Below are 72089 nucleotides of genomic sequence, written 5' to 3'. Positions count from 1 at the left end.
TTCTACCGGGTTTAGGGCGGAGGTTGTAAGGGTGGAAGTGAGGGCGGAGAGGTTGGGGAGCTCGGCGCCGGCGGCTGGGCGCCGTCGCGGAGGAAGAAGGAGGCGGCTAGGGTTGGTGCGGCGGGGGGGCTAGGGTTCTCCCGTCTCCCTTCAGGAGACGAGACAGTAATGATACTGAATTATTGTCTTATTAATCTTGAAGGGATACAAGTGTTTATATAGGAGGACGGCCTCCTCGAAACCCTAATTTACTTGGGCTAAGCCCCTAATTTACTTGGGCTAAGCCCATAACTAGCCACTAGTGGGCTTCCTACGTGTATAGGTCAGACCGACCATAACATCTCTCCCCGCCTTCTCAAACAACTCGTCCTCGAGCTGAACTTCTGGAAACTGCTGGCGGAGATCTTCAAGCTTCTCCCAAGTCGCCTCGTCCTCGGGCAGGCCGGTCCAATGCACCAAGACGTGCCAAACACCACGGCGCTGCTGGGCCTTCAACACGCGAGCCACACTCGCCGGGGCAGGCTCTAGACGCCCATCCGAAGTAGGTGGAAGAGCTGGTGGTGCAGAAGGAGGGTCGCCCCGGTAGGCCTTCAGGAGGCCGACGTTGAAGACGTCGTGGAGGCGCGAGCCTGCAGGCAACTCAAGGCGGTAGGCGAGCGTGCCGATGCGCTCCAGCACACGGAAAGGACCAGCGTAACGAGGTCCCAACTTGCGCCTGGAGCGTGGGTCCAAGGACTGGGTCGCTCGGTGAAGAAGGCGTAGCCAGACCCAATCGCCCACCGCGAACTCCGCCTCGCGATGGTGTGCATCATAGTATTTCCTGGCTAGCTGTTGAGCCTGAAGAAGTCGCTGGCGCGCCTCAGCCAGTATCTCGTCGCGGGTACGCAACAGGTCATCCGCCGTCTCAGTACGGGCCGTGCCAGCCGTATAGGGAAGCATCGCCGGTGGTGGCCTTCCGTAGACCACCTCAAAGGGAGTAGCGTGCACCGCGGAGTGGTAGGACGTGTTGTAGCAGTACTCGGCCCACGCCAGCCAGTCCACCCAAGCTCGTGGACGATCCCCGGTGATGCAGCGCAGGTACATGGCGATGATCTTGTTGACGACCTCGGACTGGCCGTCCGTCTGAGGATGAAACGCCGTACTCATGCGGAGCTTCACGCCCGCTGTCGTTGCCAAATCGACGGTACCTCGGAGGAGGGATCCTCACGAGGGGGAGAAGAAGTAGGGGCCATAGGGCGGAGTGCACACGGGACGGTGGTACGCGAGTTACCCAGCTTCGGAACACCTGCACGATGACAGGGCCTACTGCTGCTTGTCTGGAATTATCTGGGCGCTTTCGCGTTGTTACAATGAGTTGTGGTTGTGCCTCTAGGGCTCCCGGGATCCGGCTTATAAAGGCGCACGGATCTAGGGTTTACATGGAGAGTCCTAGCCGGATTACAGATAGCCTAGCTACGGTACAATATCTTGCCGTGCACGTCATGGATCCGCCTTCCATATACGTCATACTGGATCCGGGTTCCTCATGGGCCTCCGTGGATCCGGGTTACTCCCAATGTCGGTACAGATCCGGCTTACTGATCCTGGGCCGGACTTCTTCCTTCATGATCAACAGCATCTGGGCCGCCCGATGGGCCACATGCCTCACCACCATCTGTGGGCCACCCGGGCTTGCCGGATCTAGGCACTGTCGATGGTACACCCATGGAGTATACCCACAACAGTAGCCCCCAGAGTTCTCCAAGTTTCGCCTGCAGTTTCCGCCATGCTTGTACCTTAGGTTTCCGGCATCGTTGGTAACGCGGAGAAACTTGAAGAGCTCCAACTTCGCATTTTCTTCTTTCCTAACCTTTAGTCAGAAAATCCCCCATCCTGCGGGACTTCATCCATCGACAGTTTCAAACATGTCTCCGGGTTACTCCCCTGCTTGCGAATGAGAATCACTTATCTTTGCGCCTTTACCCGGAATCTTAATAGACTCAAACGGTTCCGCCAATTCTGGCGCCATTTTCGCGCGATTTGTGCGGTAACTTATCTCTAGCCATTTTTACTGTTAGGGTTTGGGACACGTGTCACGCATCCAACGGTGTGACGCTTGCGTTCCGACCACAGGATGCGGAGCACGAATCTCGTCCCCCCGGCCTATAAATATCCGCCGTCGACGCCTTACCCCTCATTCACCCCCCTTCTCACCTCTCTGCCGAGCGCTGCCACGAGCTTCCTCTCCGCCGTGCCGGAATCTCACCGGAGCATCACCGGAGGTACTTCGCCGCCGCGTCGTGTTCATCCTGTTCTTAACGTCAGCGAGCCACCGCGCGGAAAACTCGTCGTCGGCGACTCCGACCACCGCAAACGCCATTACGGTAAGTCTTCGAGCTTAGCTTTCGCGCCGTAGTTGGTAGGGATGAATTTGGGGAAGATGACGTTTGATCCGACTAAAGAGCGCTTTCCGCCAAAAACCTTTTCTTCAGATGTCTTCAACGACTCCGCCTCCGACCTCAGAACCTATCATGGCGACCCCAATCTCCTCCGCCCCTCCACCCTTTGTTCCAGTCATGCTGGACCCTCCAAAGGATTCCGGCAAGGAGACTGAGGGGACCTCTGCTCACCCGGAGAAAGCCTCCGGGGCGGGTCAAACGGAGCACCAGGCGGAAGAGGTCGCCAAAAAGTCGAAAGCTCGCAAACGAGACTCCGAAGCCAAGGGAAAATGGTGGCCCTGCACCACCACCGAGATGGAGCTGAAGAACCTCGAGGCGGAGGGTTTCCTGCAACCCGAAAGCTGGAGGTCAGTTCCCAATGAACTAGCTCCAACTCCGAGGGACGACGAGATGGTGCTGACGAAAGCACTGGTGGAGCGCGGTTTTTCATTTCCGCCTTCGGACTTCTTCCTGGAGATTCTGAAGACGTATGGGCTCCAACCCCACAACATATCTCCGAACAGCGTGCTTGCATCAGCAACCACGTCACCCTCTGCGAAGGCCATCTCCGGGTAACCCCCGAGCTCTCTCTGTTCCAATATTTCTTTACTGTCAAGAAGGAGAAGATCCGCCAGACTTCCGAGTTGGAAACTTGCGGATCCATCACCTTCATACTCCGCCCGGGTCGCGTCTACCCCCCCACCGACCGCCACGAATCCGCGAGGTACTGGTCCGGGGGTTTCTTCTACTTGAAGGACGTCTCTGACCCCGCGAGCGAAAAGAAGCTGCCACCTTTCAAGAACTGCCCCGCCACCGAGATTCCGGCATGGTCGCACTGCCCCCACCTTTCCGAATCGCCCCAGCTCACACGCGCCGTCAGGCAGATCTGTAAGCTGACGGAGGAGGGGCTGATGGGGAAGGACTTAACCCTTTCCTGGTTCACCAAGCGGATCCAGCCGCTCCAACAAAGGGACCGCCTAATGTTCCAATACACAGGGCGCGACGACGCAATGCGCGCTACAAAAGATAATCTTTCCGCAGACGCCATCGACAAAAGGATCCGGCTCCTCATCAAAATCCCACGTGAACTTCACGTTCACGTGTGCAACAAAGACATTCATACGAATGGTTCCGGAACCGCGGTACGTCGTCTCGACTTTAATCTTTTGTTTCTCTTCGCATCTAAACTTTTTTGTCTAAGTGTTTAACTTTGCATTAGCTCGAGGCGCTTGAAGAAAGCGAACTCGGAATTCTCCTCCGGGTTCCTTCCACCGGCAACACGGATCCGGATGTCGCATCGGAGGCGGAAGCTCCTGAAGCCCCACGCCCTGCTAAGAGGAAAAAGCCAGCTCCTTCCAGCCCCCATGCGAAATGCGCCCGCGAAGTGCTTAGCACTGCGGCCACCCGGAAAGCGGAGGCGGAGAAGAAACGCCTTTCGCTGATTAATACCAGCAACAAAGGGCAGCCTGCCATCCAGCATTTCTTCAAGCCTTCCGGGTAAGCTTCTACTTCCAAGATCCAAGTTCTGGTTTCACGCTCACTCTTACACTTTTATGTTTTTTCTGAAGCTCCGGAAGCCAGCCCCCCAAGGCCCCAAGGGTCCCAAAGAAGAGAGCCAGGCCATCTCCGGCTTCCTTTCCTATTACTCCTGAGGTTGAAGTTCCGCCCAAGGCTTCATCCGCCACCAAGCCGGATCCGAAGGACGTCATCGACCTCGATGACCTTCCTGAGGATCCCGCCCACCATGGCGACTCCGCCAAGGGGACCTCCTCACCCGTTCCTCCGCCAGATCAGCCAAGCTCCGCTTTCGCAGGGCCCACAGGAGAAGAACAGGAGCAAAAGGCAAAGCTCCTTCAAGTTACCAACGCGACTCGGGTCAACCTCCAACCAACTCCGTCCCTTCAAAAGCTTACCCTTGCACAGCGTCACGCGGAAGTTTCCGCCATGCTGAACAAAGTGTGGGGAAAACCGGACGAGGAGGTGCGTGAACTCGCCGACCTGGAGGACAGCCTGAAGGAGTTTTTCGCCAAGCACAAGGAAGTGCGGCAGGTAATACTAGCCCCCAAGCATTGGGTGATATATTTCCGCGCAATATGTATTAGCCGATGCTTTCCCAAAATGTACCTTTAGGCGGATGCTTCGCTAGCTCCCCAGACTTTAATATCCGACTAACTCTTTGCTGCTTCGCAGACCACGCGGAAACTGCACGAAGATCTGCGCGTGCACGTGCTGGAGCAGATCGCGGAAATCGAGGGGCTGCGCCAGCACGCGGAAAATAGCAAGAAAGATATCCAGCTGCTTGAGACCCGCCTTCAAGGTACGAGATCCGGGTCTTTTACTTTTTGTGCTGACATAGTTGTTTAGGATGCATAATATGTTCAACTTTCTGCCTTCAGAAGAAACTGCCAAGCACTCCTCTTTCGATGAGCTTTCCGCCAAGGTCAAGGTGCTTGAGGCGGAGAACGAGTCCCTCAAAACCTTCATCCAAGAATCCTCCAGTAAGGAGACTGAGGCGAGGAAAGAGCTCTCCGAGAAGCATGCCCGCGACCTGGCGGAGCTGAATGAAAAACTGGAGAAAAGCCAGGGCCGCGTGCTTTCCGTGATAGCCAAGAACAGAGTTCTGGAAGCGGAGGCGGAGGCCATTGACAAACTTATCTTCCGTAAGCGTTTTTCCGTGTCGTTGCTCCGACTATCTTGTATGCTTTCTCTCTAACGGAACTGAACCTCCTTCTTCCACAGCAAGCCTCGGCTTTGAGTGGTCAAAAGAGTCAAACCTGAAGAGGACGGAGGCATACGATGAAGCGCGGATTTCAATCGACGCGTTATTCGAAGCCTGTCGCGGAATTGCCAAGACTCTGTCTCTGAAGAAGGCCAAAACCACGATCATCGACACGATGACCAAACTTATGCAACAGGTGCCGGATTTCATCAAGGACTGGCAAAAACCTTCAGCACGCGGAGCCGCCTCCCTAGTCCTGGCCACCTGCAAGGCTCACTTCCCCTCGCTCAACCTGGCGGATGTTGCACGCGGAGCCCCCAAGGATTCCAACATGGGTGCCCTCCTCGCGGAAACCGAAGGCTATGAGCAGCTGTTTGTCAGGCGAGTGGATCACTCGTTCTGGTATAACAAACACGATCTGCCCGAAGGATTTTTCGATGCAGAGGAGGAGGCAGGCGAGCCGGAGTATTATGGGGAAGGATCCGGGTCAAGCGGCGAGCATTCCGGAGGAAACTCTGGTGACGACTCCGAAGCCGGATCTGGTGACAGCGACGATGGCTCCTCCTACCAGCAATCTGAAGAAGAGGACTCCGAGTAGAGTTCCTGTTTTAGACAATGAAACAAATTGCATCATTTTGGCCCCGGAGTGGGTTTGTAATAAGACTTTAAATTCTTAAGTAGCTAGGAACGAAACGATTATGCATGGGGCGGAAACACTTATCCTGCTATCCGTTAATGTTATATGCATGTTTCGTTTTGTGTCGGAAAGCAAGTGCTGATTTCGTTATTTTCCGGCTTGCCCGCTTGACCTTCCGCGAGCCGGAAGACCTTAGCCGGAAACGCTCGCCAGCGGCGACGAAGCACAATGGCAATCCGTCAATAACCGCGGAAACAAGCCCCCAAGCATAGGTGCCGGAAATCGCTACTAGGAATCCACGAGTTCGTAACAGACAACAACTTAATCAGAAAACTTAAGCTCACGTCCTAAAGGACGATTTTTGAAAATCACAACGTTTATACACGCCTAGGCGGAAAAAATCCAGCTCTGCGGTTTTAGTCGGAAAACATACATGATCTAAAAATGAACAAGTAAAGGAGGTAAAAGACTCAGAGAGTGAACCATAAGCTTTATTTCATTGATCATGTATAACTATTACAGAGTTTGTAACTCGGAAAAAATATGCTAAGTGTAGAAAGGACGTAGCTGTGCGATGTTCCAAGGGCGATCTGTCTCGTCGTAGATATCATCCGGATCCTCACGCTTGCGTTTCCGGTGCCAATTAGCAGGTCTATCCCTCAGCTCGCGGAAATCAACAAGGTAGTACGACCCGTTATGAAGCACTTTGCTAACGACGAAGGGTCCTTCCCATGGAGATTGTAGCTTATGGTCTTTCACCTGTCGAAGGCGGAGGACCAGGTCTCCTGCCATGAAGGAGCGTTTCCGAACTCGACGACTGTGATAACATCGGAGCTTCTGCTGGTAGATGGCGGAGTGCTGGTCAGCTAAGTTCCGAGCTTCCTCGATCAGGTCCACAGATAGCTGTCTGGCCTCATCAGCTGTTTCTTCATTGTAGGCGGAAACTCGCGGTGAATCGTGGATGATGTCGGAGGGAAGCACGGCTTCGGATCCGTATACCAGGAAAAATGGGGTAAACCCTATTGATATGTTAGGGGTGGTTCGTAAACTCCACAGAACAGCTTCCAACTCGTCAGCCCAAGCTCCAGCTGCTCGTCGCAGCGGTCCTTCAAGGCGTGGTTTAATTCCTGATAATATTAGGCCGTTAGCCCTTTCAACCTGACCATTGGATTGTGGGTGAGCCACAGATGCAAGGTCCAGCCGTATCCCCATTGTTTCACAATAATCCCTCAACTCTCCTTGAGCGAAGTTTGTGCCATTATCTGTGATTATGCTGTGTGGGATGCCGAATCTCATCACGAGGCTGCAGACGAATTTTAGTGCCGTAGCACCATCGGCTTTTCTCACTGGCTTTGCCTCGATCCATTTGCTGAACTTGTCAACAGCGACCAGGAGGTATTCAAAACCGCCAGGAGATGATCTTTTTAACTTACCAACCATATCGAGCCCCCAGACCGCAAATGGCCAGGTGATAGGTATGGTCTTCAGCTCTTGGGCTGGAGCGTTTGGTTGAGTAGCATAGTACTGGCAACCTCGGCAGGTTTTGACTATTTTGTCAGCGTCTTCTTTAGCTGTGAGCCAGTAGAAACCTAACCGAACAGCTTTGGCAACGAGCGATCTGGGGGCGGCATGATGCCCGCAGTCCCCTGCGTGGATCTCTCTGAGGATTTCAATGCCGTCTTGATTGGAGACGCATTTGAGAAATACCCCTGCTGCACTTCGTTTGTAGAGCTGTCCATCAACAATTGTGTAGGATCTCGCTCGTCTGACGATCTGTCTTGCGAGGACCTCGTCCTCAGGCAACTTCTGATCGATGAGGTAGTCCAGGAAAGGCTGTGTCCAAGCCGGAATGATAGCCATCACTTCCCTAGCCGGAGACACTGCCACTTCTGGGTTTTCCGGGTTAGCGCCCTTCACCGAGGGTATCCGGAGATGCTCCAGGAAAATGCCGGGCGGAATTTGCTTCCTGCCGGATCCGAGCTTGGATAGCATGTCTGCCGCTGTGTTATCGTCTCTTCTGACGTACTTGACTTCGTATCCAAGGAAGCACTTGGCGATCTCGTCAACTTCGTCTCTTTAGGCCGCCATGACGGAGTTTCTGGCGTTCCAGGTTCCGGCTACTTGTTGTGCCACCAGGTCGGAATCTCCACAGCATATGATGTGCTTGATCCCAATTTCCTTAGCGATGCGCAGACCGTGTAGTAGAGCCTCATATTCCGCCATGTTGTTTGTAGCTTCGAAGTGGATCTGCAGAACATACTGCAGTTCTTCTCCGGTAGGGGACTTCAGGGTGACTCCGGCTCCTGAGCCTTGATGCTGCTTGGATCCATCGAAGTGCATGACCCATGTCTCTGGTTCCGGCTCCAGACTTGCATCCGGAGCTTCTGTCCAATCTGCAACAAAATCTGCCAAGACTTGGGATTTAACCGCAGTCCTAGGCTTGTAAGCGATGTCGAAGGAGGATAATTCGATGCCCCATTTAGCCGTACGTCCTGTTGCGTCAGCGTTGTTGAGAATTGTTGACAGCGGAGCCTTGCTCACAACTGTTACTGGGTGCTCTTGGAAGTAGTGTCTCAGCTTCCTGCTGCCTAGAAACACTCCATAGGCTAGCTTCTGAAAGTGAGGGTATCTTTGTTTTGACTCCGTCAGCACCTCGCTAATGTAGTAGACAGGTCTTTGGACGTCATATTCATGACCTTCTTCCTTTCGCTCCACCACGATGACGAGGCTGATGACTTTGTTGGTAGCTGCCAGATAAAGGAGCATTGGCTCTGACTCTGCTGGAGCTGCCAAGATAGGTGGGGAGGTGAGTATTTCCTTCAACCCCCGAAGAGCTGCATCAGCTGCGTCATCCCAGACAAATTTGTCTGTTTTCTTCAGCAGCTTGTACAGAGGTAGCGCCTTCTCGCCAAGACGGCTAACAAACCTACTGATTGCTGCGACACAACCAGTTAGTCGTTGCACATCTTTGAGACAAGTTGGCCGTTTGATACACAGGATTGCCTTGATCTTTTCCGGGTTAACCTCAATGCCTCTGTGAGAGACTATGAAGCCAAGAAGTTTTCCGGCTGGCACGCCAAAGACGCACTTCAGCGGATTCAACATCATCTTGTACCTGCGGAGGTTGTCGAAGGTTTCTGTGAGGTCGCTGATCAGGTCGGATCCTTTCCGGGTCATGACCGCAATGTCGTCGACGTAAGCGTGCATGTTTCGGCCAATTTGGTCCTTCAGGCACCGCTGCATCGTACGCTGGTAAGTAGCACCTGCATTTTTCAAACCAAAAGGCATAGTAACATAGCAGTAAGTACCAAACGGGGTAATGAATGAAGTCGCCTTTTGGTCGGATTCCTTCATCCGGATCTGATGATACCCGGAATACGCATCAAGAAAACACAGAAGTTCCGCCCCCGCCGTCGAATCAATGACTTGGTCAATGCGCGGCAAGGGGAACGGATCCTTCGGGCAATGCTTGTTCAAGCCAGAGTAATCGATGCACATTCTTAGTATTTCAGTGTTCTTTTTGGGTACAAGGACGGGATTCGCGACCCAATCGGTGTGGATAACTTCTATTACAAAACCTGCTTCTAGTAACTTTGCTAGTTCCATTCCTATGGCGCGGCGCTTCTTATCTCCAAAGCGTCGCATAGCTTGCTTCACCGGTTTAGCCCCCGGATTTATGTTGAGGTAGTGCTCGGCGAGTTCCCTAGGTACTCCGGACATGTCAGAAGGTTGCCATGCGAAGATATCCATGTTAGCGCGGAGGAACTCGACGAGCGCGTCTTCCTATTTGGGGTCCATGTTGGCTCCGACTGAAACCTGCTTGGAAGAGTCGCCTTTGATGAGGTCGTGCTTCTTGGTTTCTATCGCGGCCTTGAAGGAGGTTTTCTGCTCGGAGATCTGCTTCTTGGTGGTCTGCATCTCAGTCGGATCCACCGCGGCTCTGTAGCCTTTCAGCTCTTCTCCAGATATCACAGACTCTGCGAAGGCGGCTTCGCCTAACTCGCACTCATGAGCCTTTTTGTAGTCTCCGGATACGGTAATCATACCTTTAGGACCCGGAATCTTGAGCTTGTTGTAGATGTAGCACGCTCTTGCGTGGAACTTGTGGTAGGTGGGCCTGCCGAAGATGACGTGGTAGGAGCTCTTGAAGGGCACAACTTCAAACGTGATCTTTTCTTCGCGGAAATTATGAACATCGCCAAAAGCCACGGGAAGAGTTATGCTGCCGAGGGAATTCGCCTTCTTACCCGGAACCACGCCATGAAACTCAGTGGTGCTGTGTTTGAGCTATTCCTTGGTGAGGTTCATCCGCTCTAGAGTCTCCAGGTACATGATGTTCAGGCTAGCTCCGCCATCCATGAGGCACTTGGAGAAGTCATACCCATCTATGCGTGGACTTATAACCAAGGCGTAGCATTCTTTTGGCACAATTGCGGGGTGATCCTTCCTATCAAATGTGCACAGGATTTCCGACCACCTGACGTACTGCGGCACAGCCGGAACTATGGCGTTCAGGATCCGGGAAGCTGACTTGGAGGCGCGTACTGTTGGGGTCCCGAGGAAAGTGTGGTAAGCCCCCACGCTCTTTTTGTCGAATGGGTTGGATTTTCCTGCGGATCCTGCCTTGGGATCCAGCGAGTTATCATCCTCATCCATCGCCTCGGAACTATCTTCCTCTTTGTCTTTGTTCTTGCCCTTGCCTCCCTTGCCGCGTGGGCGGTGCTTCCGGGCTCGCTTGTATCCTGCCTCCGGGTCGTTCTTTAGATCATTGACCCATTTGCAGTTGCGGTTGGTATGAGTGGACTTCCCTGTAACCGGATCCAGATGGGCCAGGCAGGGCATGTCTCTATACTCCTCGTAGGTTTGCGGAGCGCAGGATCCGCCAGCCGTGACCTCAGAGGTATGCTGCTGACCCCTGCCGGCTCCGCCTCCACGTCCACGTCCTCTTCCGCCTCCTGGACCTCCGCGTTGAAACGCCATGGCGACCATCTCGGATCCGCCACTCTTCTGGTCATCAGGGTTCTTGCGCTTATGGCTGCTGCTACTGCCGTTATCACGGTTCTTCTTTTGTTGATGCAGGGGGATTGCTGTAGCTGCGAGATCACCGCCAGCGTTGTCATCGGCGGCAGTATGATCACTGGCAATGGAGATCATCTCATCCAAAGTCAGCTTGCTTGAGTTAGCCAAACGAGTGAGCGTATGCCTCAGCAATCCTCCCCTCTGCAGTCCACCAATGAAAGCGTACATGGCGGTGGTGTGGTCGACGTTTTCGCACTCGTTTCTGCATGCCAACCATCGTGTGAGGTAGTTTCTTGAAGTTTCTCCCTTCTTCTGGATGCAAGCTTGCAGATCGCTTGCCGTGGCAGGTCTTTTGTAGGTGCCCCTAAAGTGTTTCTCGAAAGCGGTCTTCAGGTCGAACCAGCAAAAGATGGAGTTCTTCTCGAGGTCACTGAGCCAGATCCGGGCTGGACCTACAAGGTACAACTGGAGCATGCGGCAGGCGATGTTAGGGGTTCCTCCGGCAAAGGTTACAGCATTATAGTAATCCTCAATCCAGGTATCCGGCCTTTCGGTGCCATCATAATGCTTCAGGTTTCCGGGTAGCTTGAGGTTCATCCTTGGCTTTGGTTCCTCTCGAATCATCCTGCCAAAGCACTTCGGACCAATGTAGTCGGTTCTGTATTCGTTAAGGCGATCCCGTGCGTCGCGCGGGCCGTGGCGAGGGGATTGTGAGCGAGAGCGAGATCTCCGGCCGTCGCCTCCGCCTCCACCTCCGCCGCCACCGCTAGGTGGTGGTGAGGGAGATCTGCGAGGTGGGCGGTCTGACTTCTTGCTTCCGCCATCTGATTCTCCTCGGCCTTCCTGGTGCTGGCTCCGGCTCCTGTGGCTGCCTTCGCCCTGGCGCTGGCTGCCCTGGTCGTTCCGGCGAGGCTCCGGGTCACGGCTCCGGCGAGGCTCTGGGTCACGGCTCCGACGAGGCTCTGGGTCACGGCTCCGACGAGGCTCTGGGTCGCGGTTCCAGCGAGGCTCTGGGCCGCGGTCTTCATTCCGACCTCTCCTAGGCTCGGGCTCACGAACATTGTTCTGGTTCCGGTGTGGTTCCGGCGAGCGCTCCCTGTTTCTGTTTCTTGGCAGCACGTTGTCGCGGATAACAATCCCACCATGCCCTGGGGGCCTGGTGTTTCCAGCTGGACTACGGCGGCGAGGGGGTCGCGGGTAACCGTTGGGCGGAGGAGAGGGGTTGCGGTATTTGTCTCGTCCAGAGTACATCGCATCCTTTCCCTTCCTTGGATCCGACGAAGGCGTTTTTGACGGAACAGGGATCGGATTTGGGTGTTCCCTGACTCTTCTTCTGCGCTCCGAGGATCCGGTGTGTGATTCATCATCGAGATGCCGATCGGCGCGGGCGTCCTTCTGCGCGGTAGATACACAGTTATCCGGATTGGATTCCAACCTGCGTGAAGTGTCTGCCTTGCTTTGCTGCTGCATTGCTGAAGCGACAAGTGTGCGGAGATAGTTGATATCAACCTCTTCGTCCTTCTTCTTCAACAGCTCCGCAGCTTTTTGCATGTTGTCCTTTGGGGTTTCTAGCGGCTGGTGCTCTGCGGGCGTGTTGAAGGGTATCCTGCGAGGCGGAATCGCTTCTCTAACAATTCGATCGGCCTCCGCCTGCGCATAGATCATCTTTACTTCCCACTCTGCCCTCATGCTCTTGACCTGCTCGAGTGTGGCAGTAATCTCGCGATCCTGTCTGTCGAAATTTTCCGCCAATTCTGCAGCTTCTGCCCTCTCTTCCCTTAACGCGGCTTCGGTCTCGGCGAGCTTCTTGGCAGTGGCCAGCATTTCCTGTCTAGTGGCTTCTAGAGCCTCCAGATCTGCGGCGTCGCCCGGGGTTATAGGTGTGTTAAGAACTGCTCGCGCGACCATCTCTTCAGCTGACAGGAGCTCCTCCGAGGAAGAATCCCTGCGGGGTCGCTCCCGAGACATTGGAGATCCTTGTTGGGATGGCTGAGGGTCGGATTGGCTGGTTGGCTCTTCAGATCCAGTTTGCCCCAGCACTGCTACCGTTGCGAGAACCTGCTTAGGCTGGGCGGAGTCGACTTCAGGCTGATCGCCGAAACCGTACTCCCCTAGCTTGCGGTTAAACTCGTCAGTATCCATGGAGGGGGTATCTCCGGAAATTGGGCTCAGATTGCCCAAAATCGACTCTTGAACCGGAGCTTCGCTTTCTCCGACAGGCTCAGCCTGATCCGGATCTGCGCCGTTTTCCGGTGCCTCTACCTGCTCAGGACCAGCTCCGGCTTCTTCAGGGGCGGTTCCGGCGGTATGGGCCAAGAAGTGTACGAAGTGGCACCTCTGCTTTTCTAACACCTGGGAGACCCAGGCGGATCTGCATTGGTCTTCCACCGTTGTTTCCTGCTCAGGGGCGGATTGGGTGGGTTTTGAAATTTCCAGATCCAAGGCGGAATCTTCCTTGGGAAGCTCCTGCATCTCAGATCGGATCTTCGCGACAGCGTCCAGCTCTGCGGCGGTCGCGTCTGCGTTACTTACCAGTGGGTTTCCGTCGGAATCGACGGTTTCCCCGATGAAGATGTGTATGCCGCCTATTGGGACGATGGAGAGCTTGACGGGGTTTGTCCTAGCCGGAATCCAACACTCATCCGGAGGGACGATCGGCAGATTCCCGGCGTAAAGGACGCGCCCCACAGCGATGGTGTCGTCGTAGCTTCCCATGGCGGAACCCTCCCGGTTCCGGCCTCCAGACGCCGCAGGCCCCACGGTGGGCGTCAACTGTCGTTGCCAAATCGACGGTACCTCGGAGGAGGGATCCTCACGAGGGGGAGAAGAAGGAGGGGCCATAGGGCGGAGTGCACACGGGACGGTGGTACGCGAGTTACCCAGCTTTGGAACACCTGCACGATGACAGGGCCTACTGCTGCTTGTCTGGAATTATCTGGGCGCTTTCGCGTTGTTACAATGAGTTGTGGTTGTGCCTCTAGGGCTCCCGGGATCCGGCTTATAAAGGCGCACGGATCTAGGGTTTACATGGAGAGTCCTAGCCGGATTACAGATAGCCTAGCTACGGTACAATATCTTGCCGTGCACGTCACGGATCCGCTTTCCATATACGTCGTACTGGATCCGGGTTCCTCATGGGCCTCCGTGGATCCGGGTTACTCCCAATGTCGGTACGGATCCGGCCATCGATCCCGGGGCCGGACTTCTTCCTTCATGATCAACAGCAACTGGGCCGCCCGATGGGCCACATGCCTCACCACCATCTGTGGGCCACCCGGGCTTGCCGGATCTAGGCACTGTCGATGGTACACCCATGGAGTATACCCACAACACCCGCCAACCCAAAAAGGTCCCGCCAGACGTGACCCGTGAACACAGGATCACGATCACTGACGATGGAGGATGGAAACCCGTGGAGGCGAACGATGCCGTCGAAGAAAGCGCGTGCCACGGACGCCGCCGTATAGGGATGGCCGAGGGCGATGAAGTGCGCGTACTTGGAGAAGCGGTCAACCACCGTGAGGATGACGGACTTGCCGCCAACCTTCGGCAGCCCCTCAATTGTAACGGCCCAGGAAAATACCCCTATTAGATTTTATGTGTGCCTTTTCTTTTGTGCATCATCATGCATCATGCATCATATCATCCACAAGATTTTATCAACTAAACATTATTTTAAATAAAAACTATTTTATTTCTCTCTCATATGGTTTATATAATAAACCTCCTCCCATTTTTCGTATTTCATTTATAAACTAAAATCAAAATATTTGTAAATCTTTAAATTGTTTTGAAAATTGTTTTTGCCAAAGTTTCCCTCCATTCTTTCACTCTTACATTCTCATCTTTCTTCCTTGTTTCTTGTATCTTTGTCTACCTTGTTATCTGTTTGCAATTTGCAAATTCCTAATATTTGCAAAGGGTCACGTCTATTCTTTTCAAGCACAACCATTCTCTTGGTCCTATTCTTTTCACGGTAAGCCATAAGGAGCCGAGTGCAAAACATCTATTTTTCAGCCCATATCAACCGAAGCCCACCACACAGCCATCTCCACTTGAAGCCCAAAACCATCCCAGGAACTGGTCGAGTACCTCCTCTCCCTTTCTTCTTCGTACGGCAGCGTATCCCAAGACCTGCACGTCGCTGTCCGCGATGGGACGGCCGATGATCAACTCCCTCCCCTATAAAAATCCGAGCAGCTGCCCACCTGCAGAACCCTAGTCCCCTCTCCATCCCATCAGCGCCGCCACTTCCCGCCCGCTGCTTCCTTGGCCGCCACTCGCGTCCTCGACCCGCCGCCTCCTGCCGTTCACCATCACGCACGCAGCTCAACCCCGACGGCCGCTGCTCCCTTCTATATGGCTGCGTGGCGCCCTACTCCTTCCAGGCCTCCAGACGCGAGCGCCGTCATGGACGTCCTCGTTTGCCCTGGCCGCTCGCGCGCCCGTCAAGTTCTGCATCTTCCTCGTCGGACACGTCCGTCACCGGCGTGGTGCATGCATCCTTTGGCCTTCGGCTGGTTCAACACAACGAGCGCCGCATCCTGGACGCCGCTCGACTCTCCTTGGTGAGCTCCGCGTCCTCCTGAACCTCTCCCAGGTTGCTCTCCGTTTTTCTTGCCGTGCTACCGGCGTTGATCGCCGCTCTCCTCCGCAGGATCTGGTCGCCGGCACAACTCCGGCCGTGTGTCCGTCCATCAACAGCGCATGCCTGACGCCACGTCCGCCAGCCCCGCACCCTGCTGCGGCCTCCCTCGATCTTCCTCCGATGCGAGCCGGTGCCCCTCCGCCTGTCCGGCAATGAAACCCGGTGCAGCGGCCATCAGCCTCCGCCGTCTACCTCGCCGCCGGCGTTTTCTCCACCTCGTCGAGCACCACCAGGGTGAGCACACCCCTCCCCCCTCCCTTGCATGCCCCGACACCTCTGCATCGTCGACGTGAGAAAGATCTGAGCGAAATCGAAACGAAAAACGCCACCTTTGTCTGTTTCACGGTCATGTTTTTAGACGCAGATCTCCGGCAATCCAGACCATCCCAGCACAAACGGTTTGTTTCCTTGGATGCAAAACATCACCAGCTATCCACTGATCTTTGAATCACCTCAAACGGTGAAGTATCGACGACGCTTTCGTCTTCCAAAGTTGGCTCCAGAAACTGGTTACAGTTTCAGTCCGCGACGCTGTTTCGTCGTCCCGTTTTCCGGCGACCCTCCCCGTCAACTCCGTGCTCCGTTTCCGAGAAAACTCGTTTCCATTCTAACCATGCCACATCCCTTTTGCTCAACCTCTTTTGTTTCGCCCAAAACGGTGTCCAGATTCGTCGCAACCACAACTTTAAAATCTGTGCATTTTTCGTTGTCTACAGGAAAGCGCTGTCACGATCTTCAGTTCGTAGTGTCATATTCAGTTATCTTCCTTGCCATACTATACCTTGTCTGCACCCTGTATGTCTACAAATCCGATTCAGCATCCTCTGGCTACCATCTTTGATCTCTCCCACGCAGCCCCGAGTTCGAATCCCGCGAGTGAGATAAAACCCACCTTTTTGCTGTTTGACACGCTGGCGCTGACGTGGCTCAGTGACCCCACAGTCATTGTCCACGGATAGCTCCCAGCACGGTGTTAAATGTTTCCCCCTCAATTTCAAACTCAGTTTCAGAAAAATTTGCACAATCAGATGGTTTTCAAATTGTTTCATAATTGCACTTTTACAAATTCAAATCAAACAAACTTTATGTCCATTCCGATCAGTAAAACATGAGGAACATGAATATGACATTCATACATCTGTTAGCATCTCGCATCATGACGCATCGTGGTAGTTTTGCATATTCACCTCACATATATGCGGAGTATTTCGGATACCGACTAGGTTTCCCCGCTCCGTTTAATATTGAAGTAGCTCACCATTGCCATGCTATTGCCATGCTAATCAACACTTAAATTTGTCGGTAGAAAATGCAACCTCAACCCTAATTGTTTGTCCGGGGTTCCGACTTCGATTAATTTGGATAGCATGCCGATTCTTCTTCCGTAGTAGTAAGACTTGCATACGTTGTGTGTGTTCCAGCATCTGCTTCTTCCCGGATAGGATCGCGAAGTGGTGTTGTGAGATACGACAAGTTCTTCTACAGCTTTTCACAGGCGAGCCCACCTCTTCACCTATTTTACTTTTACATGCTCTTTTGATCTATTGCTATCCTTATGTTGCGATTCTGTTGTGTCACGTGCCCTATCCACCTGTTACCTATATGTCCGAGATACACCTCCTCGCCCTACCTATTGTTTGTTGTTTGCCAGCTTTGCGAGTCGTAGGCGAGTTTAGGGTTTTGTTGATATCTCGAAATGGTCGGGATATCTTGTTGGGAGGTTATCACATGCTATATCAATTGTTGGAGATATTCATGCTTTACTTTATTGTTAACAACTAAAATTGTAAGCAGAGGCATCTGTGAGCCCCTTTGCGAAAGCATCGGAACTTTGACTTGCTAATGTCCCCTAGGACCCGAGTTCTTGTTATCTGTTCCGAGATTGAGCGCTCTACCCGTACGTGGGGGAGTGGGACCCCCATCACCCACTACCTTTCCTCGAGTCTGTTTATTGGGAGCCACAACCTTGGTTTTATTTGCCCATATGCACGATGCACGATTTACTTCCTGTTGCCTTCGGGTGTTTATTTACATCGTACTCATAACGCGGATAGACTTATCTTGTGCCTGGTCGTAAGTGCCCGCCTGGACTATGTCGCAAACCTCTGGGTCCGTATCGGAGTACGGCCGAACTTCGTCACGGGTAGCTTAGTTGGGTGGCTCCCATTAAACTTTTCTCTTGCATTGGGAACGGTCTTGTTGTGAGACTCCACCTGTAGTAAGTGGGTTCGAGCATGCGTATGGTTACATTTGGGCAACCCCTGCAGGGTGTACATCTTATCGATAAGCCGTGTCCGCGGTTATGGACGACTTGGAATTGTATAGCTTGATCATAGAACAACTTCCACCTTATTTCCTGTTGTTAATAATTTGCTAATAAAACTCTTTCAAAAGTGTGTGTGCCTTTGCAATACCTCTTGGCGAAGGGGGATCGCATTGGCTGGGTTATGTTTGTGTAGTATTTATCTGTTACCTTGTGCGCTCTCTTATCTTCTCTGAGTAGACGGATGTTGTAGCGTGTCTCTATTGGATAGTAGCTTTGCTGCCGCTAAACTCCACATATAGCCGGGTGAAGTTTATACCGCCCACCAGCGAGCATAGCTGGTCTTGTCTCGCAAGTACGTGCCAATGGTACTTACCCTCGCCTTCCTTTCTTTTTGTCTCCTCCCCCTTTTGTCGGCAACCGATGGCCCGACTTTGACAGGTACGAGATGACGACGTTAGCAAGGTTACCCTTCCGGCTTGGCCTGGGCAGGGTTATGGACGCCACTGGTTATCTTCAGGACTCTTAGTCCAATTTGTATCTTGTCCGTACTCGGACGCATTCGATCTTTTGTATGATTCGGATCTTTGTATGTATCTATTTGTATCTTGACTCGTTGGAGTTGTTGTTGTTGTAATATATGTATCTTGTGGGCTCTATTGTAATCCTGTTGTAATGTTACCGCTCGTGTTAATTCCTCTGGCATCACGTGTGTGCTTCTTCGCGCACGTCGTGTCGGAGGGCGTCTCTGGATCGATATCGTGCGGATTTTGGCGGGATCGCTGGAATCCTCATGGTACCGGTTCCGGGGCGTCACAAGTTGGTATCAGAGCTCAGGTTGACGGTACCCCACTAGTCCAGCCTATAGGATAACCTTGCCAACGGTCGTTAAGTTTAGCGTGTCAAAACTTATTTTCTAAAATTCGTTGGACAGTTCTGATTAGCTCTATTTTTCTCCTTATCTATATTCTTTCTCCTCTTACCTATGCGAGTTTTGGGTCGTCTCTCTTATCCAAATTCTCTGAGTCTTAAGTTCCGACGTGGGTTGGACGATCTTCGCCTTTATCCTAATAGGTCCGACCTTCTAAGGATCCCGACGGAAGCGCATCATCAACAGCGGAACAACGACTTCTTGTTAGTGGTGTCGCCCGAACAACATGGAGCAAGAATTCTTGTTAGTGGTGTCGAGGAGCTCGACAGGTCGCCAGAAGATCCGATAGTTCACCTCTCTCCCCCGTACCATGGCGTGGAACCTCGGGGCGAGGTTCCTTGTTAGTGGTGTCGATTGTAACGGCCCAGGAAAATACCCCTATTAGATTTTATGTGTGCCTTTTCTTTTGTGCATCATCATGCATCATGCATCATATCATCCACAAGATTTTATCAACTAAACATTATTTTAAATAAAAACTATTTTATTTCTCTCTCATATGGTTTATATAATAAACCTCCTCCCATTTTTCGTATTTCATTTATAAACTAAAATCAAAATATTTGTAAATCTTTAAATTGTTTTGAAAATTGTTTTTGCCAAAGTTTCCCTCCATTCTTTCACTCTTACATTCTCATCTTTCTTCCTTGTTTCTTGTATCTTTGTCTACCTTGTTATCTGTTTGCAATTTGCAAATTCCTAATATTTGCAAAGGGTCACGTCTATTCTTTTCAAGCACAACCATTCTCTTGGTCCTATTCTTTTCACGGTAAGCCATAAGGAGCCGAGTGCAAAACATCTATTTTTCAGCCCATATCAACCGAAGCCCACCACACAGCCATCTCCACTTGAAGCCCAAAACCATCCCAGGAACTGGTCGAGTACCTCCTCTCCCTTTCTTCTTCGTACGGCAGCGTATCCCAAGACCTGCACGTCGCTGTCCGCGATGGGACGGCCGATGATCAACTCCCTCCCCTATAAAAATCCGAGCAGCTGCCCACCTGCAGAACCCTAGTCCCCTCTCCATCCCATCAGCGCCGCCACTTCCCGCCCGCTGCTTCCTTGGCCGCCACTCGCGTCCTCGACCCGCCGCCTCCTGCCGTTCACCATCACGCACGCAGCTCAACCCCGACGGCCGCTGCTCCCTTCTATATGGCTGCGTGGCGCCCTACTCCTTCCAGGCCTCCACGCGAGCGCCGTCATGGACGTCCTCGTTTGCCCTGGCCGCTCGCGCGCCCGTCAAGTTCTGCATCTTCCTCGTCGGACACGTCCGTCACCGGCGTGGTGCATGCATCCTTTGGCCTTCGGCTGGTTCAACACAACGAGCGCCGCATCCTGGACGCCGCTCGACTCTCCTTGGTGAGCTCCGCGTCCTCCTGAACCTCTCCCAGGTTGCTCTCCGTTTTTCTTGCCGTGCTACCGGCGTTGATCGCCGCTCTCCTCCGCAGGATCTGGTCGCCGGCACAACTCCGGCCGTGTGTCCGTCCATCAACAGCGCATGCCTGACGCCACGTCCGCCAGCCCCGCACCCTGCTGCGGCCTCCCTCGATCTTCCTCCGACGCGAGCCGGTGCCCCTCCGCCTGTCCGGCAATGAAACCCGGTGCAGCGGCCATCAGCCTCCGCCGTCTACCTCGCCGCCGGCGTTTTCTCCACCTCGTCGAGCACCACCAGGGTGAGCACACCCCTCCCCCCTCCCTTGCATGCCCCGACACCTCTGCATCGTCGACGTGAGAAAGATCTGAGCGAAATCGAAACGAAAAACGCCACCTTTGTCTGTTTCACGGTCATGTTTTTAGACGCAGATCTCCGGCAATCCAGACCATCCCAGCACAAACGGTTTGTTTCCTTGGATGCAAAACATCACCAGCTATCCACTGATCTTTGAATCACCTCAAACGGTGAAGTATCGACGACGCTTTCGTCTTCCAAAGTTGGCTCCAGAAACTGGTTACAGTTTCAGTCCGCGACGCTGTTTCGTCGTCCCGTTTTCCGGCGACCCTCCCCGTCAACTCCGTGCTCCGTTTCCGAGAAAACTCGTTTCCATTCTAACCATGCCACATCCCTTTTGCTCAACCTCTTTTGTTTCGCCCAAAACGGTGTCCAGATTCGTCGCAACCACAACTTTAAAATCTGTGCATTTTTCGTTGTCTACAGGAAAGCGCTGTCACGATCTTCAGTTCGTAGTGTCATATTCAGTTATCTTCCTTGCCATACTATACCTTGTCTGCACCCTGTATGTCTACAAATCCGATTCAGCATCCCACTGGCTACCATCTTTGATCTCTCCCACGCAGCCCCGAGTTCGAATCCCGCGAGTGAGATAAAACCCACCTTTTTGCTGTTTGACACGCTGGCGCTGACGTGGCTCAGTGACCCCACAGTCATTGTCCACGGATAGCTCCCAGCACGGTGTTAAATGTTTCCCCCTCAATTTCAAACTCAGTTTCAGAAAAATTTGCACAATCAGATGGTTTTCAAATTGTTTCATAATTGCACTTTTACAAATTCAAATCAAACAAACTTTATGTCCATTCCGATCAGAAAAACATGAGGAACATGAATATGACATTCATACATCTGTTAGCATCTCGCATCATGACGCATCGTGGTAGTTTTGCATATTCACCTCACATATATGCGGAGTATTTCGGATACCGACTAGGTTTCCCCGCTCCGTTTAATATTGAAGTAGCTCACCATTGCCATGCTATTGCCATGCTAATCAACACTTAAATTTGTCGGTAGAAAATGCAACCTCAACCCTAATTGTTTGTCCGGGGTTCCGACTTCGATTAATTTGGATAGCATGCCGATTCTTCTTCCGTAGTAGTAAGACTTGCATACGTTGTGTGTGTTCCAGCATCTGCTTCTTCCCGGATAGGATCGCGAAGTGGTGTTGTGAGATACGACAAGTTCTTCTACAGCTTTTCACAGGCGAGCCCACCTCTTCACCTATTTTACTTTTACATGCTCTTTTGATCTATTGCTATCCTTATGTTGCGATTCTGTTGTGTCACGTGCCCTATCCACCTGTTACCTATATGTCCGAGATACACCTCCTCGCCCTACCTATTGTTTGTTGTTTGCCAGCTTTGCGAGTCGTAGGCGAGTTTAGGGTTTTGTTGATATCTCGAAATGGTCGGGATATCTTGTTGGGAGGTTATCACATGCTATATCAATTGTTGGAGATATTCATGCTTTACTTTATTGTTAACAACTAAAATTGTAAGCAGAGGCATCTGTGAGCCCCTTTGCGAAAGCATCGGAACTTTGACTTGTTAATATCCCCTAGGACCCGAGTTCTTGTTATCTGTTCCGAGATTGAGCGCTCTACCCGTACGTGGGGGAGTGGGACCCCCATCACCCACTACCTTTCCTCGAGTCTGTTTATTGGGAGCCACAACCTTGGTTTTATTTGCCCATATGCACGATGCACGATTTACTTCCTGTTGCCTTCGGGTGTTTATTTCTGTACTGTACTCATAACGCGGATAGACTTATCTTGTGCCTGGTCGTAAGTGCCCGCCTGGACTATGTCGCAAACCTCTGGGTCCGTATCGGAGTACGGCCGAACTTCGTCACGGGTAGCTTAGTTGGGTGGCTCCCATTAAACTTTTCTCTTGCATTGGGAACGGTCTTGTTGTGAGACTCCACCTGTAGTAAGTGGGTTCGAGCATGCGTATGGTTACATTTGGGCAACCCCTGCAGGGTGTACATCTTATCGATAAGCCGTGTCCGCGGTTATGGACGACTTGGAATTGTATAGCTTGATCATAGAACAACTTCCACCTTATTTCCTGTTGTTAATAATTTGCTAATAAAACTCTTTCAAAAGTGTGTGTGCCTTTGCAATACCTCTTGGCGAAGGGGGATCGCATTGGCTGGGTTATGTTTGTGTAGTATTTATCTGTTACCTTGTGCGCTCTCTTATCTTCTCTGAGTAGACGGATGTTGTAGCGTGTCTCTATTGGATAGTAGCTTTGCTGCCGCTAAACTCCACATATAGCCGGGTGAAGTTTATACCGCCCACCAGCGAGCATAGCTGGTCTTGTCTCGCAAGTACGTGCCAATGGTACTTACCCTCGCCTTCCTTTCTTTTTGTCTCCTCCCCCTTTTGTCGGCAACCGATGGCCCGACTTTGACAGGTACGAGATGACGACGTTAGCAAGGTTACCCTTCCGGCTTGGCCTGGGCAGGGTTATGGACGCCACTGGTTATCTTCAGGACTCTTAGTCCAATTTGTATCTTGTCCGTACTCGGACGCATTCGATCTTTTGTATGATTCGGATCTTTGTATGTATCTATTTGTATCTTGACTCGTTGGAGTCGTTGTTGTAATATATGTATCTTGTGGGCTCTATTGTAATCCTGTTGTAATGTTACCGCTCGTGTTAATTCCTCTGGCATCACGTGTGTGCTTCTTCGCGCACGTCGTGTCGGAGGGCGTCTCTAGATCGATATCGTGCGGATTTTGGCGGGATCGCTGGAATCCTCATGGTACCGGTTCCGGGGCGTCACATCAATGAAGTCCATCGAGATGTCCGCCCACACCTGGGACGGCACGTCCATTGGCTGTAGCAAGCCTGCCGGACGGAGCGTCTCCGTCTTGTTCCGCTGGCATGTGACACACGCCCGCACCCAGTCTCGCACCAGGGCGCCATCCCCTGGAATGTAAAAATCAGTGCGGAGACGGTGCAGGGTCTTCTGGGCGCCCTCGTGACCTGCAGAATGCGCCAAGGACAAGGCCTGGTGGCGCAGGTCTCCATGATCCGGCACGAAAATGCGGCGGCCATGGAGGAGTAGTCCCTCGTCCAGGCGCCAGGGCGCGGGCAGCTCGCCGTCGGCCAGGCGCTGGCGCAGCTGCTGCGCATCCGCAGCCGTGGCAGTAGCGCGGCGAACCTCGTCGATGAAGGCGAAAGATGGCCCGGAGTGGATGCAGAGGGCTGCACCGATCCGTGGGTGCGTCCGCAGCATCGTCAACGTCTCGGCGGGACAGGCGTCGGCGATCGTGTTGAGGCGGCCGGGCGGTACTCGACGGTGAAGTCGAAGCCGAAGAGCTTGCTGATCCACCGGTGTTGTGGCACGGTGGAAAGGCGCCGATCCAAGAAGAACTTCAGTCGTAGTGGTCCGTGCGCACACGGAATGTCCGGCCCCAAAGATACGCCCGCCGGTGGCGCACCGCCTGGACCAGCCCGATCAGCTCGCGCTCATATGCGGCGAGCTTGTGGTGGCGCGGCGAAGGCGGCGAAGAAGGCGAGTGGACCCTCGCCCTAGTGAAGGACGGCGCCGAAGCCGATGCCGAGGCGTCGCGATCCACCACGAACGGCTCGTCGAAGTCCGGCATCGAAGAACGGGACCCGTCGTGAGTGCCCGCCGCAGGCGGCGAAGGCCGTGGCCGCCTCCTCGTCCCAGGAGAAAGCGTCGCGGCGGCGAGCGCGTGAGGGGTGCGGCGATGAGACCGAAGTCCTGGATGTAGCGCCGGTAGTATCCGGCGAGGCCCAAAAATCCGCGAAGAGCTCGTGGCGACTGGGGCGTTGGCCAGGCGGCGACGGCAGCGACCTTGTCCGCGTCCATCGCGACACCGTCGGCGGAGATGACGTGGCCCAAGTATGCGACGGAGGTCGTGCCAAACGAGCACTTCGAGCACTTGAGGTGAAGACGATGCGCTCGAATCTCGTTGAAGATGATGGCCACGTGCTGCAGGTGCTCCACCCAGGATGCGCTGTAGATCAAAATATCATCAAAGAAAACTAGCACAAAGCGGCGTAAGTAGGGGCTGAGCACATCGTTCATCAGAGCCTGGAAGGTCGCCGGCGCATTGGAGAGGCCGAACGGCATCACCAAAAACTCGTAGTGGCCATGGTGAGTGCGGAACGCCGTCTTGGCGATGTCGTCCGGGTGCATGCGCACTTGATGATAGCCCGAGCGCAAGTCGAGCTTGGTGAAAAAGCGCGTGCCATGCAGCTCATCCAGGAGCTCATCCACGACGGGGATGGGGAACTTGTCCTTGGACGTGACGGTGTTAAGGGCGCAGAAGTCGATGCAGAAACGCCACGTGCCGTCGGTCTTGCGCACCAGGAGCACGGGGGCGCAGAATGGTGATGTCGAGATCCGTATGATGCCCTGTGCTAGCATGACCGCCACCTGGCGCTCGAGCTCGTCCTTCTGCGGTGGGGTACCGGTACGGCCGCACCGCTACGGGTGCCGTGTTCGGCAGCAGGTGGATGCGGTGGTCACAGGGTCGCGAGGGAGGGAGGCCCTGCGGCTCGTCGAAGAGGTCGCCGTGCTGCTGCAGTAGGGCGGCCAGGAGCGGATGCGCCTCGTCTAGCGCGGCGGCCATCAGGTGTAGCTGCGGGGATGTGCCAGTGCTGCCCACGCCCGTCCAGTGAACACGGCGGCCGCCCTCGCGCCAGAAGATGAGGGACAGCACGTCAAGGTCCCACAGGATGGGGCCTAAGGTGCTCAGGAAGTCGAGGCCGAGGATGAAGTCGTAGCAGCCCAAGTCGATGCCGACGCAGTCGATGGAGAACGGCTCGTTGCCTACGAGCACGGGAACCTGTCGCGCCATGCCCTGGCACGTAAGACGATCCCCGTTGGCGACGGTGACGCTGTACTTCTCCGATCCCGCCGGCTGGAGAGCGAGGCGGCGCATGGCGGTGTTGGACAGGAAGTTGTGCGTGGAGCCCGTGTCCACCAGCGCAGTGAGACGCTCCCCCTTGATCGTCACCGGAAGCAGCATCGTCTTTGCCGTGTTGATGCCCGCCATAGCATGGAGAGACACGACGAAGGCGGACGCGTCGACTGGCGCATAGGTCGTGACACCGGCCTCAGTGACGGTGGCGGCCGCGAGCTCGGCGGTGAGGGCCTCAACGTCGGCGTCGTCGACGGTCTCCAAGTAGAAGAGGCGGGCGCACGTGTGGCCCCGCGCGTACTTCTCGTCGCAGTTGAAGCACAGCCCCTGGCGGCGCCGCTCAAGCTGCTCCGCAGCCGTCAGCCGTTTGAAGGGGCGAGTTGGCGCAGGAGGGCCTGCGGGCGCAGCGGCCGGTGCGGGCGTGGCGGGGTGGTGGGCGTCGGAGCGGGGCGGGGCGCGGGACGAGCGCTGCCACGCGCGCGTAGACCCGCCGCATGGCGAGCGCGCGCTGCTCGTAGGCTCGTGCGTAGTACATGGCCGTCTGCAGGTCCGCTGGCTCGCGCATCTCGACGTCGACGCGGATGTAGTCGGGGAGGCCGCCGACGAAGAGATCGGCGCGCTGGCGTGCCGAGACGCCCGGGGCATGGCACGCGAGCGCCTGAAAGCGGTCGGCGAAGTCCTGGACCGTGGTGGTGAAGGCGAGGCGTCCCAGCTCGGCGAGGCGGCTGCCACGGAGGGTCGGCCCAAACCGCTGGAGGCACAGGTCGCGGAAACGCTCCCAAGGCGGCATCCCGCTGCGGTGACCCAGCATACCACTGCATGTTGTAGTATACAAGTCGTTGATATGATCTTTGCGAAGGGACTTCTTCACAATTTGCCATATCCCTCAGAGTGGTACAACAGAAACATTGCAGGTCATAACACTCCATACTTTATTACAAACATTGTCTTAACAAGTTGGTATTCTCACAGGTCCTATGAGAACACCCTAGGATACTACTTAAGTACGATTACAACTCATAACAAATATAAAGAGCTCAACAACTTATTTAGGTAAGTTCTACGTTGCTCGGCTCTATGATGCTAGGGTATGTCACTACTCCTCCACCTCCGTGTCATCTGGTCCGTAGACTATCCCATAGTCTACGCCTTCCACTCCGCCGGTAAGATCAGGTTCTTCGTAGACCAGCTCGTAGCTTCCTTCTGGTGCTCCATCGTTGATAGCCTCCACTTCCGGATCACAGTCTAGCAAGGGTGTCGAAAGAAAGTGAATACAGAGGTACTCAGCAAGTTCTAAAAGAATAAAAGGTGTTTGATGCACTAGCTACGACCATTGATCAGGAAATCGCAGGTCAATGCATATTTTGAAAACATTTCTTCAAAAGGTTGCTTTTATTATGAAAACTATGCCCGTCAGTCTTCACAGGTTGACTAGAACTTCATGGAGTTCCTTTCCTGCCGCGTTCGCAGTTCCCTTCCTGGAACAAGGAGTGACAGCCACAATTTGATACACTCTGCAGAGGTGCATTACTTTTCCCACAAGAGATCTCACCCTTTTTGCCATCCGCAGGGACTTGCCCCCGTTCACACTTCCTTTGGTGTGAGGCCAGGTATAAAGATCCAAGCCCACACCGCCTTCTCCGCGACTGCAAACCCACCCTTTTGTCCACCCGCACACCTCCAGTAGACTTCCCCCGATAATACGGCTTTACTCATGGTGTACTTTGGACAATCCTTCATAGATCGTAGAGCCATCATCACTAATGGATGGGGATTTAAAAGGCTATCCCAACCTACGGCAGTGCCTCCAGCACCTCGCCGGCTCTACCAATCCGTTGGCATGCAGAAGGGAAAAGATACGACTGGCTTCCCCAGAGCCATTATAGATCTCATGGTCAACGCGATTTGTACGGCGCAAGAATCACTGGACGGCATTGGTAATTTAATCCTAGGGTGATATAACCCATTGCAATGGAACCTCCACCATATCAACACATACCATGGTTCCATTGCCAGCCACATAGTCATATTCATAGTTGTAAAGTAACATTTCATTTGCGATGCAGGAATGATAAGTATATAGATTTGCATTAAAGTAGTATAAAATACTCAAGTTGACATGAGCAAGGGTGAACTTGCCTGTGGACTGCGAGATAGTGCAGTTCAATGCAGTTGATGGAACCTGGACCTCGGGTTCTGTAAGAAGCATCATTGTCCGGTAAGGACAATGTTATAAAATCCAAATAATGCAATCATGGATGTATTATTTTATGTTGAATCCCTTTACCCCGTTGAGTTATTACAATTTAGGGTTGTATTTAAGATTTATGTCTTTGACAGTAATTTACAATTGATTTAAAAGTATAAACCATTTTAATTTACACAAAGTACAACAATTCAAAGTAAAACTATTTACTTGGTGATTCCTTTAATCATTCTAAAAATAATTGAAAATTATAGAGTTACCTCTATAGTTTTTGGAAATAAAAGGAATATAGTATTTTTCTTTCTGGGATAAATACCCTTTTTCAAAAGAAATGACTTGGAATAATAGAATTTCATTTTGAAATGTTTGAAAATAAGTGTTTGAACTTATTTGAGATTTTTCCTTGAATTTTAAATACTAGGAAATAATAATTTTTAAATTCCAAGTTATTATTTAAATTCTAAAAATTCATAATTTTGAATTTGTTTCATAAATTCCATTTCATATTTTATTCTTGTTAAGATTTATTTTTCATTCATAAATCCAATTTTTATTGGATTTTTAGAGTTGTTTTTGATTTATTAAAATTTGGTAAAGTTTTGGTCTTTTATTAAATGTAAAAAGACCAAAATACCCCCCTGGACCCATATTGGGCCCAGCCCATTTAACCTAAGCCCATGGGACAGCCCACTAAGGCTTGCCCCAAAGTGGCTCGGTGGCGCCGAAGCGGCCCACCTCGCTCACTCACTCGTCTCTCTCGCTCACTTGCCCTAACCCTAATCTCTCGCGACCCCGTGGCGATGGCGTCGCCGCCATGGCCGCCGCCGTGCTCCGGCCACCTCCTGGCCTCCCTACCTTCGCCACCTACCTGATCTGGACTACCGCGAGACGATCTATCGATCTGTCCGCGTGGTTTCTCCAATCTCTTCCTCTCCTGGCGAATCGCCTCTGTTCTGGATCCACTGGAGAATCGCCTCGGACGATTTGGTGGTCTCCGGCGAACTCTCGTCCTCGCCGTCGACGTACGCGCCCCCTGAGACCGACCTGGTGCGGTGCTGCTTGCAGTACCAGTGCCGTCGTCTCCGTCTTGCCGTCTTCTTTGTGGTGGTGTTCGTGCTCGTCGGTGTAACGCCGGCGCCTACCCGGGTCTTGCAGCTGCTATGGCCGCGCGAGCACTGCCTCGCCATGCCATAGCCTCTGCCACCAGGCGCATGTAAGTGTTCTGCTCCTCCTCCTTCTCTTCTCCATGCCTGTGCTCCTCCCAAGCTACTGTGCCTCTTCTTCCTCCTGTTTTACTGCTCTCTGGTGATCCTGTGATCACACAGAGCCTTGCCATGGCTGCCTAAGTTGCCCGTGCTTCCATTTTTCTACAAGGTATGGCCAATCTACCAATTTCTGGTACTGGCCAGTGCTGCCTTGCTTGCTGTACATGTCAGGTGGTAATTATCTATTGCTCCTAGCATGCTCTGACCTTGCTATGCTATGCTGTGCTTGCTTATGGGCTTGATATACCATGCTGTTCATGCTTATGGGCTTGCTATGCTTACTGGCAAGCTACACTTGCTTGTCTAGGTGTACTGCTATGTATCTGTGACACTTGTGAATGCCAGTGAGGTGTGTGAGGTGCTCTGTGCCTTCTGTGTAAGCCATTGATCCACTGGATCAACCATTCCTTGTTGGCTAGCTTATCTGTGTGGCTTGACTTGATTCAATTGATCCATTTGATCAATTAAATATCAGTGCTTGGTTGCTGATTAATTTTGTGACTAAGTGAAGCATTTTCCTTGCTGATGCTGATGCTCAAGCATCACTATGCTACTGTATATATGTGCTGTTGCTTATCCTAGCTCACTGGACTTGATCCAGTGACTATGATGCAGTGATTTGTGCTGTGTTGCCTTACAATATGCTACTGTCAGTAAATAGCATGGATCTGTGATATATTCATGCTTGAATAAATTGATTTATGATGAACTGCTTATGCAGTGATGATTTAAATTACTTGCCTGTAAATGAATTTGCTGTTTATAAGGATTTAACAAGCAAATGAATCTGAATCCACTCTGGATGATGATGTTCTATAGTTGGCTTTACTTTAAATGGTGCTAAGTGTGATGTGACCTCAGTAGCCTTGCTACTGATTGGTTGCTCACCTATTTGGTGGGATCTTGTGGGCTACTCAACTTTGCTTGCATATTTGGGGATCATACTAACTATGAATGCCAATATGCTTGCCTGTGATGAAATCTAGGGTTTTACTGATGGTTATGTGCCTAGGATTTTCTGTGTAGTCTATACTAGCTGCTATTTATTGCAATACATCTACTGGTGTTATCTGTGCATCAGATCTTGCTTCTGTGCACAAGATCTGTATCTGGATGGTTTCTATTTTGGTGGCTTTTTAGACTAGTAGTGATCCTTGGTGAAAACCAAGTGATGATTCACCCTGTTGAGCATCTGCTCAACCCCATGACTATGTCATGCATGTTTTATGGATTAGATCCATTGGATCTGCTCCAGGAACTTGGTATACCTTGTTCCAGCTCCTAGTATGAGATTTTGTGTTGATGCAGACTTGTGGTTTGTTCACAGCCCTTCACCTCCAGGTCTAGTTGATCTTCTAGGTCACCATGATTTCTGGTGGCTTAAGTGGTTGTGTGGTTTGGTTCTGTTCTTGAGCAAGAACTGGATGAACTGTGTGTTATAGCTTCACCCTTACCTGGTGAATTCCTTATCTGGTCGACTGCTACAATTTCTAGGGTTTGTGTTGCTTTTATATGAGGCCTACTTCTATTCTGGCCATGACACACAGGCCTGGCTTGCTTGGTGACTAACCTGATGCATGGCCTTGCTGTTGCTGCCCAGCACACTTGAGCGGTGTGCTCTCATATGCTGAAACTTGAGCCCCTGGTGGTGCTCAGGTTTGGTCTGCTGCTACCCTTATCTTGTGCTGTCCCTGGTTTTGGACAAGCACAAGTGTCTTTGTGACAGATTTGCACCTTGTCCAAATCTGAATCTTGTGTTATTTGCTAACTGTCCAAACTGAATCTTTGGCTAACACTAACATTCTGGCTAGTGTTGATTCTTTGTTTTGCAGGTTTTGAAGATGGACATGGCCATGAAGAAATACTTCAAGTCATATAGTCTAGGTTTTAGTTTAGGAATAATATTGTAATCTTCATTTTTATTTCTGTTTATTATTCATCCATTCTTGTATCAAGAATATTGTAAAGACAATGTAATTTGTGTTGTGATATCAATAAAGCCCAAGTTTTTTTTTATGAGCTTTTGATTTATTTAATATTTATATTCTGGAATAAACATTGTATTTATGATTCACTTTGAAATTCAAAGTTGTTTGAATTCATAAGTTGTGTTTAAATTATGAATTCCATTTTATATTGTTCAATGCTTATTGTTAAATGTATTAACACTTGTCAAATGAAATCAATTCCCCAAATCAACAAGATACAAAAGAGATCATGTCGAAATTTCCCTAACTCACATTGCCTAATCCTAAGTGCAAAATGAGAGAGAACCTCGATCCCTCTTAGGTTTAGTTGCAATAAAGCGCGAAAATTTCCCCCGTTTTACGATGAAATGCACATCCCATTTCTAAATCTACCCTTCGTTGTTCCTATGTTCTGGGTTATTACACCCGCCCTCGTCCTGCTCGAGGGCGTAGTACCAAGTCTGCGCGGCGCCCCGTAGGTGATAGGAGGCGATCCATGTGCGGTCGGTGCTGAGCGTCCGCTGCCCCGAAAACCGCTTCACACTGGTTCAGCCAGTTCAGGGGTCGGTGGCGCCGTCGTAGGTGGCGAACTCCAGCTTCGTGAAGCGGGGCGGCTGCGGTGCCACGGGCGGGACCTCGGGGGTGTCCGCCTGGCGGCTTGGGTTGACGGACGTGCTTCCGGCGAAGGGCCCCGCAAACCCGCCAGGACCGCCAGGGCGATGGGCGGGCGGCTGGACCGTCGTCCGCGGCGCAAAGATGGGTGTAGACAGGAGCCGCGTCGGTCCACGTGGGAATCGGCGAGGGCGACGGCGGCCACCACGCGGGCCGGCCCGGCGCAGCAGAGGCGGGCGGTGGGCGGCGCGGCGTAGCGGCGGTCGGTGGGCGGCGGCGGAACCGCGGTCGGTGGGGGCGGTGGCGGAACGGCGGACGGTGGGGCGGCGGGTGCTGGCCGGCCCGATCTCCGCGAGCTCGAAGCGGATGGCGCGGAGGCTGTCGGCGAGGTCCGCCAAAGTAGCGGGTAGGAGGTCGAGGCCCGTGGGGACGGCGGCGGCCTGGTCTCCGTTGGCGGCGGCGGCGGCCCCCTGCAGCGCGTGGGCGCCGGTCATGGCGGCGGGAGTGATGTTGGTGGCGGCGGTGGACGTGGCGGCGATGGTGTCGACGGGGGGCTGTTGGAACCCATGAGACCTAGGCAATCTGATACCAAAGTGGTAGAGACTAGGGTTCTACCGGGTTTAGGGCGGAGGTTGTAAGGGTGGAAGTGAGGGCGGAGAGGTTGGGGAGCTCGGCGCCGGCGGCTGGGCGCCGTCGCGGAGGAAGAAGGAGGCGGCTAGGGTTGGTGCAGCGGGGGGGCTAGGGTTCTCCCGTCTCCCTTCAGGAGACGAGACAGTAATGATACTGAATTATTGTCTGATTAATCTTGAAGGGATACAAGTGTTTATATAGGAGGACGGCCTCCTCGAAACCCTAATTTACTTGGGCTAAGCCCCTAATTTACTTGGGCTAAGCCCATAACTAGCCACTAGTGGGCTTCCTACGTGTATAGGTCAGACCGACCATAAGAATACCCTAGGTAGGTGGTGGGAGAATATAAACTTCAGAGGTGAGAGGAGAAGAAGTGGAAGGAAGGAACGCGGCTTCGGCTAATTTTTCTAGGATTTTAGGCTTTAAAGAAGTAGGGAGAGACATATAGAGGCTCATATACTGTTATTTTTCTTATATAAATTGTTTTAAATGCTAATTTGTGTAGGTTGCGCCGATTAATAGCCGACCGATTAAATCAGTTAATCTTCCGAATTCCGATTAATCGCTACTCCCAAGCCAACCGAGCAGTTAACGATTACCGATTTCCTTAACATTGCCTGTCCACAAAGAAATCTTGAGGTGGATAGCTGCGTTCCCTTTTCATGTGTTGCATCCACTGCTCATATTGGTCGATGTATGCATTGACCGTTGTGGTTTGCTTGAGCAACTGCAGCTGATCCATTGGATCAGTAGCTATTATATCAGGGAAACGGTTGATCAGCACTTGAGTGAGTTCTGGCCATGTCATTGACTGCAAATGAATGTCTGAGCTATTGATCCAGGTTTTTGCCTGTCCTTGGATATGTGCTAATCCCCATTTGACTCTGCTGGCCACTGGAATTTCCACTAGATTGAACACATCTTCACACTCAAGTAACCAAGCTCGTGGTGCATCTCCTGTGAAAATCGGTAATTCCACATGGGGTGTACGCAGGTGCAGGTCACTGGTGATGTGTTGCTGTTGGAAACGGTGTGAGGGAAAAGGTTGGTTTTGTGAGTGATTGTGGGTATAAGGCATGGTTTGTTGTATTGGCTGGGTATATGGTGGATGTGGCTGAGTGTTGTGAGTGGGAATTTGTGGGCTGTGGGTGGTGGTGGGGTTCAGTGGTGGTGGCTGATGCTGTGTGGCAGGCATGGGTTGGTAGTATTGATGTTGTGTGGATGGATTGGTGCATTGCCCCTGGTTGTGACGCGAGGACGAACCCGCTCCCATGGACACGATTGGTTCGCTCTCCGTGCTCACGGCTTTCTGACGGGCATCGTGTGTGCTCGGTGGTAGGGGCAACTGCGCCGGAGTGAGTCGGCCCAGGTTGGGTGGGAAAGGTGGTGGATTTGGTGCGGAGGCTGAAGGTGGTGGATTTGATGCTGGTGGCGTGGATTGTGGTGTGGGTATCTCTGGGATGGGAGAAAGGTGCGAGCTTGAGCGTGGAGGAGGTGTCACAAAGGTTGGGGCTTGGCCAGTATCGGGTTGTGGTGTACCTTCGGGCTGCGATAGCCGGTCGATGCTGGTCTGCATCCGCTCCATCAGCGCCACCATGTTCTCCATCTGGTTGGTGAGCAGGTTGATGGAGGCCGTGGATTCTGCCTGGTAGTTGCGGAGGCGCCTCCCCACAGATCGCGCGTCCCGCTCCTGACGTTGCTGTGCTCGGAGCGCGGCGAGCTCCGCGTCCGTTGTCAACGCCGATCCAAGGATTGGAGCATCGTCGTTGCTTCGATCCCGTGACGAATTTCGAGATCGGGATGAGTTCCTGGATCTGGGCCTGCCTGCCATGATACTGAAGGAAAGTGGGTGGGAGGGTGGTAGAATTTGGGAGGGAGGGAGGGCTTCGCCGTTGCTAGCATGAGGTCCAAGAGCCGATTGCTCTGATACCACCTTGTCAGGAGACGGTTACTCGCTGACCGGGATTTAGGCGAGAGGTAGGAGAAGGGCTCTCCGGCGGCGCTCGTCAATAGGAAGAGGAGGACGATAAACAGGAATATAGGGTTTCATATTGCATAGCGTGCCTCCCTTCCACCCACCCCTGCCCTTTATATACCAGGACAGGGTCACGCTTAGTTTGGTAAATGTGATTACAGACTTGCTAATGATGATTAAGGCGGGAAAACGCAAACTTAATTAAACACGATCGCCGTGGACCGTTGGATCTTGTCGGAACCTCTCTGAGCCCTTCGTTAATTGAAGAAGTGTTCCTTCGTCATGTCACTGTCCTAACACAGGTGTATCCCCTCCAATCCATTAAGCTCCACGTGTCGGAGCTACACGGTCTGGTCAAGCTCGGTCAGCACGGCGGATCGGCAAACTGGATGGAGCTGCTGCCTCGAGAGTGGTGCGCAGATGAGAAGCGCCATGTCGCGTCTGGGCGAAGGCGGTGACTGGTAGCGACAGTTGAGGAAGGAGGGGGGTCAAGGCGAAGGCGGCGACTGGCACCGCCGCCAACATGAAGAAGATCGAGTTTCTTTAGGCTGCAGGGAGGCGTGATGGTTTTTTTTAGCGTTACTGACACCTTTTATTACTCAATAGACATTGGTACAATGGAGGTATCAGGTGAGCCACAAATGGCGCCCACGATCTAAATAACGAAAAGACTTAGCTAAATTGTGAGCTTTTCATGAACAAAACTTACTGCATAAAACATTGTTCTTCTTCTAGCTATCTCACGGAGAACACAGAGATACCTTCCTTTGCTTGAGTCTTGTATAGCATTGATAACCTCAAGACAATCTGATCCAACATAAGCCCGTTGGACATGCAGATCAGCTTCTAGTGCGAGCCTCTCCCGGCATGCAGTGGCTTCCAAGATAGACGAATCCGATATACCTGGAACTGATAGGGCTAAAGCTCCCATGAAAACCCCGCGATCATCATGGCAAATTGCTGCAACCACTAGGGAGACGTGATGGTGTGCGTGCTCCTGACGAGTTTGGGCCAGGCCCATTTAGGAGCGTACATCAACAAAGTGTGCTCGGTTAGAAAATAGAACAAATTATCCAAAAAAAGGAACAAATTCATCTTTTTAGGTAGTAGAAATAATTGAAGGTAAGCTTGGAAAGTAATCTTTTCACATAGCCCTCCTTAATTATAGCGCTGGAATTTTCAACGTCCTCTTAAATTCTGTGATTGTAGCAATCCTTTGATAGAACATAATATATATTTCCTTAAATGTTGCATTCTGGAATTTTTGGCCGTGGATCTTTCGTCGGACGGTCTGGATGCTCTGAATGTTACACTTTTGTTGTTTGTTTTCGGTTCGTCCTAAGCATCTGCATTTATCTTTTGAAAAAGTTCCAAATGGGATTGATATAAACAATTAAACATTCATCAACTACTATGGAATGCAATCTTTGTATTGAAAAAAAAAACGAGAAACTACTCTAATCCATCCACCAACCAAACACGCAATTGGGCTGCTAGCCACGTCAGCCCGCACCAGATTCCGCAGTCCGATAGACACGGGCTCATCCAGTCATCCTCGTCATCTTCCGTCTCTGCAGCTGGGGTCCACCCAGCCACAATGCCAACACTGCACGATACTCCTGCTACAAATAAGAGTCCACTCGCCGCCACTCCACTGCCCCAATCCAAAATCCAACCACCGCGTCGCCGCCAGCTCCGGCCGATCAACCCCGATGCTCCGCGCCGTCCTCTCCCGCTCAGGTAAACCTCCCTCCCCGTGCTCCCCCCCCACTCCCGTGCTCGCGGCCGCAAATCCCTGATCACCCTGCTTTCTCCGCCTCCCCGTGCAGCCTCCGGCCTCCGCCGGTCGCCGATGGCCGCCCCGCTCTCCACCGCCGCCGCCGGCTGGCTCTCCGAGGCCGCCTCCTCGCCGGTACGTACACGCCTGTCCCTGTTCCCTTCCGAGCCCCACGTACCCATTCCGATCCGTCTACGCGCCTGTGATTGCTCGCGGTTTCCTTTTGCGTACGGCTCACCGGTCATTCCGCTCCCTCGCAGCCTAGGGTTCGCCTCCTCATCGGCGGCGAGTTCGTCGAGTCGCGGGCCACCGAGTATGTCGATGTCACCAACCCCGTAAGCCCGCTCTCCCGGCCCGTCAGTTGATTTCGAGTTGTACACTTGGTCCATTTGGAGCGTGTAATAAATGTAATATACGGAGTATCTGGATGTTACCGTGCCATTTCACAGGCAACGCAGGATGTGGTGTCTCGGATCCCGCTCACTACCGCTGACGAGTTCAAGGCTGCCGTGGACGCTGCTAGGACTGCCTTCCCTGGGTGGCGGAACACTCCGGTGACCACGCGTCAGCGCATCATGTTCAAATACCAGGAGCTCATCCGGGCCAATATGGTAACACACAACTACTAATATTAATAAGTTGACTTTCCTTCTGCTGGATAATTTTACAGTTCCTTACTCATGTGTGATCGCTTAACTGTCTGCTTCAATGGTGGTGATATCAGGATAAGCTGGCAGAGAACATTACAACTGAGCAGGGGAAGACACTAAAAGATGCTTGGGGCGATGTATTCCGTGGGCTAGGTTGGTTTTCATGACCTTACACCTGTTCTTGCTGTTTGGTTACGTAGTGACTGTCTTGGCATTTCTATCTTGTCATTTGTTGATCCGCGAGTTATTGACATGTGTTATGAATCTACTGCTCTCATATTTTCCGCACAGTAGGTAAGATTATATGTTATTTGGAAGATCTACAAAACAGTAAACCATGTGCTTGGAAATATCAGGTTATCCTTAAGTGTGCAGTATATGACATGGTTTGTTTTTCTCCACATACTCCAGATCACACAACATGTCAATGCTACTAGCATTTTTTCTGCTGTATCCCAAAAGCAGCTACCCCTTAATAGTTCATAGACTTGTTTGTGAAAATGACCTATTCTGCAAGAGATTTCTTGCTAATATGGACTACTACCTGACACCCTGGCTGTGAGGATTTGATTTCAAACTCTGATATTGCAGAGGTGGTGGAGCATGCTTGTGGAATGGGGTCACTGCAAATGGGTGAATATGTATCTAATGTTTCTCATGGGATTGACACCTTCAGTATAAGGGAGCCACTTGGTGTATGTGCAGGGATATGCCCCTTCAATTTCCCTGCTATGATTCCTCTATGGGTATGTCTGCCGTAACTGTTTGTTGAACATCAACTATTGCTCTTATTATTAGCAATCTTGCGATCAGTATCAATTCTACTATTCATACACCTTAATTTAGCTTGCAGGGAACATGTAGTCCTGTACTATTTCCATGGCCTTATTTTTGTCAGTTGTCAACTCCTCTTCTTCCCCATGCTGCAAATATTGATCATTTAGGTTGTTTTTTGTTCCTTGGCTGCAGATGTTCCCCATAGCTGTCACTTGTGGCAACACTTTTGTTCTAAAGCCATCAGAAAAGGATCCAGGTATTTCTCTTTATCAGCATATTGTTGCCCACTTTATTAACTACATGTGTTATTGGTATACAAACTAAAACTGAAAAAATGTATGTTTGCGTGCTTAGGAACGCTGCAGATTAATAGCTTATCTGTGCTTACCTCCATGACTACTGTGTCGAATGTATCTTTTGTTGTATAAGGGATGTCAGGTTTATTGATATTTGGTGCATATTTATCTTAGACAACTCAAACATTTGCACCAGTGTTACCATAGCACTAGGAAATCCCCCCCCCCCCCCCCCTCTATATCATTAGAAGTGGTAGCAAGGGAAAATGCTCACCATCCCATTAGGAGGGTTACAAGGTAGATGTTACTGATTGCATTACACGCTTCCTAGACATGGAAATACCATTGAAGTATACCATGAATCTAATACATTCATACTATGTAAATTAGGATCATGGTAAGTGACACAAGTCCTTCAAAATGCTTTAACTTTAGGCCTTTAGGGTACTTTGACAAAAAGAAGCCACATGATCAATGCGGGAATTTGATGGTAAATTGTTAATCTTCAGGGGCTGCTATGATGCTTGCGGAGCTAGCAATGGAGGCTGGTTTACCAAAGGGGGTGTTGAACATTGTTCATGGTACTCATGTATGGTACCCTTAGATACTTTTCTTCTTTAATCTAAATTTTAAGCTGGTCACTAAGTTATGCTGTTATATCACGTACTTTTTTTGTGCAACGATGCACAACTATAGTTTTTCACTCCTTAGAACACTGACAGAGCAGCACATGTCGTGGCTTAACTATAATCTGCCTTGCTTGCTCAGTAGCATTATGTGCTCATAATAGATATAAGAATCTATCATGCTTTTTTTTTTCTAAAAAGAACACTTATGCATCTATTGTGCTGGTGTCCTGAGCATTGTTAAGTTGCTTGTGTTCTGATTCTGGTTTACCTTATCAGGATGTTGTCAACAACATATGTGATGATGAGGCTATTAAGGCAGTATCTTTTGTTGGTTCAAATACAGTAAGTGGATCCTATGATTCCCCTGTTTCTTGATTTGCTGTACTTACTTTTGCATCGCCCATCTGACAGTATTCTGCTCCGTTTTTCCTACCAACATACGCATTTTCTGCTTTTTGATCATTGACCAGCCTTTGTTATAAAAATGAGGATTCCATGCATACTTGATCCCATCTACACTTGGAAGATCTTTTTAATCTTGTGTGTATTATGATGCTTCAAAACCTAAGGAATTTTTGATCTACCAACATGTCATAAGAGTTATTTGTCCAGACACAAGTGTTCTTGGTGTTGATGTATCCCTTTTAATGGGATGAGAATGTGTTCTCATGTATTACACATGTGCAGTATAAGTTCTGTTTGTATTATTAACATTATATTTATTAGCACATACGTCGTTTCATTTGATTCTGCTATTGAAATATCTGTGCTCAGAGCTAGTCAACAGTCATTTGCTTCTGAGAAGAATGATATTTTGTGATTTCTCTCTCTCCCTCCCATCTCAGGCAGGTATGCATATATATTCTAGAGCATCTGCAAAAGGGAAGCGTGTTCAGGTGAGTTTGCATCTATCGGTAATTTTTTTTTCTGCATTTTACGTTGTAAGTAGTATAATCGAAAATAACTGTTACTGTTTCTTTTTAGTGTAACATGGGTGCCAAGAATCATGCTATCATCCTTCCTGACGCTGATCGAGATGCCACACTGAATGCCCTTATTGCTGCTGGTTTCGGTGCAGCCGGGCAAAGGTGTATGGCGTTGAGCACTGCTGTTTTTGTTGGTGGTTCAGAAGCATGGTAGAGTTTTATCCAAGCAAATTTATTTAAGCTAAAAAGCCTTTTGTCAGATTTTGTGTTTGCATAGCTAACCTTGTTTTGTTGTTGTAGGGAGGATGAACTAGTCAAGCGTGCAAACAGCCTTGTAGTTAATTCAGGAGCGGCTAACGATGCAGACCTTGGTCCCGTGATCAGCAGACAGGTTTGCTTTCAGACACATTTTTGTGTATGCTCATTTTATCACATTTACCATTTTTTGCTACATACTGGAAATAACATCTGGAACCGTACGCAAAATTCTGCAATAACTGCTTTACCAAATTTTGATGTTCAAATATTTACTAGTGTAAAGAAAAGAAATGTCAACTTTTGCGTGCTTCAAATATTCATTGAACTCCTGCAGGATCTTCATTTCTTTTATGCAGAAGATGTTCAACAGTTAAGAAGTTTAGATCTCCAAAGAGACTGGTTGATTTAGCATTTTAAAATAGACTGGTTGATTTTTATACAGTAGCTACTTAACCATGAAAATTTTCCGAGAAATTTTACGGTACACTGTAGTACTGTACTCCCTTCAGATAGATTGGAGTACAATTTATATCCGACCTTAAGGATATTTAGGTTGTTAGAGTTGGGAATATTCTTCTTCTCATGAACAAGAAAAGGAATCTTGCTGCAGAGGCAGGAGGGTGGAGTGGATGGAGAGGAGTAAAATGCAAAGAGGAGGAGTGAACCCCTCATGGTCAGTTTATTCCCGGCCACTTGCGCATCCCACAGCCATTGGCGCCACCTATGTTACTTTGGCCGCTCTGGACCTGCTGTAGGGTTCTTTGCACTTGGCCTGGAGCCATTGCCTGTAGGAGGCCACACAAGGAACTCTATGGTGTCACCCTTGGTTAGCTGTGTTGGACCTATTGGCGAGGCATTAGATTGATTTTTAATTTTGAATCACATACTGATAGTCTAAGAGGATAAATAAAGGGAGCAAAGAAATCAGCCAATAATACTTGGTGCTAGTACTCTAATACCATTGTTGGAGTACATGGAAATCTCAAACGATCAGGTTAGATGTACTGCGTGCTCTATATTAACCTAAGGGCATCGTAAATTTTATTCAAGCGAATTAACCATGAAAACCTTAGTGTCTAATCTTCATATGACCAGAGTACGAAATAGGATCCAATTGAAAGTTCTACACCTGCTTTTAGCAGTGATGAACTGTTGAGATATGGTATAGCCTATAATCTTATATGGAACCGTATTAGCTCCTGATGGTTTTCTGTCTCATTAGAATGAATTTATCATTCATATAACCGTTCCAATCTCTCTTTCAGTCTTTCTCCCTCCCTAGTTGCCACTGTATTACTTTGATTAATTGATTGTTTTCTTCTGGGTCTAAGCCACTAAGGCTGCATTGTTGAGCTCTAAAAATAAAATATCACGATTAGTAGTTTGGTACTTACACGCATTTTTCTTTTTGGTGGCTTAGAGCCCTTTGGTTTCTTGGTGAATCTGGTGCTCTAACAGTTTGCTATCGACAGGCCAAGGAACGAATCTGCAAGTTAGTCCAAAGTGGCATTGACACTGGTGCTCGTATTGTGCTTGATGGGAGAGAGATCGTGGTAATTTGTCAGAATTGATTTGCTTAAGTGCCTGCGTGCAATTCTACTGGGTTTTGGTATCACAGAGCCTAATAGCTCTATACTGTGCAGGTCCCTCACTTTGAGGATGGTAACTTTGTTGGTCCAACCGTCTTGGCTGATGTTAAAAGTGACATGGACTGTTACAAGGTATTTGTTGAGAATGTGTTCCTAAATACTTGCCACAGGTTCAATGAACGTAGACACATTTTAGCCTATATTTGGCATGTATTTGCGACAAGTAATTAGGGCCGGTGGGAGTACCATATTTGACTTTGCATATATATTATTAGTATTAATTTGCTAAAGAGTGATTAAGAGCAGGGTTGGCATTGTTCGTAGGGTCAGGCTCTCTGTATCATGTACAAACTAAAACATGGATTGCATTATCAACATATTGGTTTCACACTGATGTACAGACTTCTACGTTCTGTCATGACATAACTTGTACTGAATTAGTATGAAGTACCCATTATCTCTGTCGGGGCCTCTCCTAAAGTTTTATCTTTCAAAAAACATCCAGGGTGTTCAGTACCACCCAAACAGGTCTGTGGCAAATCATCTACTTTCCTTATAAACTTACCTCTGAATCCAAGTGTTTCGGACAATGTCCATTCAAAGGTTATCGTTCCTCTTAATTAGACCATACGAGCCATGGTATCTTCATAGCAGAGTAGTGGTGTCTTATTTGCATGTCCCTTAATACATTTGGACTGACTGATTGCTGTTGGCCTGTTGCATGCTTTCTGAATTTATGACATATTTTTGGTGAAGATTTAGTATTTGCTAGAAAAGATTATACAGGTTGAACATCAAATATTTACTGCTCTATACCAGCTTATTAAATAAAAATACTCAAATACTTATAAGCACCATGAGTGTCAATGTAGATGGCGGCATCTTTTTTTTTTCAGTCAAGGAGACCTCCAGAATAGAGTTAATTTTTTTTTCGCATGCACGTTATATTTGACTGAATCTTGCATTATGCTGAATTTGAAACAGGAGGAAATTTTTGGTCCAGTTCTTCTCTTGATGAAGGTACGCCAAAAACTATTTCTAATACTTTCTGTGAGACTGCGGTCGATTTTTTTCCTGCTGATTGTGTTCTCAATTATTCTCAATTACAGGCAGAAAGCTTAGATGATGCCATACAAATTGTGAACAGAAACAAGTAATTTTATCTCCTGTGAACTTAGTCCCGAGCAGAGCATACAATACAATTCAATGATTTATAAATCATCCTCCATTTCTGTGTGCATCTCAGGTACGGCAATGGGGCTTCCATATTTACCACATCTGGTGTCTCTGCAAGAAAATTCCAATCGGACATTGAAGCTGGCCAGGTAGATCTCTCTGTTCACGCTATAAACTGAAATTGGAATAATCTAAGGTGGTTGCTAATTCGAATTGAAAGACATAAATTGGTAGAGGTACACACTGAGATATAACTGAGAGCGTGACAGAAACTGCAGGAATTGTTAACAGAAACAAGTAATTTTATCTCCTGTGAACAGAAACTTAATTCTGAAATCAACAGAAACTGCAGGAATTGTTATGCTTATCTTCTGCATGGTATATGAATTAATTCCACAACATGTATTATTCCCAACATACGGTTTTGTGTTTTGTCTTTGCAGGTGGGCATCAATGTACCTATTCCAGTACCCCTGCCATTCTTCTCCTTCACTGGCAGCAAAGCCTCCTTCGCAGGAGACTTGAATTTCTATGGTATGGCGCCCCACTCTGATATCAATCTCACTTGCTCCCCCCCCCTGAAACAGTCACGACGAACTAGAGTAGTCGCATCTGACAATAACTGATGGTATACATGGAATTGCAGGCAAGGCTGGCGTGCAGTTCTTCACTCAGATTAAGACAATCACACAGCAGTGGAAAGAGTCGTCTCCACAGCGCGTTTCCCTCTCCATGCCCACCTCGCAGAAGTGAGGTGACTAGAACTAACTCTCAAATATTCGCCCCTGGAAATAGACCCAAGCATTGGTGTGAAATTTGAGCTTCAAATGTCGCCTCTAGACTCTAGTCTGTAGATCGACTACCATGTGTAAACTTTGGAATAAAAACTTAATAAAGTCGTTGTGCTGCTGTGCCGGGCTGTTGTCTCTTTGTCAGAAGTGTTGAGTGTTATGAAATTGAGAATGGACCGTTTCTTCCATTTATCATGAGTTGGATAGTTATACAACAGTTGGTAAGTCTCCCCGTAAACTTTGCGAATGTCAAACTTGTCTCATACCAATTTAGCGAATACATTTTGGAATGTAGATGTTGGGTTCGAATCTAGCCTAACCCAACTTGCTTGGAACAGATTGTTCTGCTACATTGTCACCTGATTTAGTTCGTGAAATATTAGGGCATGTACAATGGTTGATAAGGCTGTCATATCTTAGATATTACATGCAATGGGAAGACAAAAATGCATGTTGTAGTATAATGGATTATCTTTTAACGTTATCATGTACTCCCTCCGTCTCAGTTTACTAGTCTTCTTCGTATCCCTAGGTGCCAATTTGACCTATATAATTTAAATTATATAATACAAATTGTGTTATATTTTAAAATTTTAAAATTGTGTTATATTTTAAAATTTTAAATTATTTTAGTATAGGGCCCGCGGCTGGAAGCTGCCTAGCTCCTATTTTCGTTCTATTAGTACTCCACCGTGACCTTATTTATAACACCTGCAAATGTAGCTGATACATGGAACTGTTAGATTGACCACAAGACCACAACCGTGTTGCATATAATTATTTTCGTTACTTATATTGTGAGATGCAATTTTGTTTTCATTATGGCAGCAAGGTTGTAAAATTGTAACTATAACTCAGATATTGCACAACTCCTTGTTTCAGTTGGCATGAAAGACAAGCTGCTTTAGAACGGATAGTCTCCAGCGTCACATGTCTGATCCTACATACATAATCATCGGCAGGAGCTTGGAATATTCCACAAAATGCTGATACAAAAGCGGGGGAAAAAAGTTCCCGGGTGTACTGAGACGCAAACTGATACAGCCAAGCATGCATGACATAGAACCAAAGCCTAATATTATGAAAACTTCCACTTTTTATTGGTCTAATCTGAAGTGCTACTAATAAAAATGACTCATTGACAATCTGATGTTCTATACATCTCTTCTTGCTACGCATCTTGTTTTCAGATTTACTCCAATGATTAGCGCTATTCACATGTAGTCCGTTTTAGATTGTAAGATATGTAAGTGAAGATCTCTTTACACGACACTGCTATTATTATTGTGAAGTAGTACGATGTTTCGTCCTGGTGCTTACTAGTTGACTATGAGGATATTTCGATTAGTATGTGGATCGAATCTCATGTTTTTTAAGACCAAAATTAACTAGGAAATGTTTTAGCAAGAGCGAGTGCTAGAACATGAATATCTACCTCTCACTTGCCATGATGCACATTTTAGATTCTTTCCACCCATCAAAGTAATAAAACGACATCAAAAGTGTGTGTCAACGGAAGGTTGCGAGCACGAAAGCTCGAACCTGGGTGGGCGAGGACGCAACGACACACCCTCTAATAGAGTATGAGAATTGACGTAATATGATGTAGTATATGTTATTGAGCCTTTAGGACGAGCATACACAGTGGTAGAAGAGATCAACTTTTAATACAAGACAAGTTCGGAACATATGTAATATGTTGTCCCTATTCTATCTTTTCACAACTGAATATATACCACACTCTAACACTTACCGTCCACCTATATCCACTGTATCAAAGTAGTATCAAGTCAGGTAATGATCATAAGTGATAAACCACTACCTGTGTTCCTTATAATCTACCTATTTATCCTTATAATCTACCTATTTATCCATAAATCCTTGTCAAACATGGAGAAATGCCAACATATCCTTATTTAGCATCCCGACACTTGTTAAGCAATTCGAAGTAGACTTGGCAGTTGAAGCTTTCCATGTCACCGCTGTTCGTGCACTGCAAATACAACAGATGCAAAAGATAGGCAATTAAAATCGAGTAGTAATTAGGACAGAAGTAGGCTAGAGAAGATCCAAACCATCTACTAGTAGATAGATACTCACAGCCATAAGGGCCTTGAAGAGCCGCTCACGGCACTCGTCCGCCTCCTGGCTCGTCATGGTTTCTGCTTGGGGTCCCTTCTCTTCTTTCCTTTCTCTTTCTAAAAGAAACATGCCAAGCAAACAGTACACATCCATGTTTTTTTCCCCCGAAAAGGAGGCGAAGCCTCGAGACAAACTGAAGTGCGTACTCTCTCTTGTTATCGGGAAAGCAAGCAATACGTACCCAGGCTAGAGTTATCGAGCCCCATCATCACAATAATCGCCGCGAAATTCACGGCACCAGCGCTCGAAATCTCGCTGCAAGGAGGGGCACACTTTTTGTTAGCCTTGTTCTCGAAATCTCGATCGATGACTGCACGTAAGTGGCGATGGTTCTACTTGTTGCTGGAGAAGTGTCTTTGTCGAGTTGGCTGATATTTGTAGCGCTAGTTGGACGACGGTAATCCGGAGGAGTATTGGATTCTGTTTTCCCCGGCGTCGAGTTGGAGACCACGGAAGCTACTAAGAGCATCTCCACTCGTTTGCCCCCCACGCCGAAATTCGGGGAAATTTACGTCCGAATTGGACGTAAATTTGGCATGGGGAGAAGTACTTTCTCAGCCGCGATCTCAGGCGAAGACGGCGATCTAAATTTGAAAAAGGAAACTTGACAAACAACGGCATAAAACGGTCGAATTTAGACAAAATTTAATGATATTTACTATATAGAGGGCGAAGTTCATACATAGAGACCGAATTCGACTATATTTCGAATTCGGCTAGGGGAATACAACTGTAAATATAAAAACACGGCGCTCTACATGCCGAAATGGCGGTAGAACACCGTGTAGTCACCGCCATCGTCGTCGGAGCCGTCGTCGTCGAACTGCGGCGGCGCCGAAGCCGCCTGGCTGCTGCCTTGGCTGGCGTCTCCCCACCGGCCACTGGTGCGAGGCGGGGATGGCGATGGCTTGTATAGGTCATCGTCGGAGGCCTCGAGGTCGACGACGGGGACGACGGCGCCGGATGGAGGAGTCGCAGGCCATCGGTAGCGAGCAACGTCCTGGAGGAGCCTCGCCTGCCGCTCCGCCTCCTCCTTCTCCCACTGCTCCCTCGACCAGGCGCAGGCCTGGTCGAGCGGCATGGCGTTCTCGGCGGGGACACGGTCCTGGAGGGACCTCGCGATGACGGCCTCGAGGATGGCCACGTCCTCGGCGTCCTCCTCCAACTTCACCTTCGCCGGTTTTCGCTTCCGTTCGCCGGAGGTGTCATGTTTGCGCTTGGGACGGCGCCGTCCTTGTGCCGTCGATGGCTCGCGGATGACGATGCCGCCGCCGCCGCGCGTGCGGTGGCTCAGCGGGGAATCCGGCTCCTTTTTCACCGGCGCCAAGGATGGCGCCGACCTGGAGATCGACCTCGCCGCCGAACCGGACGACGAGGAACTGGCAGCCATGCACCGTGGCTGCCAGCTGTTTCCCAGTTGGCGGCTGGTCGATGCCCTCGATGGAGGGGGCATCGTGAGCCTCAGCGAGTTGCCGCCCTCGATGTGCTCGAGGACGTTTTGGAGCGTCCTAGTCGGGGCGCTCCACCAACGCCGGCGACCCACGGCGTTGTTGCGCGGAGGCGGAGGTGGCGGGCCGTCGTAGGACGCTAGTTCGCGCTCCCACCGCCGGAGAAAGAAAGAGTTCCACCGAGTGTAGTTCTCGGGGTGGTGGCGCGGGTCGGCGCGTTCTTCCTCCGTCATCGCCATCCACGCCTCCTCGATGGCGACGTCGAGGGCGTGGCCCTGGGGCGGCGGAGGGATTGGCACGCCACCAGCGCTTAGCCGCCACCCGCCGCCGGGGGGCCTCGTGTCCGGCGGGCAGGGGTACCCCGCCTGGTGGAGGAGGTGCCCCTCCCACGCGTGGATAGATCGGCGGGGGAACCCGTTGTTGGCTGCGCCGTCGTCGTCGTAGAACGCCATCGGTGGAGGTGGAGGGTGAGTGGAGGGAGAATGGAGGAAGAGTGGAGCAGGGACGTCACGGCGAGCGGAGCGGCTTATATAGGCGCGGCGGGCGCCGGCGATTAATGCCGCGTGGAAGACGATGCGTGCGCGGAAGACGATGCGTGCGCGGAAGACGATGCGTGCGCGGAAGACGATGCGACGACATTAACTCGCCGCGTGGAAGCTACGCGGCCGGCGAATGCTGAACGGCGGCAGGCTTTTACTGTAGGAGAACGTTGCATAGAAAACAAAAATTTTCCTACCGCGAGAACGCAATCCAAGCCAAGATGCAATCTAGAAGATGGGAGCAACGAGGGGGTATCGAGTCTCACCCTTGAAGAGATTCCAAAGCCTACAAGATGAGGCTCTTGTTGCTGCGGTAGACGTTCACTTGCCGCTTGCAAAAGCGCGTAGAAGATCTTGATCACGATCGCTTCCGGCGCCACGAACGGGCAGCACCTCCGTACTCGGTCACACGTTCGGTTGTTGATGAAGATGACGTCCACCTCCCGTTCCAGCGGGCAGCGGAAGTAGTAGCTCCTCTTGAATCCGACAGCACGACGGCGTGGTGTCGATGGCGGTGGAGAACTCCGGCGGAGCTTCGCTAAAGCTACGCGGGAGATATGGAGGAGAGGGGGGCGGCTAGGGTTTGGGAGGGGGTGGCCGGCCACTTCAATGGGGCGGCCAGCTTGTGGTCTTTTGGGGTGGCCGGCCCCCTCCCTTGGCCCCTCATTATATAGGTGGAACCCCAAGTGTTGGTCTCCAAGTCTTCGAATAAGACCCGAAACCAAAACCTTCCATATGAAAAGGAAACCTACCTAGGGTGGGAATCCCACTTGGGGTGGGATTCCCCCCTTCCATATGGGGGGGTGGCCGGCCCCCTAAGGGGGAGTCCACTTGGGACTCCTCCCCCACTAGGGTTGGCCGGCCATGGAGGTGGAGTCCCACTGGGACTCCACCTTCCTTGGTGGTTTCTTCCGGACTTTTCTAGAACCTTCTAGAACCTTCCATAGAACCTTCCGCATCATTTTAATTCACATAAAATGACATCCTATATATGAATCTTATTCTCCGGACCATTCCGGAACTCCTCGTGATGTCCGGGATCTCATCCGGGACTCCGAACAAATATTCGAACTCCATTCCATATTCAAGTTCTACCATTTCAACATCCAACTTTAAGTGTGTCACCCTACGGTTCGTGAACTATGCGGACATGGTTGAGTACTCACTCCGACCAATAACCAATAGCGGGATCTGGAGATCCATAATGGCTCCCACATATTCAACGATGACTTCAGTGATCGAATGAACCATTCACATACGATACCAATTCCCTTTGTCACGCGATATTTTACTTGTCCGAGATTTGATCATCGGTATCACTCTATACCTTGTTCAACCTCGTCTCCTGACAAATACTCTTTACTCGTACCATGGTATGTGGTCTCTTATGAACTTATTCATATGCTTGCAAGACATTAGACGGCATTCCACCGAGAGGGCCCAGAGTATATCTATCCGTCATCGGGATGGACAAATCCCACTGTTGATCCATATGCCTCAACTCATACTTTCCGGATACTTAATCCCACCTTTATAACCACTCATTTACGCAGTGGCGTTTGGTGTAATCAAAGTACCTTTCCGGTATAAGTGATTTACATGATCTCATGGTCATAAGGACTAGGTAACTATGTATCGAAAGCTTATAGCAAATAACTCAATGACGTGATCTTATGCTATGCTTAATTGGGTGTGTCCATTACATCATTCATATAATGATATAACCTTGTTATTAATAACATCCAATGTTCATGATTATGAAACTAATCATCCATTAATCAACAAGCTAGTTAAGAGGCATACTAGGGACTCTTTGTTGTCTACATATCACACATGTACTAATGTTTCGGTTAATACAATTATAGCATGATATATAAACATTTATCATAAACATAAAGATATATAATAACCACTTTTATTATTGCCTCTTGGGCATATCTCCTTCAGTCTCCCACTTGCACTAGAGTCAATAATCTAGTTTACATTTGTAAAGATATAACACCTTGGCCTTCCGGTGCTTTATCATGTTTTGCTCACGGGAGAGGTTTTAGTCAACGGATTTGACATGCTCAAAACCGTATGTATTTTGTAATTCATTTGTGTCTCAACGCATCACTCATTTCCAAATGAGTCGGCATTAAATATGTTTGGTCTTCTGGTGGAACCTTAATTCCGTGGTCTGAAATATGTCACTAATATTGTCACACACAATATAGCTTCAAAGTTCTGACTCTGTCGGAACTACACCAAGTTCTCAAAGAACCTCTTGATTTTAACATCCTTTGTCATTGTCAAAACAATGACATCCTCTGCCTTCTTTTGTAGAATCCGTCACAATCTTTAGAACTCTTCTAAATCTAGCATAGACAACTTCTATTTTATTGTGCTACCTTTTAAACAACACTTAGCCTAATTGAGATTTGAAATTCATTTTTATATGTGACAAAACAAATATCGATGCAACACCTTACATCGATTTGTTTGTCATTTCTTCATACAAAACTATATATATATATATCCTTGATTCTTCTTAAGTACTCAACAATATTCTTACTGTTTTTCAATGATCATCACATGAATCATTCTGGTACATGCTCATAACATTTTTTAAAAGCACATGACATCTGATTGTGTACATATTATTTGTGATCTATAATCACTCATGTGTTTTTACTCATTGAGTATCAGATACACTCAAGTCTTGTTAAAACTTCACATGACAAGAACATTTTCTTCTATATTGAACTATTTCAATATCCATTCTATGTACTTTGACTTAAACTTATTTTGTATTTCAATCTATCTTCATAGATCTTGACACTAGATTTGTTTCAGTCCATATTTTTTCATTGAAGTTAATTTCTCAATGAAACCTTTTTAATCAAGTATATAATTACATCATTTATAACCAACTATATGTCATCTACATAAAGTATTATAAATATGTCTTAGCGCTCCCACTTAATTTCTTGCAAATGCAAGCCTCTTCATCGTCTCTGATGAAATCAAAAACTCTTTGACTATTTCATCTGGTGAAGATTCCAACTCCGTGATACTTACTTCATCCAATTTGAAGTTCGTATACCTATCTAGTATTCCACGGACCAGCAAAACTCTTGGTTGTATCTTGTATACACCTTTAATACACACTTCTGATAAGTAATGTATTTTGCCATCCTACTAACATATCTCATAAAGGAAATATGTAGTGATTACTAGAATAATCCATATAGACTTTAAGCATTGCTACGGAAAATCTAATCTTGCCGTAGTCAACTCTTTGAACTTTGTCGTAAACAACTTTTCGACAAGTCAAGCTTCTTCAAGGATATTTCATCCAAGTCCATCAATTTTATAGATCTATTTACTTTCAAAAAGTATTCATCTATCTTGGATTTCATGGCGTATAGCCATTTTAAAGGAGTCAGGGCCCATCATAATTTCTTTGTTTGTAGTTGGTTTATCATTGTTCAAAATCAATACTTTGTTCACAAATCATTTATTTGATCACAAAGTAAACCATACCTACAAGATTCAATATGTACTTTGATCTCCATGGCTAAAACACTTTGTAGTCATGGGAGCCATGATTGTTATGGCCGCTTCCGAAACCAATTCCGATGCTGCGCTACTCTGATTATTATGCTCAGGTTCATAAACCTTATCAAATTATATTGTCCTCCCACTCAAATACTTCACTAGAAACAATTTCTCGGAAATAAGAAACATTGACAAACACTTTTGTCTTTGTCTCGTGGGAAGAATTCCCAATTAAATCTCTGGGATAACCAACAAAGACATTCATCCGATTTTGGTTGTAAACTCTTAGACCAAAATTTAAAGAAAAGACTATTAGGGTTTATACCCATACCATAACTCGTATGGTGTCATTTCAACGGATCATGATGATGCTCTATTCAGTGTAAAAGCGATAGTCTCTAAAGCATAATCCACAAAATATAATGGCATCAATATTTTATCTCATCATTGATCCAACAAGGTTTGGATACATCTCTCGGATACTATATCATCATTATGATACTCCAAGAAATGTGAGTTGTAGAACAATTTCATGACTCTCTTAGATGTTCGCTAAAACTCGTAATTCAAATATTTCCACCATGATCCAATCATAGATATTTGACTTTTCTATTACGATGATTTCCACTTCATGCTGAAATTTATTTGAACCCATTCAAATGTTTCAAACTTCTTCCTTATCGAATATATCCACATATATATACTCAATTCATTGTTGAAAGTTTTCATGAAGTAGAAGAATCTCCCGCACACAACTATGCTCAGTGAACCATATACATCATTATGTATTTTTCAACTAAGTTTGTTGCCCGTTCAACTCTTGGCCTATGAACGGTATTTTAATCATTCTCTTTAGAAAAGATTTGCAAGCGCCAAATGATTTAAAAATCAAATGACTCCAAAAATCCATTTACATGGAGTTCCTTCATGCGTTCCTTTCTAACATGACCTAAATGGCGGCTCCACAAATAAGTGGAATTCAAATCATTTGCCTTATGGCATTTTAGCGTCAGTGTTATGTATGTGTGTTTCACCATTAAGATTTATAATAACTTATCCATCGTACATGGAGTAGTCATAATTTGAACAACTCATTGTTTTCATTTTGACCAGAGCAAAATAACAATTATTAAGTTCTTTATTATAAATTCTAAGGGCTAGATAGAATGCCAACGACGAACATAATAACACTTTATTTTGTTCCAGACGTGCATTCCTATCATATTCCTTGTCAGTCACTTAGGCCATTGTATTCTTGTATTGCGTTGTTTTGTATGACACTTCATACCAACCAATATAGTACTAATACCCAAGAATTTCATTGTGTGACCTAACTAAGAATACAACCATAACATGTATATCATTTATATACACTTGAGCTAGACTTTCTAGTCTTTTATTTCTTTCTGCCAAAATATCTTTTGTAGTTTCTCTTTTAGCTTTCCTCATTATTCAGAAAAACACTTCAACATCAATAACTTCTAGATTTATTGGTCAAATACCAATAATCTTGAGGTTCTTATTTTTTGAAGTTGATCATCATATGACAAGTGTTCCGGATTTCACTATTAGTAATATTTTAATATGATGAACAATTTCACTCATAATTTTATCCATCAATTCATGACGACTTTATGAGACCATGTATGTACATGCTAGGCTCATAAAGTTTAACCTTAGTATTCGTATGTGCAAATCTGGCTTGCACCCGTTGTATGCACACGTAGAATCTATGACACCCGATCATCACGTGATGTTTCGAAACTACGAGTCATAGCAATGGTGCATACTAAGGACAATCACTTCATGGATATGCGAATATCGTTAGTGCCCCAATAGTTGGAGGATTGTGACACCTGGCATCTTCAACCTTCATACATTCCCATAAAACTTATGAGTTTATGTAGTCTCACCAAATTATATTCTATCATCTTGCAATAAGGTCTTAGATATCACATATATCTCATACCTTGATTATTTCTGAAAACTAAATTTTCAGCTCCTTACTTTTTCAAATAGATTTGAACTTCAAGTTTCATGGAGACAAGATAACTTTAGGTACTAATTGAAACCATAGTTCTTTGAATCAACAATGTGAGGTTTGCTAAAAGTTTGCAATAGGACTTAATTATATTTTGATTCTTTAACAATACGGTACCAGTCCGTAAAGTATCTTGTCAGATTTTAACAGTATTTCTATCTCAATTACAAGACTAGCGCATAGTAGTAAACGGATGCCAGTACTACAAAATTAATTCAAAATACTACTCAGACTATGTTTATGATAAATTGAGTTCAAATTTTAATTCAACATAATTAAAAAAAAACTAGGTGAACTCCCACTCAAAACAATATCCCTCGCCATTGTCTTAGTGATCACACGAACCAAATCCACCGCACCTAAGTCCGATCATCACGAGACAAGGTGTGATTTCAATGGCGAACACTCAAAGTGTTCATCATATCAACCATATGATTCATGCTCTACCTTTCGGTATCACGTGTTCCGAGACCATGTCTGTACATGCTAGGCTCGTCAAAGCCACCTTAGTATCCGCATGTGCTAAACTGTCTTGCACCCGTTGTATGTACTTGTTGATTCTATCACACCCTATCATCACGAGATGCTTCGAACCGACAAGTCTTGGTAACGGTGCTACTAAGGATGAACACTTTATTATCTTGAGATTTTAGTGAGGGATCATCTTATAATGCTACCGTCGCGATCTAAGCAAAATAAGATGCATAAAAGGATTAACATCACATGCAGTTCATATGTGATATGATATGGCCCTTTTGTCTTTGCGCTTTTGATCTTCATCTCCAAAGCACGGACATGATCTCCATCATCTTCAGGCATGATCTCCATCATCGTCGGCGTAGCGTCAAGGTCCATGGCGCCGTCTTCATGGTTGTTCACCTCATGTAGCAACTATTACAACTACTTTGAAATACCTCTCAACATGAAATATAAAGACAACCATAAGGCTCCTGCCGGTTGCCACAATACAATAATGATCATCTCATACATATTCATCATCACATTATGGCCATATCACATCACCAAACCCTGCAAAAACAAGTTAGACGTCTCTAATTTGGTTTGCATATTTTACGTGGTTTAGGGTTTTCGAGAGAGATCTAATCTACCTACGAACATGAACCACAACGGTGATACTAATGTTGTCAATAGAAGAGTAAATTGAATCTTCACTATAGTAGGAGAGACAGACACCCGCAAAGCCTCTTATGCAATACAAGTTGCATGTCGAACGAGGAACAAGTCTCATGAACGCGGTCATGTAAAGTTAGTCCGGGCCGCTTCATCCCACTATGCCACAAAGAAGCAAAGTACTCAAACTAAAAACAACAAGAGCATCAACGCCCACAAAACCATTGTGTTCTACTTGTGCAACCATCTATGCATAGACACGGCTCTGATACCACTATAGGAGAACGTTGCATAGAAAACAAAAAATTTCCTACCGCGAGAACGCAATCCAAGCCAAGATGCAATCTAGAAGATGGGAGCAACGAGGGGGTATCGAGTCTCACCCTTGAAGAGATTCCAAAGCCTACAAGATGAGGCTCTTGTTGCTGCGGTAGACGTTCACTTGCCGCTTGCAAAAGCGCGTAGAAGATCTTGATCACGATCGCTTCCGGCGCCACGAACGGGCAGCACCTCCGTACTCGGTCACACGTTCGGTTGTTGATGAAGACGACGTCCACCTCCCGTTCCAGCGGGCAGTGGAAGTAGTAGCTCCTCTTGAATCCGACAGCACGACGGTGTGGTGTCGGTGGCGGTGGAAAACTCCGGCGGAGCTTCGCTAAAGCTACGCGGGAGATATGGAGGAGAGGGGGCGGCTAGGGTTTGGGAGGGGGTGGCCGGCCACTTCAATGGGGCGGCCAGCTTGTGGTCTTTTGGGGTGGCCGGCCCCCTCCCTTGGCCCCTCATTATATAGGTGGAACCCCAAGTGTTGGTCTCCAAGTCTTCGAATAAGACCCAAAACCAAAACCTTCCATATGAAAAGGAAACCTACCTAGGGTGGGAATCCCACTTGGGGTGGGATTCCCCCCTTCCATATGGGGGGGTGGCCGGCCCCCTAAGGGGGAGTCCACTTGGGACTCCTCCCCCACTAGGGTTGGCCGGCCATGGAGGTGGAGTCCCACCGGGACTCCACCTTCCTTGGTGGTTTCTTCCGGACTTTTCTAGAACCTTCTAGAACCTTCCATAGAACCTTCCGCATCATTTTAATTCACATAAAATGACATCCTATATATGAATCTTATTCTCCGGACCATTCCGGAACTCCTCCTGATGTCCGAGATCTCATCCGGGACTCCGAACAAATATTCGAACTCCATTCCATATTCAAGTTCTACCATTTCAACATCCAACTTTAAGTGTGTCACCCTACGGTTCGTGAACTATGCGGACATGGTTGAGTACTCACTCCGACCAATAACCAATAGCGGGATCTGGAGATCCATAATGGCTCCCACATATTCAATGATGACTTTAGTGATCGAATGAACCATTCACATACGATACCAATTCCCTTTGTCACGCGATATTTTACTTGTCCGAGATTTGATCATCGGTATCACTCTATACCTTGTTCAACCTCGTCTCCTGACAAGTACTCTTTACTTGTACCGTGGTATGTGGTCTCTTATGAACTTATTCATATGCTTGCAAGACATTAGACGACATTCCACCGAGAGGGCCCAGAGTATATCTATCCGTCATCGGGATGGACAAATCCCACTGTTGATCCATATGCCTCAACTCATACTTTCCGGATACTTAATCCCACCTTTATAACCACCCATTTACGCAGTGGCGTTTGGTGTAATCAAAGTACCTTTCCGGTATAAGTGATTTACATGATCTCATGGTCATAAGGACTAGGTAACTATGTATCGAAAGCTTATAGCAAATAACTCAATGACGTGATCTTATGCTATGCTTAATTGGGTGTGTCCATTACATCATTCATATAATGATATAACCTTGTTATTAATAACATCCAATGTTCATGATTATGAAACTAATCATCCATTAATCAACAAGCTAGTTAAGAGGCATACTAGGGACTCTTTGTTGTCTACATATCACACATGTACTAATGTTTCGGTTAATACAATTATAGCATGATATATAAACATTTATCATAAACATAAAGATATATAATAACCACTTTTATTATTGTCTCTTGGGTATATCTCCTTCATTTACATTGCGCGGAAGACGATGCGATGAGGACGACGATCGGTGTCCCTCACCGACAAGTTGGGGCCACCAGACGCGCGGGAAGTTTCCTCGGCGTTTCCCGCGTTTTCGTTCCGGACTCCCCGAGCGCTCCTCGGGGGGCCGGGGATGGCGTGGGATCGCCGGATGAATTTAGACCCAAATCCGGACGAAATCGAGGAACCGGGGGCGCGACTGGGCCGAATTTCGCCGTCCGGATGGAAAAAACGTCGTTCGGGGGCATCGTCGGGGAGACGAGTGGAGATGCTCTAAGGGAGACCAATTGATGAACCATCCGGATTGGAACTATAGCTCTGAACCAAAACTAAAGGGAATCCACCAAATCTTGGGCTGACAGAGAATCTGTTAATTTTTTCAAACTTGGACAAATGCTTGTTTTTTTATTACTGTAATTGAAAAGAAGACAATTGTCCGGCTAACTAGAAAAGGACACCAACCATCGTGGAGATGACTGTCTGCCATGGACACACCCAGCAAATCTAGCTACTAAATCAAACACATACCAGGTAGAGGAGAGAACAATAGTCCAAGTTGCCCTTAGGCTGGTGCCAACGCGGGCGGCAATGCGGGCGGTACCGCCCGCAGCAAGGCGTTAGGGCGCGGTACCGCCCGGCGTTAGGGCGCGGTACCGCCCGCCTATAGCCCGCGTTGGAGGCGAGAGCGGGGCGAGAGGGAGGCGATAGCGGTGCTAGTGGGGGCGTTAGGGAGGCGGTAGGGAGGAGAGAGAAGTGAGAGCTGGCACTATAGCCCGTGCACTGGCACCGTGGGATGAGAGTGGGGTGAGAGTGAGATAAAAGCTGACGTGGTGAGGTTATAGTGGGGTGATGCATTGGAACCAGCCTAAGCATCATTGTTATCACCCATTTTGCCTCCGATATGGCGACTCCTACTTCGTTGGTGACGAACACCTATGACGCGATCCTCGGGGCAGACATATGTGGCCCGCATCAGCTCAAGACGAATAGTTGTGGGGACTCATATTAGGTATCTAGAACATCCACTATATATGCATCTCACATTGATCTCATCGTTCAGTGTCGCGAAGCATAAATTATACCGACATCACATATTACTTACATTCATTAGCGCACATAATCTTACACAAGTATGGCCTTATGGCTAAAGTGTTACTTCAATGCCACACGTACATGGGTAAAATTCGAGTCTTTCAGCGGATCAACAAAAGAATAATTGTGGCATGGTTGGGTCCAGTGACGTATCTGTGTATAAGTTATGGTCAATTCACCCTATATAACTTTCCTATAAACCCATTTCGCTTTATAAATGGTATCTAGGCAGTATGAACCCACATATTTATGTTGTTAGCTACGCCAATGGTTAGGTCTTGTGTTCCTCATCATATGTCCAAATACCGTAGTGGTGTCACGTCGAGAACTAACTCTTGCCATCTTTATGCTCATTGAATTCATTTGAGCATATGTGCCTCTTTTTTAGAATTTAGATCCATGATTCTTACTTGTGAGCATGGAGGATTTAGATCACTTACTAGCTATGAGTATCTTATGTTTTTCAAGTATGAATTTTAAGAAGCTTTCTTTCTAAATTCATATAAAATTAGTTCTAAGCTACACAATATTCTGGGAGAAACATGTATGAAAAGTAAAGAAACAACCACAATAGGACGGCAGAAGAGAAGGATGCAAACAAAACATCATTTATTCCTCTCTAAATGGCAGAATGCTGTCCTGGAGCACAAACGAAACATCCATTTCAATTAGTGAAGCAAACAGCGCAATTACAAGTTTGTTCATCACACCAGGAGTCTTTCAGATAGCCACCCCGCTCTTTTGCCACAGAGTTGCATGTAATCTTGCACGGCGAGTTGAGGCAAACTTTCTGCCCAAGTGCATGTAGGATGCACTCTCGCTCTGTGACACACAATAGCGTATAGAATTGTTGTTAGGTTAATTATGTGCACATGAAAAACATATGTCAAATAAACGAAGTGAATAGGACTAGATTTCTATGTATGCAAACTAGCATCTTTTGGCCTGTTTGGATATGATGCGGAAATCTGAGTGTCGGATGACATAATTAGGTATGAATTACCTAGAAATATATAAATTAATTTATGCATATATTCGCGTAATTAAGTTTGGGTTAGCTTCAAATGTAAGAGTTTTCCATGCATCAGATGTGAGTACAGACCTAAAGGAGCTAGGTACTTCATTTGATGTATTTTAGATAAAAAAAATCGGCCAATTTTTTTTATGAATATTAAGGACACAAGCGCTTCTCTAAAAAAAAAGAAGAACGGCCATTTCTGAGCACTTCATTTCTTGACCGTAAATAATCTAGTTTTTTGCAATGACATAAATAATCTACTTGAGTAAACATACCTGCGGATGTTATATTTCCTAGTAACACAAGAACCAAGACCAGACAAACACTTGCAGCCCGTGCGTCCATTGCAGAATGTTGCACCAGTATGCAACGACCCTTTTTTCTTGGTTTTTTGGTTGTGTTTTCGCGGGTGGCTAAGAAACATCAACGTTGTATTGTGTGAATAAGGGAACAAACTCCCATTTTATAGGCTCCTTGATAAAGATTTAAAAGAGCATATAATTTTTATTGTGCAATATTAATTGTATAATTAATGATGAAATATTTGATCGATTTATTGCCCGATATCCTATTTATATAGTGTGTTCTAGTACCAACTACAACATTAAAACAAAAGATTGAGATATAAAGAAAATCTTCATCATTATTATAGTATGCAATAATTAAGACATATTATGACACGCAATATATGCAATGGCATGAAATCTTTATCATTATTATTCTAGCCGAATGCTTGCCACGGGTCTTACGAAGAATTAATGTCATGCATATCACATGGTAACATACCACATATATTAAATTAGCGGTGATGCCAGCCTTCCTTTAGAGATGTCACGTTAGATTTTTGCTTAGTTGGAGAGAGAGAATGAAGAGAGAGAAGGTTGTTTTCCCTTAGCTAAGGGATCATCTCTTACGAAATAAGGAATGCTATTTTCTCCATTGTATCACATATGTCTTCCCTTAGCTACAGATTTCCTACCAAAATTTAATTATTAATATTAATTGCCAGAGATGGTCGTAAGAGATAATGCGTTGTATAACTTATATCTAATGCCTTCTCTAACTGATGTGGAGGGGTAAGAGAAGGCATGCCTTCTCTACTATCATACATGCCCTTCTACTACCAACTACAACATTAAAACAAAAGATTGAGATGTAAAGAAAATCTTCATCATTATTATAGTATGCAATAATTAAGATATATTATGACACGCAATATATGCAAGGGCATGAAATCTTTATCATTAACTCCTAGAATACACTAGTATATCGCTATCGCCACATGTAATCTACCATGCATTTATGCTATAACATGTGTCATGGCATCAACAAGTTTTAAATTCAAATACTTTTATCTTTTGAATGGCTAATCTGGTTGACTTACGTTTTCACCGTTGGTGTAATCCGGAAGAGATCTTCAAAACTGTACCTTATGTTGACATGTTTTGCCAACTTTTTTTTGTTAGTATTTGCCAGTTACACAATACGAAACAACCTAGTTGTAAAAACTTAGTTGACATGTCAGTGATCAATGCAAGGCTGCATGACTAATTTTAGTGAAATGGTATCACCTCTTAGTTAGTTATTGGAAACAATAGAAAATACTCACTCTCTACTTCTATGTAACATTGCAATGTCATAAGCATGTATAAAAATATCTGGAGACTAAGCAATATTATCATGACAACCGTTCTTTCAGTTGCCATGTTATTGTACGTCATTCTAAATTAATGCAAGTCTGGAGATACTCTTTTAAGTGGAATGATATCATCTCTTAGTAACTTAAACCAGTTGAAATACTCACTAACTAGCTCTGCATAACATTGCAGATTCCAAAAACATGTCTAAAAATATCTAACAACTTGTAATATTATCTTGGTAACCGTATTTTCTTAATTTGACAACCATGGTACATAGAAACGACAAATGGTGCGACAAACACATTTTTTGAAACATTGGAACACATGATCTAGTTTTGAATTCCTCGTCGGTATGAACTTGACAGTAAAAGCAAATCGCTAATCAGATTAGCGATTTATAAATAAATTATTTAAATATTCACTACTACTCTGTTCGTAATACAAGATGTTACAAACACTATCTGGTACCCACTATGGTGTGTGTGCTCTCTCCATAAAATGACACATGCACACATAATTTAAAAAAATTATTCTACAAAAATCTGAACATGTCATTATTAGAGTAGATCAAAATGCAAGTATAAGGATTTACAATTTGGAGAAGTGGTTTTCGGTGAAAGTGAACTCCATGGGTCAATGTCAACCCAAAAAAGCTGTCTAAAAAAGGTCAAACAAAAAATCTGAAATTAGTTTCATACAATAAAATATGTTTTGTACTAGGAATACAATATAAAATGGAGTTATACGGCTTGAATCAATGGTTGGTGGGGGTGGGGGTGTGCACATTCCATGGGCACCAAATTGCATCTTTAAGATGTTATTACAAGGAAGAACACTAAGTTATAATATCCTTAATGTGAGTATATTGATTGTAATAACATCTTATATTATGGGATGGATGTTTTGCATTGAATGTGATGATGTTAATGATTATGTAGAAAATTTGCACGCAATGCATGTTCTCTCCCATTAGAGGAGATTCTCATCAGAGACCGGAGTATTTCGGAATTTTAGAAAATGCACATTGCCCGAACGCATTTATTCTAACAACTACCACCATGATATTATTTTTTATGCCAGTATTAGTGGTTAACTATTATCTGGTATATAATCATTTTTGTTACTTCCGCTGTGATGCAATCTTATTTTCACTATTGCGGCGCTAATGTAAAAATGTATTATAACTGCGCCGTCGGTTCGAAAAGGAGTCAGAGATGGCTATTGACTTTACAAGGAGACGAGATTACATTTCATGTCGAGAATCTTTCGTCTCCCGCCATCTCCAGTTGGTTGCATCACACACGTCATTTTCTCTCTTGGGCATATAGGGGCCTGACTTATGAGGGTTCCCACGGAACCTAGCTGAGATGTGCTTTCAGTTCGTCCCAACCAGACCCAACCTCTGGTGCAGGCATTTAGAAAATGATTTTTTCACATTGTGCGTGCCAAATGAGGTGGACGTAAGGCAGCCAAACAAGTTGTAAGGGATCGTTAGGGTTTACTATTTTGATAGCATGGATTCAGGATACAATATCTTAGGATTCAAATTACAAAGAAGGGGACTAGGAGATAGACGACGGGGGGGGGGGGGGGGGTAGGAAAACAAATCCTTGGTCATGATCAACCTTGATGTCATCTCTCTCTCTCTCTCTCTCTCGGTGGTGTTTTCCTAAGTAGATCAATTTCCCTATTCTTGTCCAATGTATCGCGGATTGGGCTTGGCGGGGGATCCTGGGCCTTATCGGCAATGCTTCTTTTCCCTAGCTTAGTTCTCCAGCGCTCCACTCTTCTTGATCGTCTCTCAAGCTTTCTTGTTAGGTACAACAGGGGACTTGATACAACTCAACTGTATTAATATGCTCTTAACCATCCACAGTGGGAATAACAAAGGTAGTGACATGCATTCTATATACGCAAAAGGCTTAGGGGGAATTTATTACTACCTCCTTTCCGATTAATAAGGCTTGTAAGTTTACTAAAATTCGAAGCTTACAAAATTTTACCAAATGCAATAAAGAAAATCTGAACATCTACAACGTGAAACAAATATATGATAATATACTTTATGGTGAATCTACTAATATTGATTTAAATGTTCATATTTTTGTCTATAACATTGGTCAAACCTAGAGTGTGTTAACTAAGTTTAAAAGCCTTACTCGTTGGAACGGAGTGAGTAGTAAGGAGAGTGATGATTGTGATAGTCCCTCCACCCTAAAATGTAAGTCGCCCTTAAATTTCGTTGGTTAGCAGTTTGCAAGTTTGACCATGATATTTTGATTATAATATAGGCATAACATTTGTGTGTATATATATATATATATATATATATATATATATATATATATATATATATATATATATATATATATACACCCGCACTATTCTGCCACCGGTGGCAGAATAATATTCTGAGCACCGACTTGATATTCTCTGGACACAAGGGTGAACTTCCTGGATAAGAGGGTTGACCTTTCGTCAAACTTACTTGAACTTCCCGTTTTCTTGAAAGCAAGTGATCATACTACGATTTTCTCAACCACTTGGCCGAAATGTGCAAATGATATACCGTTGGATAGATAATGAAAAACCGCAACTTTTTCATGTTCACAACTTTCGCAGATTATGCACGGTTTAAATTTAATTTTAAAAATACGAAAACGCTTCTATATGGCCAGAAAACAAACTTTTAGGTTGATTTTCGAATCGCTTATCAAAACTATGCAAGTGATATACCGTTGGATAGATAATGAAATTGCGCAACTTTTTCATGTTTTATGTTTTCTCAAAATCCTCACAGTTTTTGAACAATTTTGAAAATACCGAATTTCGGACGTACTCAAAAACGAGCGGACAGTAATTTGGATGAATTTTTTAAACCGTTTGTCGGAATGATGCAAATAATATGGCGTTGGAAAGCTATGGACTAGGCGCAACTTTCTTATTCAAATTGTTTTCTCTAATTCCTTACAGTTTAAGAGAATAAATCGAATTACTGTCCGCCCGTTTTATGTGACGGGCACCGAATGATTTCCCCGCGATTTCCATTCGGAGTATTTAAACAATGGAAATGATATACGGTTGGAAAGGTGTTGAAAGGGCACATCTTTTTCGTATCTACCATTTTTGCCAAATCCAAACGGTTTAAAAGTAATTTTAGAAGTTTTGAAATCATGTTTCCGGTATACTTTGCGAGATAATGACTCGAATTCGATGGATTAGATCCATTTATTTGTTGTGAAATGTTGTAGGTAATGAAATTAGACTCATACTCTATCATATAAAGCTTTGGGTGGCAATGGTTGAGTTGGTTAGTAAACAAAACAATGAGATTTTCACAATAGATTTCCGCCTCGCAAAAAACAGAGCATTGAACTTCCGCCGACATGAGCTTGTACTGCTCGGGCAATGCGGTTGTACTTCTTGATGCTGTTTCACGAAGCTGTTCAGAAAAACTAATAAATTTTATCTTAACACTCTCTACTTCCCGTAGTTACCGCCTATACTTCCTGCAGTCGCCGCTTGTACTTCTTGGAATCACAGATTGTACTTCCCGCGGATGAGGATTTTTATTTTTTATTTTTTGTGCATTAGGATTTTGTCGGTTTCTTGTACTTCCTATATTAAGTGGTGTACTTCTTATGTCGAATGGTTGTACTTCTCGTAAACAAGTGTTTGAACTTCCTTGTTGGTGGTGGTATTATTTTGTTTTATCTACATTTAGATTTTGTTTGTTTTCTCGTACTTCCTGTATTAAGTGGGTGTACTGCTTATTTAGAATAGTTGTACTTATCGTACTCAAGTATTTGAACTTCCTTGCGGGTGGTGGTATTATTTTGTTTTTTCTACATGTGGATTTTGTCGGTTTTCTTGTACTTCCTATATTAAGCAGGTGTACTGCTCGTGTTGAATGGTTGCACTTCTCCGCATCAACTATTTCAACTTCCTCACAACGTGACGGGATTTTTTATGTTTTTTCTAGATTTGGATTTTCGGTGTTTTCGGTGTTCTTTGCGAGATGATGAATTGAATTTGATGGGGTTAAATCCCTTGATTTATTGTGAAATGTAGTAGGTAATTAAATTAGACTCATACTCTACCATATACAACTTTTTGTGCCAACGATTGAGGTGGTCGGTGATCAAAATGATGAGATTTGCATAATAGATTTCCGCCCCACATAAAACAGAGCATTGAACTGCCCGACGACATGATCTTGCACTTCTCATGCAATGATCATGAACTTTTCAAAGCAATATTTTGTACTTCAAGGGTAATATATGCTTCAGCCAAGATCACGCAAATGGCAACCCAACAAACACTTATTTTATTATTTTTGAACTTTCTGGTCTAGATGCTTGTACTTCCCCGTCACAGTAGCATGTACTTTCGAACTGTGTACTTTTTCATCTTGTTTTCTTTTTGCATTGTCAACAACCAAAGTTTCTATAAGGTATATGTTCTTTTCTTTCTCGTCTTTTTGTAATCATCTAAAAGTATTAACTTATATATTATACCTCATTTTCTTCACAACAAGATAGTTTTGAAGTTTTCTGTCATGCAGGAATATGAAGTTAAAATACAGTTTACAGTCAAAAATGTTACTCCGTACTAGTAACTATCAGCAGCAATAGTTCCTTACGAAACAAATAAAATAAAAGCAGTATGGATTGAGGCACTTCAGGCACGGGAGCTGGGTAGTTCAGCAATCCGGTGGTGCCCTGTTAGGTGCTGGCCATGCACGGGTCGCCGGCGACGCGGGCGGAGCGCGAGGGCAGAGGGGTGGTGGCGCACGGGTCAGGGACGGCCACGCGCGGGGCAGAGGGCGTCGGGAGGAGGCTGGATTCGAGGTGGGAGAGCGGGCCACCGGCACTCCAGGCGGGCGGCGGGGTCACCGGTGCGACGATGGGGGTGGGGAGCAGCCGCGGCAGGAGGAATTGGGGGCAACAGAAGGCTAGAGCTCTGGCTCGTGGCGGCCGCGAACTTCCTGAGGGTTTAGAGGAACCGGGAGGGGCTGTGCGCCTGGAAGGTCGCCGGCGGGAGCTGTCGAGAGGGGCGGCGCACTAGGAAGCTCGCCGCGCAGGGGACAGCCGTCGGCGTGGAAGGAGGAACGACGGCCGGGCCGATTTCTTCGACCTACGCGGGCCGGGGGCGCGAGGATCCAGTGGCAGCGGGCGCGCGCGGTAGGAGCCCTGGCCGGCGACGGAGCAGGCTGGTGCCGGTGAGGCGTCGGCGCGTGGAGCCCGGGGCGGCGGCGGCGCGTGGTACCCTGGGCGGCGGCGGCGCGTGGTGCCCGGTGCGGTAGCGGGGGAGGCAACGCATCGACGGGATAAGGTAGTTTTTTTTAGAGGAGAATAAGATGGTTGGTGGGGGTCCTTTTCTGGTGGAACTACCGGTGGGCTTCTGCCGCACGGACGGCCTATATAGTGGGCCGTGGTGCTCAGAATAATATTCTGAGCACCGGTTTCAGAATAGTGCAACCTTATATATATATATATATATCGACGCGGATTTTCTACCAAGGGTGGTAGCTATGCATATGTTGACAACCGTTGGATAGTAAGTGATGTAGCCCCGGTCACCGACGTCGCTACACCAAGACCAACAAGTCCCCCAAGTGGACCGATGACACGAGCCCGAGTCAAAGCGCTACATGATGAGGTACAAGGAGCATCAAGGTCACCAAGAGGAGGATACGCCATGGTCAAAGGGAGGAGAGGAGCAGCTGGACAAGAAGATGGACACGAAGATGGACATGGAGTTGGACAGGGAGTCGCCCGAAGAGCGCAAGGAAGAGAAGACGGACGGCCGGTCCAGAACCCGGTCAGACCGGCCCCCTGACCGGATCACCCGGTCCACAGCCCGGTCTGACCGGCCTCCTGACCGGGCCGCCCGGTCCAAAACCGGGATTTGCGCTCGTGACATCCGGGCGCCATCCAGGGGACTTGGAGCCTCGTCTCGCCGCCGGTCCAGGTCCTGTGCCCGGTCTGAAACCGGACTGCCCGGTCCTGAGCCCGGCTCGACCGGCCCCCTGACCGGCCTGCCCGGTCACAGGCCCGGTCTGACCGGCCCCCTGACCGGCCTGCACGACTTAAGTAATCTTTTCGGCCCGAACTTACCTTTTCGGCCTGTAACGCCTTGTAAGACTATAAATACCCCCAGGACGCCCCTTTAGCTCTTTAGACTTGTTTTAAACTCAAACCTACCTTTGAGCTTAGTCTCCCTTGGGTATCATCCCTCTGTAATCAAGGCACCTTAGTTGTTGACTTTGAACTTGTTGAGTGAGATTCTAGTACAAGCTACTCTCTCTCCCTCACCAAGTTCTTCCTCTCCAACTCCAATCTCTCCCCGGGGAATTCTACCGCGTGTCTCTTCCTCGGAGATTCTATTGGCGTGGTCCATCGAGCCACGGAGGTAAGCATCGGGTGTATCGGGTTGTGTGTGTGCGTGAGTCTCGGAGTTCCTCGTGTTCATCGCGTTCTTCGTGTTCCTCGCGTTTCCCCATCTTCCCCCTTGGTTTCGAAGTCAATCCGCGAGATCGGGCCACACACGGGGTCTTAGACCTCATCATATGGTATCAGCAGCTCTTGGTTACCGCGGATTTGACCTCCCACCCACCCGATTTCGTCCCTAGAAAATTTTCCAAAAAAATCCCCAAAAATAGCCCTAAATTGCCTCTTGACCGATCTGTGATTTGGTTGCGTTTTGAGTGGTTTTGGTCCGTGGATCTGGTGTTGTTGTGCTTGATCTACTATTTCCCCAACTTTTAGCCTCCAATTCCATCGTTTCCCTTCGATTTGGTCGATTTGGCTTGGTTTTCGTGAAGAACAGGAGAGAGAAATCGCGCGATCCGGTTGAGCACCGGTCAACCGGGCTACAGACCGGTCGGTCGGGTCCAGAATCCGGTCGACCGGCCATACAACCGGCCGGGCCGGTCCAGCAGCCGGTCCAACCGGGCCTCCGACCGGGCGACGCAACGCCACTCCTTCGACCTCGTCTTCCGGCGATCTCCACCACCACCACCACCACCACCACCAACATCGCAGGTATAACTTGCAGGTCACCTTGTAACCCCTCTTCCTTTTGCGATCTATCCCATCGAGCATTGCTTGTCTAGTGTTGCGAGACATTGCACGTGGCCCCGCATTGTGAGGTGTGTGTGTCGCGTTGAGTAAGGCACCCAAGCAAACACTCGTGTGGCAAGATAGCAAAAGCGAGGCTAACGCTAACATAGTGCGTCAAAAAGCCCCAAAAACACAAAAAGAGTGCGAGTAGCACCATACATCCATACATCCATACATCCATACGCCCATACACACAAAAGTGTCCACGTGCCACCAAAGATACAAACGAGTGCAAGTGCCGCCATATACAAAAGAGAGATAGGAGAAGAGAGGCCACGTGTGAATCTTGTTGTCTCTTCCTTTGCAACCAAAGCTTTGGCTCTCCTTGTGTTAGTGTGACACCGAGCACTTATACATACACTTTTCCGCTCACTTTTGGTTGCACTAACCCCGCTTATCTCGTGTGTGTGTTCCACATCTTTTTCCGTGTTTATAGTGATCTTCACATTGACATTTGGATTTTTGGTCCTTACCCACTTTTAACAACATACTCGATCTTGGATTTGTCTTTTGGCTTTCCACAACACTCGCCTAACACCATATTTGCTAGCTTTTGCGTGTGGTTTTGCGTGTGTTCCCGATACACTTGATCTTGCTTTCGGTTTGGTGGATTGCCTCAATACTATCTTACCTTGGTAAGAGTGCGAGGTAGTCTCCTTCCACTAACATACACAACATAGTTCTTGTCTTTCCATCATGGATAGGACCGGAGATACCAATAGGGATGAAGAGATCCTTCGCAACACCGAGAGGTTGGCTACTCAACACAACCTATGGACGCAACGATAAGAGTTCAAGGAGCAACTCTCCCTCTTCGAGACGCGCATCGATGAGCAATACGATGAAGTGGCTCACAACTTCTCCACCGTGAACCACGACTTGGCCCTTCTTCGTGAAGCTACGGACAACTTGAATGGCCAAATGGCGGCCAATGATGCCAACATGGAGCGGCGCATGGATAGCCTCGAGCGCGCCATCACCAACTTGGGTCGCCATCGTCGACACCGCTCTACTTCGTCTTCATCAAGCTCTTCCTCAAGGCATGAAGACCATTACTCTCATGGTGGCATTTCGTCCCCAAGCTCGTCTTCAAGGCATGAAGACCATCATCGACCCCATCGCTCACATGCTCGTCATGAAGACTCCCGCTCCAACTCTAGGCGTGGAGAAATACATCGCCATGCGCGTCCACATGAGCGTCCTCCACAAGCTCAAGACCTTCCACAAGATCATCACCAAGCGGATCGCCATGCCCACCATGGGCGTGATGGCCATCCCCAAGACCAAGATCCTCAAGATCCACCTCGGCGAGATCTTCGTCGCCACCCTCGCCATGATCAACGTGGACGAGGAGAACTACAACATGATCAAGACGAGAGACCCAACCTTGAGCATCGTCCTCAACCGCGACAAGATCTTCAACCACATCCTCACCGTGAACCAAGTGAAGCAAGTGTTCAACTCCAACGCCAACCCAATGCTATGGTTGGCCGTAGAAGACCTCCTATTCCACCTCTAGCCGCAAGAGATGAAGGCGCCCCTCCTCGTAGAAGAACCTTGGAGGATGAAGAGAACATGTTTGGAAGACTCAAGTTCACCATGCCAAAGTTCAAGGGAGAAGAAGATGCCGAGGCCTACCTCTCATGGGCACTCAAGGTGGACAAGATCTTCCGCATCCACAACTACTCCGGTGCCAAGAAAGTGGCTATGGCATCACTCGAGTTTGAAGACTACGCCAACACTTGGTGGGAGCAAGTCCTCACTCTTCGAGAAGAGAAGGGTGAACCTCCTATTGACACTTGGGAAGATATGAAGAAGGAGATGCATGCTCGCTTTGTCCCCGCACACTACATGACCGACCTCTTCAACAAGCTCCAAAAGTTGAAGCAAGGCACCAAGACCGTTGAGGAGTTCTACAAGGAGATGGAGCTCACTATGATGCGAGCCAACATCCAAGAGTCCGAGGAACAAACAATTGCCCGCTTCTTCAATGGCCTTACTAATCCTATCAAGAGGATTGTCGAGTTCCAACCCTACTCCAACATGGTTGAGTTAGTCCACCAAGCATCGAAGGCCGAGCGCCAAGTGATTGAGGACATCAAGTACTCCAAGGCCAAGTCCTATTTCTCCTCCAAGCTCGCTACATCGACTCCTCCTACTACATCAACTCCTTATGCTACAAGTGCCAAGGCCGACGCATCCTCTACACCTTCAAAGAAGCCGACTATCCAAAGTCGCATGAAGCAAACGGTCTCCTCCACCGCCTCCTCTAAGGCATCCACGGGACCCTCTAGTGTCACTTGCTTCAAGTGTGGCACCCAAGGTCACAAATCGTTTGAGTGCAAGAACACCAAGGTCATGATCACTATGGAGAATGGTGACATCGAGACTCTTGATGAAGATGAATATGTAGCCCTTGTGCAAGCCGCCGTGGAAAGTGAAGAAGCTTATGAGCAAGAAAGTGGAGAAGATCCTCTCTTATGTGAGCATGACCCAAGTCCCTCACTTGTGGTCACACGGGTGCTAACCACACAACCTCATGATATGGAAGAACAACGGTGCAACATCTTCCAAACCCGTGCCGGAATTGGTGGAAAATCGATCAAGGTCATCATCGATGGTGGAAGTTGCCATAACCTTGCGAGCACCGAGTTGTGTGAGAAGCTCCACCTCACTCTCCGCAAGCATCCTCACCCTTACCATATCCAATGGTTGAGTGACAAGGGCAACGTCAAGATACAACATACCGTCACCGTCAACTTCAAGATCGGCCCTTATGAGGACACCATCGAGTGTGACGTGGTACCCATGACGGTGTGCCACATGTTGCTTGGCCGCCCTTGGCAATATGACAAGAAGGCTATACATGATGGACTCTCCAACACATACACCTTCAAGGTCAACGACAAGAAGTTCGAGTTGCGCCCGATGACTTCTAGCCAAATCATCGTGGATAATGCGAAGGCTTTAGCGAGGGCACAACTCCGCACCCACCATGGTGAGATGAGAGGAGAGGGAGCGACCCACCACAAAGAGAGTGAGCGCCACAAGCCATACATGAGTGAGTCCAAGAGTGTTCTCCTAGCCACCAAGAGTGAGTGGAGAGAGCTTCAAGAGAACCCATCCACCATATTGCACTATGTGCTCATATGCAAGGGACCCTCGTCGGCGACTAACGACTTAACCAACATTCCTCCGTCTTTGTTGTCTCTTTTGCAGGAATTTCAAGACGTCTTCCCCGACGAGCTCCCTCATGGACTACCACCACTCCGCGGCATAGAACACCGCATCGACCTCATACCCGGCGCTCCGCTACCAAACCGTGCCGCATACCGCACCAACCCCGAAGAGACGAAGGAGATCAACCGCCAAATTCAAGATCTCCTCGCCAAAGGGTACGTCCGAGAAAGCCTTAGCCCTTGTGCGGTTCCCGTGATCCTTGTGCCTAAACCGGATGAGACGCAACGGATGTGTATGGATTGTCGCCCCATCAATGCCATTACCGTCCGTTACCGCCATCCCATTCCGCGTTTAGACGACATGCTTGATGAACTTAGTGGTGCCACGATTTTCTCTAAAGTCGATTTGCGTAGTGGTTACCATCAAATCCGCATGGCTATTGGTGATGAATGGAAAACGGCATTCAAGACCAAACTTGGTCTCTATGAATGGCTCGTTATGCCTTTCGGTCTTTCCAATGCACCATCTACTTTCATGCGCCTCATGAATCACATCTTGCGTCCTCTCATTGGCAAGAGCGTGGTTGTCTACTTCGATGATATTCTTATTTATAGTAAAAACCTCGAGGACCATGTGCAACATGTGAGAGAAGTCTTGTGCATCTTGCGCCATGAAAAGCTTTATGCTAACCTCCCCAAATGCACATTTGCTCAAAACAAATTGGTTTTTCTTGGTTTCGTGGTTTCCGCAAATGGGATTGAAGTTGATTCTTCCAAGGTGGAGGCCATCCATAATTGGCCTACCCCTACAAATGTTGGCCAAGTCCGAAGCTTCCATGGACTTGCCGGGTTTTACCGCCGCTTTGTGAAAGACTTTAGCACCATTGCTTGCCCTTTGAATGAGCTTACCAAGAAGAATTTTCCGTTTGTTTGGGGCAAGGCCCAACAAAATGCTTTTGATGAGTTGAAGAAACGCCTTACCGAAGCTCCACTTCTTGTTCTTCCAAATTTTGCCAAAACTTTTGAGATTGAGTGTGATGCAAGTGGGCTTGGTATTGGTGGTGTTCTTATGCAAGAGGGCAAACCCGTGGCATACTATAGTGAGAAGTTGGATGGCGCACGCCTCAACTATCCTATATATGACAAGGAGCTCTACGCTTTGGTTCGTGTTCTTGAAGTTTGGCAACACTATCTTTGGCCCAAAGAGTTTATCATTCATTCCGACCATGAGTCCTTGAAATATTTGAAAAGCCAACACAACTTGAACAAACGACATGCAAAATGGGTCGAGTTCATTGAGTCCTTCCCATATGTGATCAAATACAAGAAGGGCAAGGACAATGTTGTGGCGGATGCTCTTTCCCGCAAAAACACCCTTTTGCTAACTCGTTTGGATTTTCATGTTTTGGGACTTGAAGAGATCAAAGAACTCTATCCTTCCGATTCTTTCTTTGCTCCCATTTTTGAGAAATGCTCCGTTGAGCGAGGAGTGGATGATTTCTATTTGCATGATGGCTATTTGTTCAAAGCTAACAAGATTTGCATTCCCGAGTCTTCGCTTCGAAAATTGCTTTTGCAAGAGTCTCATGGAGGAGGTCTTATGGGCCACTTTGGCCGTGACAAGACTTATGCCATGCTCTCAACCCACTACTATTGGCCAAAGATGAAGCGAGATGTGGAGCGCCTTTGCCGTCGGTGCACAACATGCTTACAAGCTAAGTCTACCTCCAACCCTTATGGTCTTTACATGCCATTGCCTATTCCTTATGCACCATGGACCGATATTAGCATGGATTTCGTTCTAGGCTTGCCTCGCACTAAGCATGGTCATGATTCCATATTTGTTGTAGTGGATCGATTCTCTAAGATGGCTCATTTCATACCTTGCCATAAGAGCGACGATGCTTCACACATTGCTTCATTGTTTTTCAGGGAAATCGTTCGCCTACATGGAGTACCACAAAGCATTGTGTCGGATCGAGACGTCAAGTTCATGAGTTATCTTTGGAAGTCGCTCATGGCGAAGTTTGGAGTCAAGCTCTTGTTCTCATCATCATCGCACCCGCAAACGGACGGCCAAACGGAAGTGGTCAATCGAAGCCTCTCCACCCTCCTACGCATCCTCGTGAAGAAAAACTTGAAGTCATGGGAGGAGTGCCTTCCTCACGCCGAGTTCGCCTACAACCGTGCCAAGCACAAGACTACGTCAAGGAGCCCCTTCATGGTCGTCTATGGCTTCGAACCTTACACGGCACTCGACATACTTCCGCTTCCCCTCCACGAGCGCATCAACATGGACTTCGACAAGCGCACCGCCGCCGTCAAGAAAC

General features: G+C 47.9%; 1 protein-coding gene and 3 long non-coding RNA genes across 4 annotated transcripts; 3 read left to right on the top strand and 1 right to left on the bottom strand.

The window, feature by feature from the left end:
• The first annotated feature begins 15115 nt into the window (after positions 1-15115).
• Positions 15116-18315, top strand: LOC127322064 (uncharacterized). Its single transcript, XR_011752010.1, has 3 exons — positions 15116-15674; positions 16862-16935; positions 18145-18315. It is a non-coding gene; the product is annotated as an uncharacterized lncRNA (long non-coding RNA).
• Positions 18316-19980: 1665 nt separating this feature from the next.
• LOC139836076 (uncharacterized) lies at positions 19981-23017 on the top strand. Its single transcript, XR_011752014.1, has 3 exons — positions 19981-20307; positions 21496-21569; positions 22781-23017. It is a non-coding gene; the product is annotated as an uncharacterized lncRNA (long non-coding RNA).
• Positions 23018-35504: 12487 nt separating this feature from the next.
• Positions 35505-42929, top strand: LOC127322061 (methylmalonate-semialdehyde dehydrogenase [acylating], mitochondrial). Its single transcript, XM_051351013.2, has 19 exons — positions 35505-35661; positions 35751-35833; positions 35959-36033; positions 36148-36309; positions 36423-36501; positions 36940-37094; positions 37318-37381; positions 37931-38010; positions 38327-38392; positions 38896-38946; positions 39035-39186; positions 39277-39367; positions 40707-40787; positions 40878-40955; positions 41808-41843; positions 41933-41976; positions 42070-42148; positions 42443-42533; positions 42646-42929. The coding sequence occupies exons 1-19, from the start codon at positions 35634-35636 to the stop codon at positions 42750-42752; spliced, it is 1602 nt and encodes a 533-aa protein (XP_051206973.1). The 5' UTR covers positions 35505-35633; the 3' UTR covers positions 42753-42929.
• A 1501-nt stretch (positions 42930-44430) lies between these two features.
• On the bottom strand, positions 44431-45330 carry LOC127322062 (uncharacterized). Its single transcript, XR_007864496.2, has 3 exons — positions 45114-45330; positions 44891-44988; positions 44431-44783 (listed from the first exon to the last, which is right to left on the bottom strand). It is a non-coding gene; the product is annotated as an uncharacterized lncRNA (long non-coding RNA).
• Between the last annotated feature and the right edge of the window lie 26759 nt (positions 45331-72089).

Source organism: Lolium perenne, chromosome 2 (genome assembly GCF_019359855.2).
Source record: "Lolium perenne isolate Kyuss_39 chromosome 2, Kyuss_2.0, whole genome shotgun sequence".
Lineage (NCBI taxonomy): Eukaryota > Viridiplantae > Streptophyta > Magnoliopsida > Poales > Poaceae > Lolium > Lolium perenne.
Note: the sequence above shows the minus strand (reverse complement) of the source record. Positions and strands in the feature narration are given on the sequence as shown.

Coding starts and splice junctions, on each gene's coding strand:
- LOC127322061 (XM_051351013.2), top strand. CDS start 35,634: ATGCTCCGCGCCGTCCTCTCCCGCTCAG. Junction 35,662..35,750: donor CGCCGTCCTCTCCCGCTCAG/GTAAACCTCCCT, acceptor CTCCCCGTGCAG/CCTCCGGCCTCCGCCGGTCG. Junction 41,844..41,932: donor CAGTTCTTCTCTTGATGAAG/GTACGCCAAAAA, acceptor TCTCAATTACAG/GCAGAAAGCTTAGATGATGC.